Here is a 69,002-nt window from a genome sequence, read left to right on the forward strand (position 1 = left end):
GGATGTTGCCACGTGGATTGTGCTCTGACAATGGAAGCAGGGCTGATCATCAAGACAGTAACGGTTGATCAAATGGTGCTAACTGCTAAAGGAGATGAACTTAGTTTGGCCATTATTTCAATAGAAACTGGTGTACAAAATAAGCGTCCTGGAGAGTTGGTTATGATTATGGGGACAAATTAGTTAGTTCTGTTAGCCTTGGCGGGAAAGTTGGTTGAGAAGCAGTTATTGGGTGCTCTGTATACAGGCTAAAACATTGTATTGATTTCTCTCGATTCTATTCCTTTAAAATCCTCAAAACTCTCTCTGTTTTCGTTCTTGCATTTGCATTACACTTTCTGCAAACAATGAGCATGATTGATTGTTAAGTGTCCCTTTCGGTCAAAATTCCTTCTTTTTTTTTTAATTAATATATTTTTATGTTTTTATATTTATTTATGTGTTGATGTTAAAAATAAATTTAAAAAAATTAAAAAAATATATTATTTTGATATATTTTTAAACAAAAAATACTTTAAAACACAAGTACTAGCACACTTTCAAGCATAATCTTTATTTCGTTTATTTGATTTCTCTGATGGAAACTGGGAATCGTTCCCTAACAAAAAGACTAAAAATGACACGAAAACTCAAGTGTGTCCGGGAAAATATGAAGGTATTTAATGCATCGAACTATGTCCCAGATGTACATGTAAAATTGAATTATCTCTACAAAATTTCAAAGCGAAGTTTACATTCCATGGATTCTCTCGCGGGGTTAGATGAAACAGCAGATACACTACGTACAACCATCTCTTTTGAGAAAAAGACATTTCTCTTACCAAGGTTTCAGGTCCCCAGCTGGTCCTGCTGTCCAATTCAAAACCTTCTGACCAGGTTTCAAGAAGACAGTCCTGTCATGCGGCAACTTACGAGCCAACCCATTTAGTATTTGGTGGAAAGCATCACCAGGTTGTGCAGGTTGTGGGAATAACATTGCACGTTTCATGGAAGGGTTTGCAAGAAGCCTTTGTTTCCTTAAAATCACTTCTGGTGGTATAGATGTCAGGAATGTGTCCAGGTGAGGGACATCTTCCTCTGCTACAAACACTCCAATCTCCTCCCATGGGATAGCATCGGCAAATGGTAAAACAATATCATCTGCTATAATTACAGGAATGCATCCGAATACCACTGCTTCGACCAGTCTAGGACTCCATGGAGCCCAACCGAGTGGGCACAAGCAAAATATAGCTCGTTGCATGTCTTCATAATATGTTGTTGGATGATCAGTGGAGATGTCAAAGAGTGGATTGTTTTTGAAATTCTCCCAAACTGCAGCCCTTGCTCCTCTGTCAGTCAAACAAAAAGGTTAACTAACTAATACAAGCCCAGCAGCCTCACAGGAGCCATACAAGATGTCGTAGCCAGCAGATTCGCAACAAGATCATCCACAAATTCTTAGATACAGACTATAAAGTCTCAAAGCACATAATTATCAGAAGAAAGAGGTCTCTTGAATCTGAATTTCACCAAAAGTCTAAGCTCGCATGAGGATTTGAGGCAAAAATGGGATACTACTTGGGTCCTAGAGGGTTTCATGGCTGTTTAATAATCATAGTTCATAAAATCTGTACTTCATTACATAGAAGATCAGACTCTGTGTTATCTATTATTCCATGAGAGTATTGTTTCCCGGTCTTGACTATAAAACAAACTATATTAGGTTAGGCATATTGAAATTCATTCCTTTCGGAAGATGAGCACAAGCATACCTTGCATAATAACCACCTTCCGGATCATTATTTACATCATAAAACAATCCGCGGAAGTAAACAAAAATTGACCGCGGAGTGTCAAGGGGAATCTGGTGGGCCTGCATCTTTTGAGGAGGAGCATACGGAGGAATTGTAATTGACCCCTCATTCAAGCACACATGGTTTCGCTGCCCAAAAGTTTGAACTAAAGTAGCACGCCGGAGTAGTGGAAGAATGCCCCGCTCAATGGCTTTCTCTTCCTACAGTGTTTGAGCGAAAATAAACCATGATAAATTAGTCACAGCTGGTACAAATTGTTTGCTAGATTAATGCAAATTAGAGGATCAAAAAATTCATATCACTGAGGAGGTCTTGATTTTAAATGGTTCCAGCGGGGAATCAGATTAAGTTACTAAACCCATAATACCTTTTTGACATGTCTATGATGCATGGAAGCAGAAACGATTTAGATGAGTAATAAATCTTAATTCTGTTGGCATGTTCAGTTAAAACTGATAATGTCATCGAGCTTCATTTATCATAAGCATTACCAATCCCTCCTTAGGAGGATTGACAGCATTGGGTGGATTGGTGGCCAGCAGGAGAGAGTCGGGTTTTACCCACCCAAAAAAACAAAAGAAAAAAGGTTGTAGCAGCAAGGGCGTAGAAAAAACTGCAAGCTACAGCCCTATTTGAAACAACTGAGAGAAGCATGGGGGACTACCTGGAACAGTCACCCGGTATATGTAGAACATGAGTGTTTAACAGTTTTAAAGTTAAATCTTCTTTTTTTTCTTCTCCCCGTTTAGAGGTCTAATAATGAATTAAGAAATTTTAAAGGTGCACGTTCTTGAGTTTATATTAGCATTAGCCATGTTTTATCAGGGCCCTTCGAGCACAGACTCACTAGTCAAAATCTAATCACCATGAAACAAAAGCCACACTTATCAAAATCCCCATACCTAACTAGGCTACCAATGGCAACATCTCAATGAGACTACAGGATCAGTGCCTAAGGAAACTGGGAAGTCACACTAAAAAGGACAGAAGATGTTTAACTTAAGCATGTATAATGTAGCTCGATGACATCAAGATACTTTTGTTCTTCCAAAATGGGGCAAGATATGGTTACTAAGAAAGTGTGACCCAGCAGCATTTAACAGTCCTACCTGATAGTGGAAGCAGGCTCCAAAGTCATGGGGCACAACAAAGAAGTGATCAGCCCCTTCTGTACGATTCCAGTAAGGCCAATTGGAGGAGAGAAGCTGTATTGCACTTCTCATCATCCTTGGAGAATTGAAGGGCAACGGCAAGCCAGTAGGTGTGAGGTCACAAGTGGGGTATATAGGGGTATAAAACCAATCTGCTTCTTCTGGATTAAGGGTTCGGACTGGGCTGGATAAGAGAAATCTATGCATGAAAATTTCAGCAGCAAACATATGAGTGAGACATCTGGGGTCCTTCTGCAGTAATTTCTTGTTGTATTTACTAGGAAGCTCATAAACATAGACTTTCAATCTTCCCACTGGATCATCTTCCAACACATCCCCAGCACTTCCTGCATTATTGAAACCCAAAGTGCATTTTGTTAGTCATATCATACTTACGGCCAACATAGCCAACTGCTCAAGAGAAATCAGACTAATTGAACAATTCTGTAGGGCTCATTTTTGCAGAGAGATGAAAAAAATCATCCAAGGATAGATATCAACATCTTGTAAAAGGTTTCTTGAGCATTATCAGAAGCAAAGAAAATGCATTCACTGGCAGGCACTATGTTTATGATAGGGCCATTATGGTTCATAAAGCATGAAAATCCGGGAGAATTAGGTGAACGTGTCCTGTAACTCCAAATTAAAAGGGAAATAATCCATATTACCGTAGCACTGAACTAAGTATGAACAAATTCCCAGAAGCTCCAAGAATTAATTTGCACATAGCTAAAACCAAATGTGTTAGAACTTGTACTCTTTATGTCCATATCCATTCTGATTCTGTACTAGCATGAGCACAGAAGCCCCCATTCTCTATATTGCAATCTTGCAAAACTTCAAGTTGAAAGATCAAACTAAAACTAAAGCATCGTAAAAAAGCAACAGCAAACAATCAAACAAAACAAAATGAAGTCTAACAAAAACAAATAAAACCTAACCTACAAAAAATGAAAACAGCTTAAATTCCAATATAAAGTGAGACGTGAAGGAGATACCTGAAATCCTCTCTGTGCGTAGCCTTTGATCAGCATTTTTTCCATCACCAAAACCGAAAACAAGAACCACAACAAAAAACCACAAGCACACCCTCATTTTTCCAACCCCCGGCCCAAAATCTCGACTAAAAACCGAAATGGGTCTTCAGGGTGAGTCCAAAAAATAAGCAAAATGTAAAGTTTATGAAGAGTCTATGGTTGATAAGTCATATTGATGAGTAGTTGAGGAGTTTACTTAGAGTTTGGGTTATGGGACTGAATATGAAAAGAAAGGAGAAGAAGGGTCGTTTCTTCAGGTAAAGATTGAAAGGGAAAGAAGCAGAGAAGAATTTGCTTGAAGAAACAGAGAAAGACAGCATTTTTTTTATTATTTCTTTTGACATGTAAATGCAGCAGACAACAAATCTTACAGTATATTTGTGGGTTAAGTGAAAGCTTTGGTTGTTTTGCCGGTTTGATGACAGGTCTATCTCGTTGCCTTTGATTAACTAACAAAGACCTCTTACCTCTTTGGCTCCAATTTTTTAAACCTACGGTGGTTTCTTTTCTAATAGCCTATATGCGGCGCCGTTTTGAAATATATTTTTTTCAATTCTCTCAACAAAACTAAATTACAGTATAATTGTAATCAACCATTGTCTTTATGAAATTTCAATGGAAGATTTTCACTGTGATGCGGGTGGTTTTGACTAATTAGTTGATATGTTATAATTAGGTTACGTGAATAGTTTGATATGAATTCATATGAACCGATTGAGCAATGGTTAATTTCAAAAGGGAATTTAGGTTTCATGTAGTGATTGGCTTAGTAAAAAAGCTCCTTATCAAATCATGCTTAATTTTTGTCAAGAAGTTTCAAATGTTCAATTCTATAAAAGGTTGGTTGGCTGTAATGATCTCCAAATTAAATTTAAAAAATATTCTTTAAGCTAGTTTTGTTATTTTTTATTTTTATTTTTAGATTTTATAGTTTTTTAAAGATTTTTATTTTGTTTCCTTTTATTTTTATTTTTTTATAATTTATTTAGATCGAGTTGTGGGTTTTATAAAGAGGTTGTAAACCTTAAAAAGACAAGTTATTTAAAAAAATCAACAATAAAGATTTGAATTGAAATTTATATATAAAATTAAAAAAAATTGCTTCTACAAGTCAACCATGAAATATATATATATAAAGAGAATCAAAACAACATTGTTTTGAAACTTATCAGGTTAAAAGTGATTATAAATCTAATTGAGTCAACTCTTTAACTAGTTTAATTTTAAATCTAATTAAAATTGGATCTCAAGACACGTTCTATCTTCAACATTATTCAACATTGTTTGATATATATAAATTTTAAAGTTTGAATTTTTATTTAAATACATTCATTATAAAAGTCATAATTTCCGAATACACAACCTGTATATTTAAAAAATTAATAAATTGCATTTTTTTCAACAGTATAACTTATGAAAATATGTTATTTTCTCGATTATTTTTTGAGCTGTGCTGGTTTGCTAGGGTTTTTTTTATACATTGCTACTTTCAAAGAAAAACTACATTTATAGCATAGCTTATTTTTCTCTTGTAGCCTTTCCAGCTTCTCCTCGTCCATCACAAAGAGAAAAGAGAATAAATATCATTGATTCATAATTTTTTAATAATATTGTTCCCATGATTTGCATATAAAAAAATAAGAAATAAAACCTATTTAATTAATTATTTAATCACAAGACCGGCCCTTTAAAATTACAATATAATTTTTTTTTCAATGGATAAAAGCACGTGCGCAAACACATGGAGCTCATGGTCTCGCAGTATATTATTTTTCCTAATCAATGAGCGAGCACGTCTATTTCTGGTTGGAAATCTTCTATGTCCTATAATTTTATTTCTAGTTTTTTAAAAATTCCAATGTCGTCCTTGACCATAAAATAGCCAAACAAGAGCTGCATATAGGAAACTTTGTTCTAGGATTTTAGAATTTTGAGGGAAATTGTTGCTTTTATAAGGGTTTGGAAGCAAGAGGATAGAGGAAATAATCAGTGTTTAGTAGGCTAATTGCCGATCAAGAGCCTACTAATCAAAACTTTTCACAGATTACAGGTTTAATAGTAGAAAAGTTTTAAATCGAGGAATTTTATTTAAAGTGCAACTTTCGTCAATGTTAAAAAATAAAAAATAAAAAATAAATAAAAGAGCTAGTAATTTTTCGTGGATATAGACTTGTTACACTATGTGACTATCAGGTGTAATATAATATTTTTACAAGGTTTATTAGTTGTTATTAAATTAATTAGGAATATAATAATATTTTTTAATTTTCAACCTGCAGTAAAATGACTAAATGATTATTATTGATAACAGAATTTATTCAATCGGATTCTAAAGGCTTTTTGGAATTCTCATTTAGATTTTCTAGTTATAATTAAAATTTGATATTTTAAAATAAATAAAAAATCAAAACTAAGGAACTCGTGCTCCGCTGTTTTCAAACCACACATGCGGCGGATTGCGGTGGCCAAGGATGGCCTCCGTTGATGTTATTGATAGAGTTTTAGTGGACCCTCTCTTTCTAGATAGCACGAGCAGTTTATTGACCTTTGATTTGGCGACCATTTTTACATTCTTTTTTATCACTTTATTTACTGTAGTCAAATCAATAACTGGAATATTAAGTTTCTCTTATTTTATAAAAAATATTATCAGCGCCGAACACCAACAAAGTGTGCGGCAAAAATACTATCTTTTTCACGAATGCCTTTTCTTCTGCCTTCGGATATTAAATTTCTTATTGCGCCACCTTTCCTCCCTGAAAAATAAAGTAAGAACTCGTCAAATATTGGATTTAATATTCTTTTTACGGAGGAGGGGGGGTGTTCGCCCGCGGTTGAACCAGAATCTTGAAAAAAAATGTATTCTTGTTTTTTTTAATTATTTCTTTACATGTTTTTAAACTATTTTAATTTATTAATATCAAAATTGAATTTTTAAAAAATAAAAATAAAATATTATTTTAATGCATTTGTATATTTTTATATTTACAACTTGTCCAGCAAACCCGCAGTAGAAAAAGTTGTTGGATTCCCACGATTCATATTTCTATAAACAAAGCACAAAAAAGACATGGCAGAATCAACGAGGTGGTTGAGAAAGATAGGGTATTAGCTTTCAAGTTATTATTATTGCTTTTCATTTTCTTTCTAATCCCTTGGATGGTTGCGAGAGAACTAATCATTTTAGGAACACACAAATTCAAGCGCCTAACTGATTTGAAGTTTGAACAAGGAAGAACTCTCGGTATTTTCATTCCACTTTCCTCGATCATGCTATAGAAATTCCGTTCTTAAAAATGTCTGAAACATTGATGGATATCTTAATAACTCGTAGTCTAAGATCATAAATGTATCATAGATCTATCTGTCTTTTGTTTTTTTCCTCGTACAATGGATGTCCTTCTGTGCAGACCGACTGCATATTGAAGGGATCTACTATTGTTCTATACTGTGATGTAAACTTTCTTTTCAAGTAAAAATTATTATTTTAATATATTTTTAAATAAAAAATACTTTAAGTATTAAACACTTGCTTGATAAAAAAGAAACATTAAATTTTTATTTTTTTTCTGTGATGATTATGAAAAATATTTTAAAAATTACCTGTAGTACAATTTCAAACGCATACTAAAAATTACCTGTAGTACAATTTTATTATACTCTCTTTTCATCTCCTGGAATCGAAAGACAATTTTTGTGAGCAGAGAAGTCAATTGCTCTCATTTGTTGATGAGCAATTGAGTCTTAGAGAGTAGGCAGAATTTAGAAAATGGAATTCAGTAACATAGAGGAATCAAATGGGGTGATCACAGAAGAGAAAGAGAATGGAAATGAAATCAATGAGATTGAACAAAGCAAAGTGCGTCTCATGAGAGCCTTTGTTGAAAGAGAAGATCCCTCTGTCAAGGTTCTGTCTTTTTCCTCCTTCTCTTCTTTTGAAGCAATATGATTAATGGGTTTTTGTTCTCACGAGGATTAGTGAGAAATATGACAGCTGACTTGTACTTGATCATGTGTTCTTTTTGTATATATTTTTCTGAATTAGATTAGAGAAAATTACATGTTGCTTTAGATTTTCATGTTAGCGGAAGAACAGAGCAGAGTCAAAATGCAGTATTAGGCTTAGAGTTGCAGTATTACCAATTCTCACAAAAGAAAGTTCCAAGCTTTAGCCAAGTTGTAACTAGATTTTGTTCCGTAGTTTGATTCTCAACTTTCTTATCTTGATTGAAGTTGTGTTTGAGACCAGTTATCCACTTCATTTACATCGTGGGTTATGTGCGTTTATTTGATTTTTCAGGAAGTGGATGATTTTATGATCCGGAGATTTCTGCGTGCTCGAGAACTAGACATTGAGAAGGCATCGACCTTATTCCAAAAATACCTAAGCTGGAGGCGATCGTTTATCCCTAATGGCTTCATAGCTCCTTCAGAGATTCCAAATGAACTTGCCCAAAACAAGTTTTTTATGCAGGGTGCTGATAAGCAGAACCGTCCCGTGGTGGTGGTTTTCGGCGCCAGACATAAGCCTTACAAAGGAAGTTTCGAGGAGTTCAAGCGTATGTAGTAACCCTGGAAGCTGCATATTTTATTGTTGAATCCTGTGGTAACACAGATGAGAACTGGGTTTCAAAATTGCCTTGTTCTATATCATAGACCATAAGAGACAACAATTTTGTTTTTTTAATAGATCTGGCATGGCAAAGTAGACCTGTGCTCAACTAACTTGGAAAGTTTCTTATCCTTGCAGGTTTTGTTGTCTACACTCTCGAGAGAATATGTGCCATGTAATTCTATCAGTTACAATTATTCATCTCCAATGCTTTTTTTCTATCATGGAAAATTATATTTGCAGAAAAGGGCATGGTTATTCTATTTGAGTTACAATATCAGTATAGTATGATGCCAATATCCTATTAAGTCAATATCATTCCATGTGACTCTCCTACAACAAAACTAACCGTGTATTTTGAGCAAGATAGCTGGGTATATGTTCAAGCACTATACGTTTTGAAAAGGCAATTTCTAATAGAATCCAATCTAAGAATTCTCTTTCGAGCTCAAAAGTTTCAAAGAACAAGGTTGATTTTGTTATTCATTTTTGTTTTAAGCAAGCCAATCATGCTTGTGCAACATCTTGGTTTTTTTCAGAATGCCAGCTGGAGAGGAGAAGTTTGTGTCCATCGCAGATCTTAAAGGGTGGGGATACTCCAATAGTGATATCCGTGGGTATCTAGCAGCATTATCGATTTTGCAGGTTTGATGCCCCCCCATGCAATATTCCCATACAGCAATTTTCAATTTGTTGTGTTTGCGGACTAAAGAGTCATGCTGGTCATATCTCACTCGCTCTTATGCATCTTTAAAAAAAAAAGCATTTAGGTGAACATAAGATACACCAGCAGTGGTGAAGTTGTAGTAAATTGTTCCTTTGGCTGAGATGCTTATATCAGCAGCCTGAATGTGTTTTTTACAGGATTGCTACCCAGAGAGGTTAGGCAAATTGTTCATAGTTCATGTGCCTTACATTTTTATGACTGCATGGAAGGTTGTGTCCCCGTTTATTGACAGAAAAACCAAAAACAAGGTACCGAATCTCTTTCCTTGCTAAATACGCATTTTTCTATGTTTTGATTGGACCAGCAAACGGGTGGACTTTATGGAAACAGTTCCACTAGCTTTATATTTTCTTGAAACTTTCTACAAATCCAAAAATTAAAGAGTAAGAAGAGATCTGGATGGTGCCTGGAACTTTACTTCATGAAAATGTACCATGGGAAACCATCCAACTTTTTTATCTGAAACCATTTCAAAAAGACGGAGTCATTTTTTTTATTTTATTATCGTTATTTTGTGCTGTAGTGTGGTTTATAATTCAAGGAATACACAATCGATTCTGAGTGTTCAAAAATCAATGTTTGAGGGCTGTCTATCTCAAGTTTCAGCATTGCCAAAACCACAAAATGCCAGAAATTCCAGAATCTTTTGATGTTTGGTTATGATCTACAGAACTTTGGATTTACACTGCGAGCCATGTATGTAGGTTGGCAGTCTTTGTCTGTCTATTGTTTGCCTGAATCCATCTCTTTTCCTCTGAACCTTCTGCAGATAATCTTTGTTGAGAACAAAAAACTGAAATCCACTCTGCTTGAGGACATTGATGAGAGCCAGCTCCCAGATGTTTACGGAGGCAAACTATCTTTAGTTCCTATCCAAGACGACTAACTAGTTGATTTATTACTTGTATTACTCGCTTAGTTTCGGTTCTCAGCTCTACAACTTGTAGGCATTGAGGAGTAGACAAGATAACCTATTTCTTCTGTACATTTGAGATTTGGACACGGGAGCAATGTTTATCTGCGCTTTTATGTTATATAAACTCTTTTCCTTTTTTTCCCGGAATTGGATGATGCTATATGAACTCTTAAATGGCCTGCATAGCAGATTAAAATAAATAAATCCCCAACAATAACTGGAAATTCTGACGGATGATTTTTCAATCCATTTGCCGGTGAAACTTTAGAACGAACTGGCGGTATCGATCAGCCACTTGGTATGATAATGACAATATTTAATGCAATAGTAGCCACCAATTCAAATTTAGGTTATCAACCACACACATGGACTTGGGATGTTAGCTTTTAAAATATTAACTAAATCGGTGAATCCCAACAGACACTCATTATTATCGATGCGAGTTTCTTCTCCAAGCAGGACAGCACGAAGGTGATAAAATTTAAGTACCCATATAGAATCCATGTAGTTTTTGGCACCCAAATTCCTCCGTGTTTCCAGAACGGTGGTAAGCCCTGCACGTTTATTCCTCCAAGAGCATGATGTTTCAGGCATGTTCAGCAACCATAATTCAAAGGCAGATGGCATCTTTCTAACTGCAGCTAGCTTGAGAAGTGTCCCAACGTCATCTTATCACATTTTAAAATGTAACTGAAAGATGAACATGCATGCCCAAATCTTAACAGCTAATAGGACAGCAACAATCCCAAGTTCTGATTATTTGGTAGAATGAATTCCAAGTACAGCTACACTGAAAATTCCCCAACAAATATCCAGGTGTATTATTCAGAAAAACAATGCCCCGCCAATTGAATGCAGCAGATACACAATCCGAATTGATAGCATTAAATGAAAATGCTAACAGTAAAACAAAACAAATTTTCAAAAATGTCACAGCAATATCTATTATAAAAGAATTCCCGCCGAATTTCTCACCCAATGAGTAACTTTTCTCAACCAATTAGTAACTTGTTCTCCTCCAAGAAACTGTAAGTGGGGACCTCTAAATTAAAGGGCGCTGGACCCTTGCGAATCCTGCCAGAGATGTCATAGTGTGAGCCATGGCATGGGCAAAACCAGCCACCAAAGTCACCAGCATTGGGTAATGGAATGCACCCCAGGTGGGTGCAGACCCCTACCACCACAAGCCATTCTGGGTCCTTAACCCTGGCAGCATCCTCCTGTGGGTCGCGAAGGGATGCAACATCAACACTGTTAGCCAGCTTGATATCATCTTCAGTTCTTCTTCTGATAAAAACTGGCTTTCCACGCCACTTGACTGTAACAGTAGAGCCAGGCTCAATGCTAGAGAGATCAACCTCAAGGGAGGCCATGGCAAGGACATCTTTGCTAGCAGACATGCTCAGAACAAACTTGAGGACCAAAAGACGAATTAAGGAGGCATACACAAACCTGCCACCAGTTAAGACAAAATAGGCAAAGGCACGCTTGCTGGGGTCGCCCGGTGGATAACGCTCATGATTGTGCTCGTCATAGACAATTTTTGAGGTAGGGTTCTTCACAGCTGCTACAGTAGCCGGGAGATCTGAGATGATACCCATATCCTGTCCTGGAGTGAGGGCTCCAGAAGAAAAACCTGTAATAGTTATAAGCTATATTAGCAAATTCATTACAAACCGCCGAATTTTAGACAAACAACATCAAATAACAAGAAACAATGGGCATCAAGCTTGTAAAGACATTGCCATTGATGTAAGAAGGGTAAGATCTTTCCATTCAAAAAACTATCGGTTGAGAAGCAAAGGAAATATAGGGTAAAATAAAAGGCACTTATAGCTCATTAACCAAGTAAGAATCTGCTACCTGACATCCCCATCCCCTGTTTCTACTTCTCTAGATGAATTTTTTATTTTCTTATCTGTTATTAGTAGCAGTGAATGCTTACATACACAACACAGATATATGGATACCTAGCCTGCCATCCATTGGTGCCTTATTACACCAACAACACAGATCATAGACATAATAACTCCCAAAATATATTTATCAGAATGTACTTCATTAAAGCTACCAAAACAATGTCCCAGCAGTTATCAACTGCAGCTGCTCGATGCACCAATGATTATAAGAGCAAAAAATAGAAGAAGCAGCACAGGCCTTCCTCCAAATGAGTATTTACACTATTTGATTCAGGTTTTGAGCTTTGAGACTGAGCATCAATGAATATAACACTTAACGAATTCTTGATTTTTTCCACTAAGCTTTGTTATGCACGCCAATTACCAAAAGTGTGGCTCGCAACTACAAAAAACTAAATATTTGAACAGATATTCATTCTCAAAATTCTCAATAAATCCCGATAAAAAGTAAAAGAAAAATATAAAATTCCATGACACATTCATCAGAGATTTTCAATTCACTCCAAGTCATACCAAACACAAAACACTAAATTTGGCAATGGGACATCCAACAATCAAGGTATGCTCGCGTAGTAACACCAAAAAAAAAAAGAATTTTCACAGTTGCTTCCAGCAATTTTACATTTAATTGAAGACAACGAAATAATAAAGATATTTTATTCAAAAAATTAGGGTAAAAACCTGTATATTCATCTCTTTCAATTTAAAAATCTCCTCGGTTATCGAATAAACATGTTACAAATTAATAATAGAAACAAAACAGAATCAAGCGCGAGGAATCAAAAACAGGAAGAGGCGAGGTCTAAATCTGAGGAAAGAAAGAGGTGACCTCTGATTAGATCTGGAGTTAAGGATAAATGATAAGGGGAGAGGATGGATCTGGGAGAGACGGCAGAATCACGACCATCGCTGAGGAAAGGACTGTTTTGAGAGACGAAGGCGGAGGTCGTCTGCGAGCACCTCCATGGTAAAGATGAGAGCCTCCTCCCTGCTACTCTTAGCATCTTCTTCGTATTATTCTTCTCTTCCTTTTTGCTTTTAGCCTTGGGTTTATTTTCTCTGGAGTCTACAAATAGCGGGGGGCAGAGAAAGACAGGGAGGTTGGGAGAGAGGTTTATAGGTTGGATTTCTCTCTCTCTCTCTCTCTCTCTCTCTCTCTCTCTCTCTCTTTTTCCTTTTTTGACAAATGTTAATTCACAGCTACAGCGAGGAGTCGTTCATTGCCTGGTCATTTCGTTAAAACGACATCGTTGCTTTGGTTTCTTCTTTTTATTTCATTTTATTTGTGAATTATGACGCGTGCTTTTTTATTATTAAAATAGTCGTATTATTATAATTTTTAAAAATCTTATTATATCATTTTATAACATATTTATGATTTTTTATATAAGAAATTACTAACACAACTAACATAATTGGCGTGGACTGTTTATATAAATAGGGAAGTTGCTACCCCACTTTTTTTCCTTTTCATTTTTCATTTTTTTTTCAAAAAAATTCCTCTAACTATATTTATCTAATCTCACAAAATAAAATTTAAGATAATAGTATAAATACAAAATTAAAAGAAATGACCACAATGTAAAAAATGAAAAAATGAGTAGTTAATTTTAAAATTCTTAGAATTTTAATTTTGATTTAAAAATTATATTTACTTTTCAGACTCTAAATTTAAAAGATAATAAAGAATATTGTTGAAAATTGATAAAGAAAGAGAGAGTTTTCAATTAGTCACATTTCTATATACAAAATGAATAATATTTGTGTCAATAAGATTCCCTTCTAAAAAAGAGTACAATAAAAATGTTTTTTCATCCTGAATAAAGCGAGAAAAGTTGATCGGGTTTTTTTTTATTTTTTATTTGATTGATTTTTGTTTTTAATATGATTTTATGATGTTTTGAAGTTTTTAAGATTTTATATTGATTTGTAAATGTATTTTCAGGTATAAAAAAGTTAAAAACTAGATTTTGACGGTCCAAAAAATAAATCTTGACGCATCGTCCTCTCTTTGTAAAAAAAAAATACATGCATAATCTTAGGTTTTTTTATTAAAGTTAGGAGTATGGGTCTGGCCTATTAACACATGATATTTTTTAAAATTTTATTTTAAAATTTTTTATTAGTTGTTTTTATTTAAATATTGATTTATATCCTCTTTTATTTCGTAAACAAATTAAATTAGTTTTGTTTTTAAGATAATAATTAAAATTTTTGATACTTTGAAAATATTAGTTTGATTTCTATAGAATTTTTCTCCTTTTATTTTTATATGAATCAGCTTTATTTGCTTAAAGTTTTTATAAAAACATAAATCTTTGTTATTAACAACAATAGCCACTAAAATAAAATAAAATATTTAAAATAAAAGGATGGTCAATGTAACTATTTTTATGTGTATCTATCTTTTATTTCTACATTTTTCCACTTTAAAATTTAATTAGTATTAACAACTATTTTATAATTCATCAATTCATGCATATCTTATTTTATTTTACGAAGTATAAACAATTTCTTTTCGCTTCTCAATTAAATAAATTATAATACATGAAAACATAATTATTTTTTCACAAAAGAAATTGATTTGAAATTCTACCTGAAATATAAAAAACATATCTGTATTTTTCATTTTTTTAAAAAAATCATGAGATTTTAAAATGCATCCACGTCATTAATACATTATTTTATCATGTTTTGAAATTAACCTGGATTCTACTCGTAATGCAATGCAATGCAATGCTAGTGATAAGACTAGTTATAACTAATTTAATTACAACGCGTGTATTTTTTTCTTTCTTTCTTTCAAATTCCTCTCTTTTCCTTTTTCTTCTTTTTTTATTTTTTTCTCCTTCATCTCTTTAATACAAGGAGCAATCATACACAGATAATTGCAATTTTTAGCGTGATTCGGTCTCCAACTCAAATCATTTCGCCACACTTTGTAAACTCATGGGGTCGTTAATCTCTCTCTAAGAGGAGCCTCCTCGCAACAAGGGCAGGTCATAAACCTGGAACTAGAAGGATCATCGAAAGTTAACTGCAAAGATCAACAGACATAGGAACTTTATTTCATTTTAGATGCGTGCAAAAACGATTCAACTTTTTTCCTGTGGCATGCGGTTGCAGCGAGGATCGCTATAGCTTCATGCAAAGTTGCATGCATGCATGAGCACTTTCATTGGAGTCATTAAGAAAACTTGATGGACCTGCAAACAGGCCTTCACAATCAATGGTGAGTGTGGCACAATTCAGAGATGAAGACGAGTATTTATGAGTAATGGAAAATACCAAAAGTAACACCGTTTTTTTGTCTGGTCATCCAAAAGGCCTGGCAACAAGGAAGAAAAGGGCAAGCACCAGTAAATCTATTTGCACAAAGGAACTGTATCCAAACCAAGACGAATGGAAGAGGATTCATTAAAATCTCTCCCTGTTTATCCAATCATACCCTGTTTCCAAACATCAACAAGAAAATCCACCATTTCCTGCCATTTGAATCCAATAAGCAATGGAGAATAGTGAAGTAGATTTCCAAACGATAAAGCAGAAACCTGGGCAGGAAGAGACTTGAAAGGTGGAGGGGCAGGTCGAGCAAAACATGGAGTAAACACAACACGAGTTGACAAAAAGCCAAAGCCTGAACATCATTGCGGACAAGTGTTCTTATAACATTAAGATCACTACTATTACGAGGATTATCTGATTACCGTATTCCACAAGGTTGTTGTTGCAGTGGCTATTTACCTCATGTGGACACAATAGTAAACTGAAAAAATCAGTTCTCAGCTATAAGACGTGATTAACTGGGAACTCGAAAAGAAGATAAAAGGAAAGAGAAAGAAAAAGGAAAAACGGTGATTTGACAAAAAAGTTTTTAGAGCTTTAATAACCCAAACATATTGCAGAACATAACAAACCAAAAAAATCACAAGAATATAATGAACAAAATTGATATAATACAAGTATATTTTAGAGCTTTAACCCATCACATTATAACTAAACTCTTCTTGTTTAACTGTTCATCACCCGTATGTACCTTTAATTTTCTTCTCATCCCCCTACTCTACTAATCGGTGTTGCTAGTGGTTCTCTTCTTGTTTTAAATGGATGAGCACACAAGCGGACAAAAGGATATTCATCCGAAGCCCAATATGTCTATATGTATGTACCCAAAAAAATGAACCTACCAGGTTCAGCTCAGCTTATCATTCCTAAAAAACAAATTACACGATGATCAATGTCTATCATAGCTAAAGAAATTCAGTTCACAAATCACAAGTAGATTTTTCTGTAATTCATCGGTTTTGTGCAGAGAGAACTGTCAGATTTGTAGGGCAAGACTTTGCAGCATTGTGTCGTGTAAAAGACACGGGAGTGGTGAGGTAAATTAGCCAAAAATCCAATACATGGGCATCGTCGCATGCCTAACAGATTAGGGGATCACCCAGACTCTAATCCTCTACAGATCCAGAGGAGTGATGAGGGAAATTAGCCCACACATCAGCCCATGTCTTGTGTCCATCAGTTACCGACTTCACAACTGGTGCCGCTTCTTCCACATCAACACGGATTTGATCCTTGCTATCCCTCTCCCTGATTGTCACAGAGGATATTGAATCAACTGTTATCGCAAAGGGAACCCCCAGTTCATCTGTTCTTGCATATCGTTTACCAATTGAGGTACCTATGAACAGCATTCTTACAGTCAGTCAAGCAGAGCAAAATTGTGCAGTGCAGAAATTCAAGCGACATCATAATACAATTAAGAATGTATTGGTGCTCTATATTAGAATCCTTGCTACCAAAACAGAGAAAAATGTGTCCAAGAGCAACATGGCAGCAAGGTTCAAACACTTTAGACGGTAAGGTGGATCAAAATGCCTGGGAATGGTATAAGAAGATGCACATGCAAGCACCCAGCAATTTTAGTGTTATTGCATACCTTTTTTAGATTATCCTAATTACTGTGACCAGTGCCCTCCCTCCAAACACACCAGACAAAACCAAAAATAAATTCAAAGCCATGATTTGCAATTAAAAAAACACATAGGTTGTGGAGATATCATGCATTTCAGAAACATTGCCCTGAGGCTCCAAGTCTCACCTTGGCATGGAAATTTATCCAATCAAGCAATACATGCAACCCTTCATTTAATAATGTACTGTTTAGTTGTCACTCTTGGCAATGACAAAAAAAATCCCTTTTAAGAGCATCATAGATAAATAATGCTGCTCTTTTTCATTAAACTTTTCAATCTTTTTTCTTTTTTCTTTGTTTTTCAAACAGGCACACATCAGACCTTTGATTTTTGCAGATAAAATGCATGAACCGTAGCATACATGCATTCTTTCAACAAAACATCCCTAACCTGAATCATGTCAATAATTACAACCTAACATATTTCTTAGTAATCTCACAAAGATGCCTACAACTTAACAACAAGATGATTTATCTACACTCACCTGTAATATCAATCTTATGAGAGATTCCAGCAGCAGTCAATGACTTAGAAATGATTTTGGCAACATCCTCATACTGCTGATTCTGGACGAGTGGAAACACAGTGCACTTTATAGGTGCCACAAGAGGAGGAAAACGGAAAACATTCAGCTGCTCATCCCCAGCTTTACTGGGCCTCATGTAGAAAGAGTGCTCGTAGAGACAATAGATTATACGCCCAATGCCAAAAGATGGTTCGATTACTGATGGTGTGAAAGTTCTTTGGTGTTCCTTCTTCTTCTCCTTTGAAATTGATACCATGTTCTTCTTAATTGTTACATTTTCCCCAAGAGTGCAAACATAAAATTCTACCTCTCCTTTGGTTTCCAGAGAGGCCTTCATGTCCAAAGCTTCTTTTTCGTTCATTGCCTAACACAACGGGGGGGAATCACACATTGAACAACCACAAATAGTTTCATGATAGTTAGGTTCACTGATAAATTTCAGCTTTACCTCCAAAGCTTCAACCACCTTTTTTTGGTTACCCTTAAAAGCAAGCCCCAGCTCTTTCTTCACTGGTGCTATAACCAATTTCTGATATCCAACATTAAAGGTTATATTGCAAGGGTTTGCCATGAGCAGTTGAAATATAAGGAATTACAGAGTTTGGAGAAAATAGAAAAATAGATTGGCGACAGGGAGTGTGATTACCTCCACCTCCTTCGGTTCTGAAAATTTTTCGTGGGCTACAAGAGGAACTCCACTTTTTTCCTGACAAAGAAATAAAATGCTCATAAGTATTTACCATTTTTAGTTTTAAAAAATTAAAGCAGGTAAATAATTAGCACTTCCTTGCTGTACATGTTCTGTCTCTTGATAGCACAAGCAGATACAATTTCACATATGATGCATGCTGAGTTTAAGGTGACAATAGTTTATAAATAAGCAAATTTAGACATGTATGTATCAGAGAGATTCTCACCGAGTGAGCATGCAAGTCATATGCAGATCTATCTGCAATACCAACACACTCAATCCAACCATATGAAGACTCAATCTCAGCATCCCAACAGTCTGCGGCATAGTGGGCCATTTCATTTGCAAGATGCTGCCGGAATCGCAATCGGTCTTTGTCTATACCAAGACGAGTTAGGAAAAGATACACTCTCCCAATGAAATAGCCGAGAGTTTCATTGTTGACAATTCCCTAGATGAAACAGGTCATTGGCATCGTGACAAAGAGGTAGATGCAGAAGACAAAATGGTAACTGAAAGAAATTACCACCAGACTAACCTTAGAAACAGCTTCACCAAGCTGAATTTTCTTTGCAGACTGGGCAGAGATTTGTAGTTCTCTTGGGAACATCAGGAATTCAAGATCTGCAACTTCAGAGTATTTTGGGTGAGATTTGCACTCAGGATCAACAAAGTGCTCAATCTCTGCTAATGTGAATTCACGGACTCTTAAAAGGCCTTGGCGGGGAGAAATCTATACATGAGAGAAAGCATATAGTCAGATCTGTGAGGAAAAATCATCATAACAGCCAAGGAAATCAAGATCATCAAGACAACTTTCATCGTCATCATCAAAAGCAGTGAAACAAACAATTGCGACAAACACAAGGCTATATTATGAAATATTCTTGACTCAAAACAGCATTGCTATTGGCATTTGAAAACAAGTACTGCATAAAGAACTTGCGCATGCATTATATGACTAAGGAAAGAATTAAAACCTCATTTCTGAAAGCCTGACCAATTTGAGCAGCAGCAAAGGGGAGCTTGTTCCCATTGTAATAGTACAAATCCTTAAAATTAACAAATATGCCCTGAGCTGTTTCAGGGCGCATATACCTTTAACAGAAAAAGTGGGAGATGGTTTCAGTACCTAGTAACAAATTACCATGCCGCATATAAACTGAAATACCGCAAACTCAAAATGCAGATTCAGCACATCATCATTAAGGAAATTACATAAAAAGAATCAAATTTATGTAAAACACTCACCCAGGGCTCAAACCAGAAGGACCGATTGATGTTTGAAACATCAAGTTGAATGGATAAGGATCGGAAAGTGGATTCTTCGTGTCTGGTGCTGTAATACCATACTCCTTGATCTTCGCCCCCAGATCTTCAGCAGAGAGATCATCCAGGATAGCAAGTACATGTTTCAGTTCTGCAGCCTTCTCTGCACTTATGCTAAGATCTTTCTGAATCTTCTCATTACAAAAGTCCTTAAGCAAGTGATCCGCACGATAGCAAGTCCCAGTTTTTTCATCCTTGACCATAAGGTCCGTGAATTTATCCACGTGACCAGATGCTTTAAGGACAACCTCAGGCGTCACACATGGGCAATCAACCTCCAACATATTCTCCTCAAGAACAAAATGCTGGCAAACATCACCGAAATTCCTGTTAGGACTACGTAAATGCCAAATATTCTAATTCATTTAACCTTTTACTCCAATTGGGTCGTCAATAAAAAAAAATCAAATCAAAATTTAACCTTCTAGGCCTAATTGCATTGCAATTCTTTGCTGTAATCTAAAATCCAAAATTGATCGATTCAGTTTTCAACAATCAAAGCAAGACAGTGACAGAGCGATCAATCATCTTTACCTGGCGCCAAAAAGAAAGAACATTAGACTTGACGGCGCAACCAGGAGGCCCGTAATCATAAAGCCCAGCGACACCACGATAAATCTTAAAAGAAGGGATATAAAACAACCTCCGTTCAAGTGTATTTACCACAGCTTGACGGAATGCTTCCTTATTAACAGAACCATCAGGACCGTTACCGTTAACGGTAGCTTGAAGTTGTTTCTCCATCACGGACTTGTCTAGTTTCAACGCGTTCAATTTTTCAATTGCCTCGTCGACGGTAGCCTTTTCAGCATTAGAGGCTTTGAGTGCGCGGACAGTGTTGCCTTGAGATTCGATCGAGGATTGTTTCTCGGCGAGAGCGCGTCGAAGCGAGTCCTCGGAGGCGGCCATGGCTGGTGAAGGTTTGTGGTGGATTAGGGTTGAGAAAGGGGATATTTTGGTGTGTAGGCGGCGAGAGAAAGAGAGTAAATCGATTAGAGCTGACGAGGAAACCAGAGAAATGAGAATGCGCATGCGAGATTGGTGAGAGGGAGAGATTCTTGTGTTTTTTGTCACTAGGGTTTAAAGGGGGATTTTATTATTAGTTCAGTGGTTTTTAACCAGTGGTGTTTGTTATGCTGGTTAACGCAAAGCCTATTCTAGGTTTTGCTGTGGATTATCGAATAATTGCTATGTGGTTGGACTTTGGAGGTGGAGGTGTGTGTTTCTTTCAAGCCCAGTCCAACAATTAATATTTAAATGGTGGCCGACGGAAGCCGTTGCCTGTTAGTCAAGGGAGTTTGCTATGGAGGTTGTGTCTGTGTTTTAAATAAAAGATGCAACTTGTTTGGTAAAAAAAAAAATTATTGTTTATGAATTTTACAGTATTTTTATGTCCGGAATGTAGGAAAAAAAAGCAAGCAAATGTTTTTTTTAAAGAAAAAATGTTGATTAGGTAATGGAAACATGTTTTTTAAAAAATAAAAAAAACCATATACTTGGGTTGTTGTTTTGATTGCTTTTAGTAGATTAATTTTATTTTAATGAGATAACATTCATAATAATAGTAAAATGATAAAATTTAAAATAAAAAGACATCCATAATAACTTGAAGGTATGAAATTGAAAAAAAAATATTTGAAGGTATGAAATTAGATAGAAATTGGCAAAAACAATCAACTCAAGTCAATTTAAGTTAGCATGATAGATATGTAGCCTGAAAAATAAATAGCAAGCCAAACCCAGATTGACTTGCGAAACTCATAGCCCATACTATGACATCGAAGTGACCTAACATGAAAGAAATTGAAAAAAATCACAAAGTTATTTTTTAAAAAAAATAATAATAATAATTATGTTGAACAATGAGGATGAAAAATGAGATAAGTTAAAGAGAAGGATGTCGACCCGCGCTAACTTTTAAAACTTGTGCATGGGTCATTAGACTGGGAGCATTATACACAGAAAAATCATAAAATAAAATTCTTAATAAATCAAATATTGAAAGGTGATGATAAAACAAAAAATAAAAAATAAATTAAAGGGAACACAAAAAAAAATCAATTGAAGGGTGGGTCAAAAAGAAAAAAAAAACTTAACAAAATGACAAAAAAACCAAAAGATTAATGATCAAATTGAAAAAATACAGTGCACCATAAATTTGGATTGAGATATGAAATTGAAAACTAGTAAAAAATACACGATAGGGTAAAGTAAAAGAAATATCAAAAGAACAAGGACTAAAGTGAAAAAAAAACAACATACGACAAATTGAGATTAAATGATGAAATTGAAAAAAAAATTAAAACTTTACAAAATATCAATAACAAAAATTAGAAACCAAAAGAGTATGAACCAAATTCAAATGCAGCATAAATAGAGGGGTAACTTTGAAAATTTAAAAAGTTAAATACAAAAATAAAAAGGAAAAGAAAGAACAAAAAGGAAAAAGAGCTTGTAGCACCAGAACAGAGGTTTGCTCGGGGCAAGCACCATTCAGACACAAAGGAGCCATCAAAAGGATTCGGTCGTTGCCCCGAAAATTGTATTTTGGTCATTGGGCATTGACGTTAAAAAACCACGACAATCCTTCACGCACTAGTGCAGCGCATATGTCAACTTATTTTTAATATTTATTAAATGTCAAGGTGCAAATATGCTATCCATCCCACCTAGTAATAATAAAAAAAAAAGTAGAGTAAAAATAACAAATAACCCTTGACCAACGCTATTTTTTACCAAAAAGATATTCTAGTAATTTAATTATGTATTTAAAGTTGAAAAGACATGAATGCCCCCGCATGTAAGCCTACTCAAAGAATTATAAAAAGACTAAGTTATCATTGTCACCAAGGGTAAATTTTTATGCCATGTGAGATAAAATTATAATTTCATTGTCACATTACATAGCGAAAATTGAGTTTAAATATGTTGTAAAAAAACAATGTTTTAATCCCTTTTTAAAAAAATTATTTGTTATTTTTTGTTAAATCAAGTTGTAACTATTGAATAATATAAGATGATGTTAAAAAATAAAAAAGAAAGATGTGAAAGAATTAAAAAATAACAATTCTCAAGTAGATGAGAGAAGGAAGAATGATTCGTGTGTCTCTCATAAAAAACTCGAAGGAGATTTTGTCATTGTTTGTATATTTGTTTGCGAGGTCTGGCTGTATTTTTTATTATTTCTGTTTCGCTTTAAACTAATTTTTTATTTTATTATTTTAATATATTGATATTAATTTTTAAAAAAATATTACTATATTTTTAAATAAAATTTAATTTTTAATAAAATATTTATCTAATTCTTCAACGGTCTAGGTCTTAGCTATCTAGGTTTTAGTGTTCATACTTCGTAGCACTGGCTTAAGCTATGTTTAGCAATATAGTAATGGTTGTTTTTTAAATAATTTTTTGTGTCGAAATAAATGCCAATGATATTTTTTTTATTTTTAAAAAATTATTTTTGACACCAGCACATCAAAAAGATCCAAAACATATTAAATTTTAACAAAAAAAATAAATTTTTTAAAACACGGTTTGCACCGCGCTCTTAATCATTTTCTAAACATTGCGTCATTGCCAGATTTTTTTCCCAACAAGGCCACTTATTTAAAAATTATTATTAATATCACGTTATTTTGTATCGAAAATAAGAAACGAAGTTGATTTTTTGCCTAGTTTGAAACATTTATTTGAGACCTTCTAGAAAAACGCTGTTCAATAACAAATACTTAATTAATTTAAATATAAAAAAAAATCAAATTTTAAATTCCATAGTTGAGGTAAAATGTCAATAACCATGCTTTAAAACTCCTAGACGAACGAAAATTGAGCAGGCCATTTAATATAGACGGCAATGTAAATTTTTTGATAAATAATTGGCAAGTGCTTAATTAAAAACGATTGATTTGAAAACTCTAGATAATCTAAGTATCTTAATTGGTCATTTGTGTTTTGAGATTTTGTAATCTTGGCTAATTTCATAATCGACCAATGCATGCTTGCATAACCTTTAAACGTTTTTTTTTTTTTAAAAAAAAAGATTAGAATACATGTTATAAGTATGAGCTAGTTATATGTCCGTCCTCGGTGTGTGTTGAATATTTTCAATATGTTTTTGTAGTTTAGAAAATTTAAGGTCAAATAATTTTTTTTTATGAATACAGGTAATCAAATAAATCAAGAATCACACATGCTGATAAATAAATAAAAAATTATAAATGATACCTGGAAATATAAAATATAAAATCAAGAGATAAATACAGATTAAGATATTTAATCTCGAAAAATGAGGACATTTACCCGGTTATATTTGCTAAATTTATTTATTACAATAATTTTTTATTCAGGCAAATGATAATAGAAATATAGATACAAATTAAATTGATTGGATAAAATAAAAGGAAAAAAAACATCATGCAATGCTGAACATGTTAGAAATATTACATGAAAATATATATATATATTTTATTTTCATAACTAAAATTTGTCCGCACAAAGATAAAAAAATTACAGATAAATCATAAAAACTCTTTAAATTTAAATGCTTAACTAAAAAAATTATCGTCATTTAAAAAAGACTCTCTGAACTAAATGAAAGAAATGCGAGGTACTAATCTAAATATAAATTAATTTTTTTAAATAAAATACCATGAAAAATCATTAATTTAAACAAAACTAGAAAAAATTAATTAAGAAAAAAAAAGCGAAGGTTATGCGTTGTTAAGCTTGGCAAGTAGAGCTAGCCCGCCTAACCTATTTTATCAGGACTTGCGTATAAGCCCCTATTTTTTGTTGTAATTGAGATGGATGACATGTAGGCAACCTTTTTTTAAAAAAAAAGACAACATGACATTTGATTTGCTTGAATTTTAGTCACTGTAGTCACTGCAAAATCAGGATTTAAGTTTTTTAACAAAAAAACTAGTTTTTCAACCAAATTTTATCAAAAAAGACATTGGGAACCGTGATAAACTTATCAATAACTTCAAAAAAACATCCAAGAAACCAAAAATTAATTTCGGTTCATGTCCATTTTTCATAAACTTTAAAGATAAAAAAACATATAATATGAACTCCCCTCATCAAATGGAACCATTTGATACAAATATAATCCGTTTTTGTGGTCAAAATCGATGTCAACGTCATATTTTTTTTTTATTGTTGAAATCCGGCGACCTCTCTCAACTAGAAAATAAAAAATAATAAAAATCAACTTTTGTGCCAAAAAATCAATTTGAAAAATATTGAGATATCAAAATTATATAATTTGCGTTATTTTTAAAATTCGAGAGCCAAAATGTATTTTTTAAAAATCTGATGGCACATCATCCATGTTCGACATCTTTTTCAGTTCGATCTCTTTTTTTTCAGTCCCAACCTTTTATTGAAAATCAAAATCAATTGGTTTTCAATTAAAACTAAATTATCAAAAAAAGAAGAAGTATGATGAATAAATTAAAAAAAATTCCACTATCCAACCACGATAATGTGTGAAATAATAATCAATGCACGCCTACACATTAAAAAAACCCACATCTTTTATATTTATACTTAATATTTCAATTTTATTTACAGAAAAAACTACCCATTTGAAGTGAATTTTATGCAACCATATAAGACAACCTTTGATAAAAAGTCCCAAGTCCCAACCATCGTCAATGAAATTCTAAAATTCATATTCATTCTAACCGTCATTTTGAAAACTTTCTTGAACATGTTTTACCAGTTAATAACAGTATTTTAAAACTCTCAAACAAGCTAAAAACGAGCGAATCATTTAATCTAGACAATGATATATAGTTGTTTTGATAAACATGATATTTAATTAAACACAGTAAATTTTCTTATTAATTTTAAATTGTCAAATAATTTAGAATGTGTTTAAGAGTGTAGTAATAATTGTTTTTTAAAGTATTTTCACTCATAAATACATCAAAATAATATATATATATATATATATATTTCTGATATAGTACTTTAAAATAATTTAAAAATATAAAAACATTAATTACGAATAAAAATTAATTTTAAATTTTGTCCGACCCCTCCAAACGGGGGGCTTATACTTTCTACACCCGCTGTTTCACGGTGAAGTCACCTCTTTTGAAAATTTTCAATCCATAAATAATATAATTAAATTTATTTATTATATAAATTAAAGATATTTTGAAAAATCGAGACTTCTAACACATACTTTGCACATTTTAAGATTTACTAATTACAATCCAAACTAATTTTATATTCCACAAGTACATGCTCTGTATGACATTCAACTATAAAACACTGACCAGCAGGGATGGAGCTGGTAGCATTTGACAGGGAGACCAGACCAGACCAGACCAGATATATTATTTAAAAAGTTTATTTATTTAAAATAAAAATATTATATTATCTCGTATTTAAATAATAAGTTAAAAAATTAAAATGTTTTACAGGGCAACGCTCTTACTTGCCTCCTCCTGATTCCGCCCCTCCCACCAAGTTAACATGACACCTTCATTATAGATAAAAAAAACCTGATTTTTTAAGTTGAATTTTAGACAAAAATAAAAAAAATCCAAGAAAGGCAAGAAAATCTAAGATGTTTTAGAAATGGTGGTTGTAAATCTCGTTAAATTTGCATCATCATAACTTCCATACATAGGTACATATACATGCATCAGCTACAGAAGAACATACATGGAATGTGTAGCGAGGAGCGGGAAAAAAAAAAGCGAAGAGGGAAGGTACAAAATTCAAAACAAAATCCCAAAATTTGCAAATCCAAAATCCAAAACCGAGAGCTCCGTCCCTCTCCCCTGGACCCCACCTTTGGACCTTTTTATAAACACCCACCACCCACTCTCCTCCCTTCCTCTCAAACACCAACTCCCTATTAAAATCCAGGTCAAAAAAGAAACCGAAAACAAAAAAAATCAGTCAGGTACGCCGCCGTCGCTTTTAACAAAATGGAACTCCCGTGCGACGGAGCCGGCATTTGCATGGTCTGCAAAAACAAGCCACCAAGTGAAGAGACCCTCGCGTGCAAAACATGTGTCACCCCCTGGCACGCCACGTGTCTCGTCTCCCCCCCTCAGGCGCTATCTGATACGCTGCAATGGGAGTGCCCTGACTGCTCCATGATTCATCCATCGTCCACCTCCGCCTTCGCCTCTGGAAGATCGGAGGATTCCGGTGAACTCATCGCGTCGATTCGGAAGATCGAGGATGACAAATCGTTGACTGAACAGGAGAAGGCAAAGAAACGTCAGGAGCTGTTGAGTGGCGCCGCCGCTGGTCCGTCCTCATTGGACGGCGAGGAAAAGAAAGAGAAGAATGACGTGCTTGATATACTCGATAAGGAGTTGACTTGCTCTTTCTGCATGCAAATGCTTGATAGACCGGTTACAGTATGTGAAATCTGTTCACAAATTTAAAATCTTATAATTGCTCGCTTGATTTTTATTTTTATAGACATGTTTTTGTTTGTTTTTTTTTTGTTTTGGTATACCGGTTACTGTATGTGAAATCTGTTCACAAATTAAAAATCTTATAACTGCTCATTCGATTTTTATTTTCAGACATGTTCTTGATTTTACTTTCTTTTAAAAAATTTCCATCTGTATGTTTGTTTGCTTGTTTTAGCAAAGGTTTTGAGGGATTTTTGAAAAGAAGATGATGATGGTGTCCTTGGATGTTGCTGGTTGTGTTATTGAAATAAAGTTTTTACCTCTTTTGGATGTTAAAAAGGTGAAAACAGAGTCGTTTTCAACGGTGATCAAATAAAGAAAAAAGATTGCTATGAATATCTATAAAGTATCTGTCTCTAGCTTTAACTTTTTTTTGGCCTTTTGGATTAAGTTCAATTGCGGTGAATAGTCTCTAGATATTAACTAAGGAGTCTTATTTTTTTTGGATTTGAAGTGGCAGTCGACTAACTATGGAGCCTTAGTTGTTTTCATAGGAAAAAAAAACTTGGATTTTAAATATTGTTAGTATTAATTATCCAGGAGAAGCTGACGATTCAATTTAGATTGTTAGAAACCAGTAAGAAAAACCCAAAATGGGAAATTTTTTCTTGTGGGTTTTCAATACCATTTGCTTGAAGGCTGGTGCTTGATATATTTTTGGTTTAGTTGCTCTAGTCATTGCGCTTGGATTGGCAAATGTTCATGATTTCTTATATTTTTTTCCTCTTGTTTCAGACCCCATGCGGCCATAACTTTTGCTTGAAGTGCTTCCAGAGATGGATTGGACAAGGGAAACGTACATGTGCATATTGCCGTGTACAAATCCCACCCAAGATAGCAAGCCAGCCTCGTATCAATTCTACACTTGTTATTGCCATACGTATGGCAAGGATGTCAAGATCCAGCAATGCCGGGGGTGCTGCGAAGGTATATCATTTTGTCCACAACCAAAACAGGCCAGACAAAGCATACACAACAGAGCGGGCAAAGAAAGCTGGCAAGGCTAATGCTTGTAGTGGGAAGATCTTTGTCACAGTTGCTCCTGATCACTTTGGGCCAATCCCTGCAGAGAACGACCCAGAAAGAAATATGGGTGTTTTGGTGGGAGAGATATGGGAGGATAGGCTGGCATGCAGGCAATGGGGTGCCCATCTCCCCCATGTTGCAGGAATTGCTGGTCAGTCTACTTATGGCGCACAATCGGTGGCTCTTTCTGGAGGTTATATTGATGATGAGGACCATGGTGAATGGTTTCTTTACACTGGGAGGTATGCTGTCTGTGTCTCTGCATTAGTTCTCGTGTCCTTTTTTTTACTGAATTATTGGTTTGCTTTTCACTAGTCATGAGTTGTGGTTCATTCACTGTTAAAGTTGAATGGACTTGTTTTTGCTTAAAAAAATGTCAGACTGAATAAGTTTTTTAGTTTGGATTGATCTAACCTTAAATACTCAATGAATGTACTTCAAGTATGGCATGACGGAATGGACTGTGGTGGCTCTGTTATATTTGGCATGCTAAAGCACTGATATGGTTTGAAATTTATGAGCAATGTCAAATGTAGTTGTTGCTTGAATTTTAGATATTGCATTTGTTTTTTTCTTTTCCAAATTTGATGTTTAATTTTAATTTGTGGTTGACAGTGGAGGAAGGGACCTGAGCGGCAATAAACGCACAAACAAGGACCAGTCCTTTGATCAAAAGTTTGACAAGATGAACGAGGCACTACGATTAAGCTGCCTAAAGGGCTATCCTGTAAGAGTGGTTAGGTGAGTTGTGCTAAGAAATGATCTGATGACCCATTAGTGTGCATTGCATCTTGTTACCTTTCATGGGGCCTTATATTTTTTGTCACATTAATTGCTGAACTGATTAGTGACAGTGATGTGGAGTTGCAGATTTTGTAATTGGGAATGAAACATCCTACCACATGATATGAGAAACTCTTGTTCTGTTAAAATTTGTCATTGATAGTTCTGTCTAATGCTTAGAGATCTGTTAGCATTGTTTGCTTGGTTTCCATATGTAGCCCTCCCATCACTTCTGGAACATTTTTTATTAATTGGTCTTTGCTATTAGTGATGTCTTGCTGGATGCTTTGATAAATCTTCTTTTTTGTGTCATGAATTGTGTAGGTTATCTGAGGATGTTTTTTTTTCTTTTCCTATTTGAATGTCAATGTGAACCTTCTCTGTTTGGTAGCAGGTCCCACAAAGAGAAGCGATCATCATATGCTCCAGAAACAGGTGTGCGTTATGATGGGGTTTATAGAATTGAGAAGTGTTGGCGTAAGAATGGAATACAGGTAAATTTCCAGTGACAATCTTGCAATGCATCAAAGGGAAATCATGGACTGTATACTTGTTAAATGTGTTTGCTAACTACCACCTTTTTCATTGTAGGGCTTTAAAGTTTGCAGGTATCTCTTTGTCAGATGCGACAACGAGCCTGCTCCATGGACGAGGTATGTTCTGCTTCGTTCCCTCCTTCCTGTCTCCCTCCCTCCCTTTCTATGACTTGACTTGATGGAAATCAAATTGCAGTGATGTTCAAGGGGACCGTCCAAGGCCTCTGCCTGTCATTAAGGAATTAAAGAATGCAATTGATATAACTGAAAGGAAGGGGTCCCCTTCCTGGGACTATGAGGTGAGTTCAAACTCTTACACTTCAATGGTTCATTGTAGCAATGAGTCATTCATTTTAAAGTGTCCTAAGATGTTAACATTTGCTTCTCAGGATGAAAAAAGTTGCTGGATGTGGAAAAAGCCACCTCCAGCCAGTAAAAAAAGAGTTGCTGATAGTGTAGGTCCAGAAGATGGCAAAGTGATTAGGATAATCAAGCGACAAAAAGCAAATATATCTGTTAGAGAAAAACTTCTGAAAGGTATGGTATTTAATCAATTTCAACTTGAAGCCTTCGATGTCCACTCTTCTAAATATGCAGTTTCTATGGAATGCATTTTGACCATGGTCATGACTAATATCAATGGATTCATGGAAGTTTCTTTTGCTTCTGGTTGTTCATCAAGCAGAGTTTAGTTGTCAAATTTGCCGGAAGGTGATGGCCAATCCAATCACTACCCCATGTGCCCATAATTTCTGCAAAGCATGTCTTGAGGGGGCTTTTGCTGGCCAAAGTCTCACTAGACAAAGAGGTCAAGGAAGACGGACATTAAGAGCGCAAAAGAATGTTATGAAATGTCCATCCTGTACTATTGACATAGCTGACTTTCTTCAGAACCCACAGGTACCACGTGCGTCAATTACATGCATTTTGATGATATGGAACAGCATTCTTGTGGCAAAACTGCAGGGATTCTTTGTTTTGTTTCATTTTTCAATTTTGTTTTCTAAAAGATTTAGTGGGAGTCATGAAATCTCCTTTGAGAACATTGGAAGTTTTCTTGACAGGTGAATCGGGAGTTGATGGGTGTCATAGAATCACTACAACAACAAGCTGAGCAGGAAAAACTGGACAACAATTCAGAAGAGTGTAGTGCAGAGAGTGATGCCACTGAGCAACGAGATTTGGTTGCTGATGACCAAATTGCCGAAGAGCCAAAGGATGAATCCCAAAATGCACAGAAGCAGAAAAAAGAAACTGATGATGATGACATTATGGATCCATCATCAAATGTGCAGACAACGAGTCCAGGGAAGGAGCAAGAAGCCCCAACCACTACTGATAGAGCCAGTCAATAACGTATGCTGGAGCCTGGAACGCAGACCAGGAGCAAGGGAGCTGGGAGGAAAGCAGGTTTCTCTTTTTTGTTACAAAGCTTTTGGTTACACGGTGGTTAATGACAATGACCCTGAATTTATATTATTTAGTGAATTTCATCCTCATGTATGAGCGGAGTTATCCTTGTTAATTTATCCAAATTAATGGCATTTTTTAAGCCATTAGTTATTTTTTGGCAAAGGCGTTGCATATGCCTTTCATGCGTATGGAAATCAATGTCTTTCAAATGCATCTTTCAAATGCAAACCCAATGTAAAATGTTAATTTAAAACGTTATAGTTTTAATATATTTATGTTATAAAAAGGAACGCTTCTTAGCTGTAATTTTCAATATTTTTTTCTTCCAGTAATTGTTTCTTAAAGAAGAATTTTTTTAATGATATCGTGTCGCATAAATGAAGAAAAAACATTAGATTACTTCACATTCTCCTGACTACCATTTTGATGCTTGTGTTGCTGATATCATCCATCCATGATGGTAAATGGGACTGGCCTGCTGGTAGAACCGATGACAAACACCCCCGCGAATGTGCAAGGTATTGTTTATGGTGTCATTTATCGTTCTTGTGATGGCTCTGATGAAATCTCTTGGAGATTGTCTATGGATGACAAATTCTCTTCCAGAAATAGTATGGGAATGTTTGAGAAAGATGAATAACAAGACTGGTCGGTGTAGCTGATTTGCATCAATTGTATTATATGCAATATTACGGCTGAGTTTTCAAATATTAGGCAAACAATGTTTTGGCCGATAAACAAACCCGAAAATGCCTTGACAAGTAGAATTGTTCAAGTTTGATGCATATTTTGCAGAAGGCCGTTTTTAATTCTAATCCCATTCTGAATCATGTATGTAATAAGCGGGACTTTCGTTCGTTTTAGCATGTATTTGATAGTAATACCGCGGTTGATTTTTAAAGTGTTTTTTATTAGAAATATATATTAAAATTATATATTTTTTATTTTTAAAAAATTATTTTTAATATCAACACATCAAATTAATCTAAAAATATAAAAAAATTAAATTAAATTTTTTTAATTTTTTTTTTCATGTAACGTTGATTTGCATCCGGTTCCTAAACAAGATCTTAGTTTGTGAATTCACTTCAAAAACACAATAAAGCCATCTTGTGATTTTTTACAGTGATCTCAGGATTTCTCTTCAAACACCGGTTGTTCTCGGAGAGAGATGAAAGAAGAAAAGACGATGAATTTATAATGGTTCGATCATGCAATTTTTGGACTTGTTCGAATGGACTAAAGTGTTAAACACTTTAGTCTTAACGATTGGTGTGTTTGCCCATGCATTAAGAAGATTGCTTGCAAACTGTCAAGAGCTGGTATTGGACCAGCTCTTCGTTGTCCAGGGACTGGTTGACAATACCACTTGACCGGCCTTGCTATTGGGCCCGTATCGACCCTCTTGAACCATTTTTTTGGCCCTTATGTTATTCTTCTTTTCTTTCACACCAACAAATATATTTTGAACTGAAAAAACCTTAGATGTGCAGCTAGTCTTTAGCTGATTTCAAATCGAACTTTAATATACCTTAGAACATCATATGCATGATTCCATTATTTATACTTTTCTACCAGCCCAAGTCCAACGTTTATGTGTTTTCAATATAAATATAAAAGTATAAAATCAACCCGATGTGAATGATGAAATTAATTAAAAAAATTACATAAAAAAATGATCCGAGTCAACATAAGTTAACCCGTTAAACCAATGATCCGAGTTATAATATCATGATAACTCTAAAAAAATATAAAACAAATTACAAAACTTTATTCCTAGTAAATCTAATATAAAAAGAAACAAAGCACTGTTATAATGAATAATACTATGCAAAGAGGTGAGAATTGAATTTACCTCATTTTTTAGTTTTTTTCTTTTGTTAATACTCTCCGTTAAAATATCTCTACCCTTCTCGAGAACTTGGTTTAAAGCATGATTATGAAACTCGAATCGGGACAAGGTCTAGATAGCGAGTTAGGTGGGTTAACCTAACCTACCTTCAAATTTATTTTTAAGAGATTATAATGTCCTTTTAAAAATAGAAATAAAATTAAAAATAAAAGTCCATGGGTTCTTGATTGGGTCACGAGTTAACCCAGTTTTTTAACCGGGTCGCGCAAGGTTCGTTCCCTCCCTGATTTTTTTTGTAAAATTCAGCTTGGTTTAGGCTGGGCTTGGTTTAATAATAATGGTTTAGAGTGATGACTTGAGCACTCCCTTGTCACTATAGTTGTAAGATGCAACACGGGGTCAACTCAAGAAAAGACATGGGTCACGGATCGGAAAGTCAATTCGAGTTGATAATTTTTTTTAAAAAAAGAATGAAGACGACATCACTTTGACAGAGAATTTTTTTTTAAAAAAAATTATCAAGTTTTTGACTGGATTTTTTCACAAAACAATCGGGATTTATACCCTGAATCATCCGGGTCCTTGATCCACCTGTTGTGCTTGTACAGGTTTCACAACAATGCTTTCACCTTTCGTTTGAACTTTTAAGTTGGATCCCTGCTCAAGTTTGAAAAGCCGCAGAAGTTTCTAGGCCCAAAAAGGTAGTAGCAAAACAGGCTTCAACGGAAATACATCCAAACCTTCATTTCCTGATTCAAACGCGTAACGTCAGACATCCACCGCCCTATTAAGTAAAAATCTCTTCTTCCAAATCATAATAAATAGATAGATTAACCCCATAAAAAAAAATAGTTGTCTATATTCTCTAATCAAGTGTTTTTATTTTTTCTATTTTAATTTTGTAACTCTACTCTCTTTTTTTTTCAGTTAAGTGTCTCTATTAAAATATTTTTATCAGTGATGATGTGTTTGTTAATTAAATACTTGAAATTCTTAGTCAAAATTTGAAAATAAAACAAATAAAATAATAAAAATGTAAACTGTGTTTCAGAAGGGAATTTTTTTTGGATTATTTGAAATCCCAAAACATGGGGATAAAAAATAATAATAAAAAGGAGAATTCCCTCCCCTAAAATATTATAGTTACACTCTTTCTCTTTTTTATTGTTATTATTGGATTGTGGATTTTAGGTTTTCTTTAAGAAAAAAACACACCTTTAACATAACCAAATAATATTTTCTTATATTTTCAAATTTTATATTCATGTTTTTTTACTTTTCTTTTTATTTTTTTTACATATGTTAGGTCTTCTATCACCAACTATCAATTTTATGAACTCTTTAAAAAAGAATATTAACGTAAACGTGTGATTATTCACTGTTTAAACACTAAAAAAACCTCATTCATGAACATATTAAATTTCAGTACATCATCAATACTTTATCAACAATTTAAAATATTTTAAGGCATAAAATTAATGAAAAAAAGGTACATTAATTGAAATTAAAAAATAAAGACAGATACATATGATCCTGTTTGTTTTTGCGTTTGATCAAAAGCGTTTTTGAAAAAAATTAAAATTTTTTATTTTTTTTGTTTCAAATTAATATTTTTTTGGTGTTTTTCTCATTTTGATGCGTTGATGTCAAAAATAATTTTTAAAAAATAAAAAAATATTATTGATAAATTTCTGAATAAAAAACACTTTAAAAAACAATTCTAATTATATTCCCAACAACAAGTGGAAAAAAAAAATAAAGATACATACTCAAGTAAAAAAAATAAAAATAGAAACATCAAAGTAGAAAATATGTATAAGGTCAGATACATTGACAATGACTAGCAGGACAAAAAGGAGTGGCGGGGATCCTTTTCTTTTTCCTTTCTTTACTAAAAGAAGTTGCAAGATCACCGAACTCATCATCAAAGAATGAGCAAGCACTAGCTACTAGCTAGAAACTGATTCCAAGCATTATTAAAGCATCTTCATTCAGGAGCAAGAACAAGATTCGCCAGTACAGATGATAGGAACTTAACTTCTGTCCTTGTCGATCATAAATTCTACATACCAGTACTCGACCGCTCGAGCACTCCGTGACCAGCCTACAGAAATCTATATATCTCATTGACCAAAACTTCAAAAGATTCTCGTATACATGCTTTGATGAGGCAAAGTACGTAGCCAAAACAATTACAACACACATCTGATCACTCATGCTGTTTGACACAGGAAATCTCTTACTTGAACACGTATTATTCAAGCCTCAAAACCATGCAATAAGATGTGATCATCGCTTCAGGGTATTGCTAGCTATCTATCCCATTATTCATTCCAATATCTAGCCCGACGAAGTTCTTTTCTCGATGGATGAGCTCGGAGCTTTTATGCCATTCATAATTTATCGAGACCAGGATAAAGTACCTTCATATCATGGTGGTGATCGAGAGTATACTTTCCAAAACTCAAATTAAAAATACATGCTGTACGTGTGTCACACACACACACACCAAGAGTATTTGGAACAAACTAAATTAAAGATCACACCACTACCAAGATGGTCCCATCAGCTAGCTATGTAGGTAATATAGTCATAGCTAGTAAGAGCCCAATCAGGCTATCTCCTTAAATCATGTACGAACAAGGGTTAGAAAACGACTGAAAGAATCAAAAGAGATCACCTTGGCCAAACCTCCATGTGCAGATAAAATTACATTTCAGAGATGTTTGACAACGAACCACATATTTTTTTCAAGATGGACCATGATTGTACTTGAAGAGCCGCAGGAGTGGTCTTATGAGGCATGAAGCAGAGCCGCAAGATTTGACATGGAGAAACCGAAAGCATACACAAAACCTTGTCACCATCTAAGACCTGGTCCCCTACCATGCAATCCCAGAGCCCATATGTCATTGTCATTATGAACCCTAATTCATGCTTATACTTTGGGATTTGGGACCTTGCCCACGTCAGATCTCACGCGGCTTACGTGGGTGATTACACTAATAAATTAAAAAGAAAGAAAAAAAAAAGGGGAGGGAAAAGAAGTTTCCTCACCTTTTGTCGTTTCCGTTAACCATTGTCGTTTTGTGGCCATCTTTGTGATTGGAAATAGAAAAAGTAAAAAAATGACGCCACCATTTCTGGGCCTTGGATGATCTGAATCTGGCCCGCCGCTTTGCTTGGCAAGTGGGCACGGCCCGTGCATGCGTAACAGTTAAAGATCTTCTTTTTAATAAAGTAGCCGCTTCTAATCAGCATGCTATCTCAGGCTTTGCAAGCCAACATTTTGTAGCCGTTCAAGTTCTATCATTGGACGTGGAAAATAAAAAAACAAAGCCTATATATTAAAGAAAGAAAGGGGCAATGGAGATTGTTTGCTCACGGAGACAAAGGATATAAAGCTAATGAAAGTTCATGCATATAAGAAAGCAAGAGCTTAAGGTTACGTCAGTCCTGGTCGGTGGAGCCATGCTTAATTATAAGCACGTTTCAGTCTGATAATTCTCTTGTACATCATTAAATATTTTACTAAAACATTAGGTTTTGTCGCTTAAATGGTTCACTTTAACGTTTTGCGCTTCTAACGTGTCTAAAGTAGTTGTCTTGATAGATGACAAATGATGAGAAGCCATGATTTCCCTGCTAAAAAGTTGAGCGACCCTGTTCTCCATTAGCCCTTCACATAGTTCAGATGCTTGCCGATTGGAGGAAGTATATATGTATAATATTGTTAATTTAACTTGGCATCTCGATAAACTCAATTAATTCGTGTTACTGATCTCTTCAAAGTGGTTCCGATGTGCTTACATGCAATGTTGTTTTGTCTTTTCCTTTCATTATTGGGAGCGATCGATCGAAGGGTGTCACATTTTGAGATGTCGTTGTCCTTTCAGCCAAGATTCTTGAGCTTAATTTAATTGCCTAAAGTAGTCCTAATTCAAACTAATTGTAAATATCTTAATTAGAAATTGTGTGTGATCAGAACAAGTAACTTGATTTTAGAATGTGGGATACCAACTGTGTAGTCACTAGCTAACACTTAAAATAATTAAGAGAGATTATGATTATTTATTCTTTTTCGACACCATGAGAGTATAAAGCCAGCCAAGAGTATGAACATTTTATATATAAAAGGTAAGTTATAAAAATAGTCATAAGATAGTTCTATTCTTTTTAAATACTAAGGAGGTTTCTATCAGATTTTCAAAACTTTGGATTGTTAATCCATGTATTTCAAAAGAATATGTGAAAAATCTTACGGTGTTCAAGCTATAATTATACTTCAAAGAAAAAAACATAGAAAAAAAATAAAATTCAGGGCTCATTAGAGGTAATAAGAATATCTCTATTTAAAATTTTTCTTTTTTATTTATATATTTATTTTTGAAGTGAATTTTTAATAAAATATTATTGGCTACAACTTGAACACCATAAAATTTTTTAATTTTTATAAATGAATATATAGTCGTGACTAACCCTACACGCAAAACATCTAGCAAGTAAATTACAAACAATTTAAAATTTCGTTGGGAAGATTATCCAAAGATTGTCCAGCGCCACCCTAACTTTAAATGGCATCTCTTTTGGTTTGAGTACAATTTACGAAAAATCCCTATATTATCAATAGAAAAATCATTTCGAGCTTTACAGCATGATAAAGCTAGCTGGGAGAAGCCATCTTCAAGCTTAAATTTCACACCATTGATTTTTTTATATATATAGATTCCGCGAGACTTTTATTTTGATAACTTGCTCTCAAATTATATTAGATTTTTTTTAATGTTATGTATTGACTATAGATCATATACAGGTAATTAATAGAGCACTTTATGTAATTAATAAAAACAAGATTTAGTCTCTTTAATTTCCCCTATATTTATAAACCTCATTATCCTTTTTTTTTCCCCCCGCTTCACAACCCACAGGTTTAAAACATAAAAATGATCTATTTTATTGTATCTTGTTAATTACTTGGAATTGAAGTATCTACGACAATTTCTTACACCATGTTGTAGAAAATTTATTCTTTTAGATGGTCTCCACTCTGTAGTTTAAGGTTTTCACTATATTGTATTCTAGAATATTAAGGGAGTATTATTTTGGTGGTATTTGAGCTCTTTTATCTAATTTTTTTTTATAATAGTCGATTATATTATAATCCGTTACCGAGAAGTTTGAGCTTTTTTATTCGATTAAATGTTATTTAGGTAATTATATATATATATGTGTGTGTGAATAATGATTGTTTTAACTTGTATATCTCAGTATTAAAAGACTATAAAACTAATAGTCAAAGTAAAATACAAGGATATCATTAAAAAAAATAGGCTTAGAAAAAAATCACTAATCTAATATAATAAAAAAATTAAAAAATTTAATTTTTTTTATTACATCATAATTTCATGTAAATAAAAACCAAGTTTGTATATCTCAAACTTTGTTTTTATTTGACACCAAATGAAGACAATGTTAGCGATCAATCGATCAGAGCAAATGCCAAATTACTTGTCTGCGATTAGATATGTTGGCGAATCAAATAATATTCTATCCTTATCCTTAATCAATGAAGTGATGGTACTTTTGAAGTGTTTGATTCGAATATTAATCAAAGGGCAACTTGGTGCATCAATATCAGCATTAACTATTGAAGAAATATATGAACCGACGTCTACTTTGGACTTTATTTATTAGTTCAATTATCCATACGATCAACCAAATTTGAAATATGGAATTCAACGAGATCATAACTCAACAGAAAACGATTATTATATTTTCAAGGTCTGGATGAGCACTATAGGCCTTCGGGAAGATCTCCACCATCTTTAGCTCAGAAGTTTGGCGAGCAATGAGTGGCCTGTGACAAATTTTTAAAGTTTTCCACAAAGTTAGCTTCGTAGGCTTGAAAATGAAGGCATAAAAAATGCCCTCACATTGAATAAATGGCAAGATATATATGGGATGAACAGGTTTTGAACGATGGGATGTAGATGAATAGATAGGTACTGTGCATGCGTGCGTTCAAGTCTTTCCAATAAATAACAAACCCCACATCGTTCAACTTTGCCATGAGATGACCACATCCATCATCATTGTACAAGTACAAAATCAAAAGCGATTAAGACTTTGATAAAGACCTCATGCAAATACTTGAAAAAATTAAAGAAAATGATACATTACCCAAAATTTCTCATATATATATATATAGTTATCTCTCAAAGATTACAGACCATGCATGCAAATTGCCAACTGATAGGTGATTCTTGGGGTGACTAATATATATTAGGGTGTCTACCCCATGCATTGAAACGAAAAAGGAATTGAAAGAGGAGCTTCCAAAACACAACAAAAATACTTGGAAGGTCTTGATCAATTATGAACTTCTCGACATCTAATGGCATTACTGCTTCAAAGGAATGATGCTAATTAACCCATACTTTATATTCCCTTAACTAAGGATTCCAAGTTGCCCTCTTGGTGCGGAAAATCTAACATTTCACTCGCTAGGATTACTGGAGTCCTTCCCATGTTCCTGTTGATCAGAGCTAGAGGAGCTATCGAACCTTGGCGAGAATCTCATTAGATCTTGTTGTTGTTGTTGTGATAAAAAGCTTGATGAAAAATGGGGAGCAAAAGGTTGCTGATTAAAGAGGTTTGAAGTGTAGTACGGGAAATTGGCATCATTGCTAGAAAGGATTTGTGCATATTGAAGCAAGTCTGGGTAAGTATCTGGTGCAAATGATGAAGGGGGAGGGGGAGGGGGAGGAGGAGCAACTGGCCTAGGACTTTGTTCAGTCAAGACATTGGTTGAAGTCCCAGAACCCATGTAGTAGCCGAACTCGGTTCTACCTTGAACTCTTTCGGGAAAATTAAGCTTAGCCTTGGTGCCTTTGAACTTAAGTGCTGCTTTGTCATATGCAACGGCTGCATCCTCAGCAGTGTCAAAGGTACCAAGCCAGACTCGGGCTGCCTTTTTAGGATCACGTATCTCGGCTGCCCATTTACCCCAAGGTCTTTGCCTCACCCCCCTATAATGCCTTCTCCTTGTATTTTCTGCACAAACAAATTAAATCGTTTGAGCGATTAATTACAAGGAACTGAATTTTAACAGCCACTCATTATGGATACAAATATGTCAAAAAAGTATAAAAAAGAATTCTCGAAATAGATGAATACTGTAACTCAGGTATATAGATTAGACTACAATTGGATAGTTTTAAGATTATGCATGAGATAGTGTTCCAAGTGATGTAAGGACGTGCGTTCAACCCCTCTCTTCTGTAATATGCTAATATTATCAGGTACATGGTAAGGTCATGTTCACTAATAATTCTCCACTTTTCAATAGGGAAAGTTATAGATAAACTTCTATATTTTTATTATGACAATATCATACAAAGATTTATTAAATTAATTTGAACAATCTCACTATTATATTTTATTGAGCTTAATTTGTAAATAAATGTAAATTATTAAGGTTTTAATTCACATTGACTATAAGCTAAGCTAAGACATCTTGTCATGGCAAAGAACCATTGAACTCAAATAATTGAAATACTAGATGAAATTAAGTTTTATTAATTTTTTTCCTATTGAAAAGAGATTGTATGCTTTAGTCATGTCAAAATAAAGTGGGGTTTTATTTTAGAGATTAATATCTAGCCCCCCCCCCCCCCCCCCCATATATAAGATGATGTCCTCAAATTAGTTTTAAACTCTAAGATTAGATTCATAATCCTATCCTATCAAAGATATAGATTGTCCACAATAAAGATTTTAATAAACATATCCATATGGAATTAATATAAGAACACAAATATATAAAATAAAAAATAAGTTGAAATCTTGGATTCTAAATCACTTGACAACACTAAAAAATGAGCTGAAAAAAGAAATACTGTTAGCTAATATATCCCACTTGAAATAAATATAATAATGTAAAGTAAGCACATAAAATTCTGCAAAATTTACACACATATTGTACACTCATATTGAGTAGATACAGCCCAATTCAAAACTTCTACCCCCCTAGATATAGCTTGGAAATCATTAATTGGATCAATGAAAGTAAGTCTCGAAGTAAATTAGTTATTATATGTTTTTATTTTTTGATGAAAAATATAGAGCCCCCACCCCCCCTCTCTTTCTGTGTATATATAAAAAAGAAGTGCAATTTTCAATAGGAGGTTTCTTGGACAGGTAAAGTAAAATGCAGCACTACAAAGCCACGCAAACGGAACGTGGGTTGGATAAAAGGTCAGAGATTTATATATTTTTTTAAGAGTTTCTTATGATTTCATCCGAATAATTATAATTTGATGCGAGCAAAGTCGTTAAAGGTATTTAAAACTGAAAAGCAAACAAATTAACTCGGAATTCAATTCCTGTAAAAGAAACTTCAACACACAATTAATAGATTGTTTGGTTTTCATCAAAGACAAATACTTTGGTCTCACACGCCAACAAACGATGCTGTCCCTTTCAAGATTAGGCAAGGTGAAGCAACGAGAAGAACAATTAGAAATTATCAAAGGATAAGGCTCGAGGTCAATGTCCCAACAAAAAGGAATGCTAGTGATTCACGGAATTAAGTGACCATCTCCCTCTCTTTTCCCTTCTAATACGAGGAATGTCATGAATCATGATAGGTTCGCACCAATGAAGCTAGCTTTAGCCAATGCTTATCTCTATAGGGAAAAATTGTCAGAATCAACTAGCTAGAGTACATGAAAAATGATAGGTCACCACCTTGACATCACTAACATGTATTTTCTTGGTGAGATTTTGGTAAAGCAAGAAAGAGCGTCTTTGAGCAAGTAAGGTACACCTCATCTACTTTATGTGTGTCTGTGTGAGAGAGAGAGAGAAAGAGAGAGAGAGTTTCTTTACGGAAAGTAAGATACAATGAACTTGGCGAGAAACCCTAAAATCGCCATATTAATTTCACATGTGCATCTCCGCAGAATAAAACAAATTGAAGGGGTTAGGCAGGCCCTCTCTCTTTTTTTTTTCCTTTTTTTCTTATGGCTTTTAATCAAGAAAAATAAAGAGAACGACATGGTTAGATAGGTGGATAGAGTGTGACAACTTTGACAAGATAATATATATCTATAGAAACAAAAATGTAAAGGCACCAAAATCACAAACTTTTTGACGATTTAAATACAAACAGACGATTAACCTTGCCCAGCTAACTTGCTACTCTAGATTGTTTTTCTTTTTGTTTTTTTCTTCATTTGCAACCCTCTTCAAATTTTTGGTGCCAATCATATTTCATCGATCTTTTGGATCATTTGGAATAATAATGCCAAAAAACTTTATCAGTACTAGCTGGTTAAGGCATAAATAAAAGTTTTTGAAAAGAGAGACTCAAATTAATATAGGGAGGACATATAAAAGTGCAAAAATCACCAAGACACAGCACATATGTATGCATCCATTACCTTGATCTTGCACTGGTTGAGACTGGTCAGGTTCGTCTTTGACGACGGATTGCTCCAGAGCATATGGGGTGGATTGCACCGAAGTTGGGTTATTGTCGGTAGTACCCATGACTTGAGTGAGAGCAGAAACCATAGCAGACATGTCTGTCTCTGACCAAGTAGAGGCATAAGAAGGGAAGTCATCATGTTCTTTTTCTTTCTCCTCTGATGCTTCCAGTGGAAGTGGCCTCTTTCCATGCCTTCGATCCACCTTTAAAAAATAGTTTATATACACTAAATTCTTCGGTTTTGGTATGATGATTCTAGGGCATGAAATGAATGTTGCTTCGCTAGATTTGTAGCTTCCGATCAAGACCTGAACATCAAGAATCAGATCGAAGGGCTGGTGCTGGGTTTTGTTGTACAAGGAGTGACAAGAGAGAGGGAAAGAGCTAGCCAGAGGAAGAAATAAGGGTTTGACAGGTAGTATTTATTGGTCAGTGTCTATCTTCTTGTATCTCTAGCACTAGCACAATATAAAAAAGTTTTTTTTTTTAGTAACAATTAAACCGGTGGTATTTCCGTATTTCTCAAAGAAAAAAAAAAGTGACAGGTGGTATTTCGGCGGAAATTAATTAATATGGAAATTATTTTAACGCCCCCCTGAGTATCCTAAAATAGAGATATTGCTCCTCTACTCTGAAAATTTGCGCAAATGCCCCAAAAACGAGTTTTGAAAGTAATATACGCTATAAATTGGTCTATTTCTCGACTAACAGGAACTAAAAGAAGAGACGAATTCACTGTTATCTTTTCTTATTTTTCAGGTTATTTTTTAATTTTATACTTATTTATTGGAGATGAAACTTTATAGTATCTTTCGTTTTATTTTTATTCAAGTTATTTTAATTTTATGATATGTGATGAGAGTTTGATATGTTAATACGAGTTAACTTGATTTTTTTAAAATTTTTTTTAATTAAATTATTTTTTAATTTTATTATTTAACATTGAATTGATTGATAGTTAAACTTCATAATTTATTTTGGTTTATTTTCTATAAAATTATCCCAATCTCATAACTTAGATAACAAATTTAGTTAGTTAACCCATATCAACTTTGGTTATTTTTTGTGTTGTTTTTTATTGTTTTTTTTCATGTCATCCTTCAATATTGGATTGATGGAGAATTAAACTTTATTTTTGTTTCGATTTTTTTTACAGGGTTATCCTAGTCTCGTCATATAGATTACGGGTTTGACAAGTTGACTCGAGTAAATTTTATGTCCTTTTTTAATTAAGTTTTTTTTTTAATTTCATTCATTAATATTGGATTGATAAAAAATTATGTTTTATAATTTATTTTGATTTTCTTTACATGAAGATATTATGATCTCATGAACCTTATCATAGATTTATTAGGTTGACTTGAGACAATCCAACATGTTGTCTCACTATTTTAAAAAATAAAATATCATCTTGAATTGTTTTTAATCAAATTATATTTTTACTAGTCGTTTAGATTATTTTAATATTTGTCGAGTCAATTAAATTGTATCACATCATTCAACTCACCATTTAATTTTTTTTTAACTATAGAACGTGTTAATAATATCTCAATATATTTTTATATTAATTTTTTAATCCAGTCCACGACAAATCTTAAGCAAATCATGTAGTTCTTACTGTAACATGGGAATCACCTTGTTTGTTTAGTTAATAGAGCTATTTTACGTACGTGGTACTAATTAACCACTAAATAGTTTATGTCCTTTGTTTGTTTTTTTTAATCAAAACCTCCAGAATTATTGTTTACTGTAATCCTTGAATTATAGATAATTTTTTAATTTAAGCCTTTTTTGTTACATTTTATCCATTTTATTTAGACGTTATGTATAAATACATAAGAACTATTGTTTTTTCTTAAGAATCAGAAAGAATGACTTAAAAATCATAAGAAATTAGGGGTTGATTTCTTGGTTATATTTTATGATACTGTAAATGATGTTCTTTACATTGAAATTACTGGGACGATCGAGTTTTTAACGATCTAATGATTTTAATCTCATGTATTTTTTATATTTTATAATGCAATCTGCGCAACTGATGTGTTATTTAACAGGAAATTAGATAGATTGTTAAATAAAGGATATATATTTTCAATTAAATTAGTTGTATTTTAATCAATTGGGCTGAGATGTACAGAAATTTAAATTATTCCTCATAACTTTTCACCTCAAACAAGTCCCTTTTGTTTGACACAAGAATTCCGAGAGGAGGAATCAAGAACGGATGGTAGCGGGTTGAAAGCATACTTTTAAAATCCGGCTTTACGGGTCAATTCGGTGCTGAAACCAGGCTGGGTTAAAGAAAACACAGGAGAAAAAAAATCCGGTGTGACTCGGCGGGTTGACCCGGCAAGACCCGGTTGCAACCCGCTGACTTTTAATTTTTTTTTATTAAAATAACATTGTTTTGATTTAAAAAATCAACCCGGACAACCCGATAAAAATTCAGAACCCGAATCTTGAATTAGACCAAATTTAAAAACTATAGTTGAAAGGCTATCCTCCTGAAAAGTGATGGGTTCTGTCCCACTATCATTTTACAAATATTTATCCCATCATTTTTTTCTAGTCAAATTTTTAATCTTCAACCCATTTATTTTTAAATTTTTGCTCTATTAACTTATATCTTTGAGATTAATTTATATCCTTTCATTATACTCTACCAAGTGAAAATATCTTTTAATAGTTTTTTTTAATAAATTAATCATGTTTTTAGATCACGTCTTATCATATTAAAAAATAAAATTTATATCTCTTCATATTTTTATATTCTTTTATAACAATCATATTCGATCGGTATATCAAATTAGTATATCAAGAAGTAATAATGTAGTTCCTGTTATTTTTATAAATTTTAAATATTATAACGTTACACTTTCGATAATATTTATTGTTGTGATTTTTCATTGCATATTAGTAGGATATTGCATCTTTTACTCACATTTTTTTAAATTAACTTGTTTTTTTTATGAACCATAGCAAATCAAACTAAAAATTATGATTTTTCAAACCAATCCAAACATTATGACTACCATAAACACTATTTTTAATGTGTTATTTAAATAGAGAAAAATCGATAGTACTTACATAACATCTCATTTTACACACACACACACACCATGCCCGAATGCTCTAAATACTGGGGATATCCATATCCTTGCTATTAAATGTGAAGCAAGTGTGGTCGAATGCAACCAAAATCTCGTTAGAGGATATGACTACGAGGTAGATCGATTGCCTACAACTTTGCATGGCAGCAGCACTTGTTTTGGACGATGCCAGAGTTGAAAAATACATTTTTGAACGTGTGCTGTTTCGAGGCTCCGGAATATATAGGATTTGGCGTCCAAAGAGTTCAAAAATAATTGAAGTTGTTGCATTTGCATAAACATGAGTTATATATATGAGCTTATATCCCACTAGTTCGTATGAAATTGTTTTCTTGAAGTACCTGAATCAATGCATTTAAATGAATCTTACTGATAATTAAAGTAATACAGTGATCCATGTCTGCCTCCACTCAGTCAAATTAATGAGTTCAGGTTTCAAACATATTTTTTAAAAATTAATTTTTTAATTATTTAAAATTAGTTTTTTTATATTTTTATATTATGTTATTTTGATGTATTAATATAAAAAATAAAAAATATTTAAAAAAAACACCTTAACACCGTCCCAAATGTGCATTATATACCTGATTGGATTTCAAGTCTTGCATCATTTTGTTTGCCGTCCATTTACTCGAAGAACATTTATATACAATGGTAAGCAAGCCTGGGAGCTTGAATTAGAAAATGCAAAGGATTTGGGTGAGGACTAACTGCATACGACGAGAGCCTGTAGCCTGTCAGAAAAGCTAACAAATTTGTAGAGTAATTATTTTACAAGCCCTCGTGGTGCCATTTCAGTGCCTAGCTACTCCCTAACTGTACCTACAATGTGAGGCTCTGCTTTCTTTATGTAGGACTTGTACAGCCAACAATTTTCTTTCCTGAATTAGTTTGGATGCTGAGATCAAGCTGCAAGGACAGAAACATGCAGGCACATTCATCTTAACAGAACACACAAATAAAATTTCATCAAGATCCACCCTCCGAACTTTCCAGTCTCGAGATGCAGTTGATGACCTCTCAACTTTCATTCTGTGTGTGCCTGAGGTTTAAGAGTGATTTTTGATTAAGAATACCTTGAAATAATAGACAAATATTCAAAAATATTAATTTAATGTTTTTGTCAAATAAAAAACAATTTAGAAAACAGATCCAGCAACAAGAACAATCACTTCAGTTTTTATCAAAAGGGAAAATGGAAAGTCATCGACAGACTTTCTTGAGTATTTGCTGACACACATATATACTACTGGCCTCTCTCTGTTACGTGCATGTGCCATTGCTCAACACATGCGAGATATGTCAGATGTGCACTCCTGTGTTGTGTTGTGTGTATATATATATATATATATGAAAAATGGACTCATTATTTGTCTCAACTTTCACGTGATCTTGCGAGGGTGTTTCCTCTAAAGACAAGGGACTCATGTAAGCACATGCCTCCTTCGGTCTTTCAAACTGTGTGCTAAGGAATCAATAATATTTGACTCCTCAATGCTATATATATTTATATATATCCTTAATTATATTCACAAATAAAACCAATCATTCAAAATTATCTTTGAGAAACTAATCAACGATAAATAAAGAACACGTTGCTTTTGAACATTTCTAGTTCAAATCTTATGACCTCAAATCTATTATGGGTTTGCAGTTCAGTCCACTGATAAAATTAAGAGGGGTTTGACGTGTAAGCTTAGGCTAGATGGCATGGATCTTGTCCCGTCAGGTCGGGAAAATCACGCCACACTATCTTGATTTTTTGCATCAATCAGGTATAAATAATGGAATTCAATGCACTAATTAATTAGAATTGTTTCGATTCGACAGACCAGTTTCATGAGATTTTTTTCTTCTCGAGGAAATAAATAAAAAAAGGTTTTGGACCCGAACTTAGTCTGGTTAGATTGGAAAATTGATATTCTTTGTGATGATGGTTTAAAACCCATATGATCAGAAATAAATTTTGTTAATGTTTGGATGATTGTTAATCATATTTTCACTTTAATATTCCATTTTCTAGAGCTAAGGAGATTGATAATTTATGTTCGAAGACTTAGCACTTACAAAACAATTTTTTTTTTATGGGATTTAAAGACATTGAAATTATAAAATTGGTAATTTTTAAGAGAGATTGCAATAAATGAAATACTAAACTTTAAATTTTAAAAACATGGGTGTTTCTATTTATTTTAATATGATAAATACTCTAAGATTTAAAGTTATTAATGTGAGAATATAGATTGCAATAAATAACTCTCATCTTCCCTAAAAAAATTACTTCTCTCAACTACTCTATAACCTTGGTTTTGATTTTCCAACCTTTCATTCAAGGATCCTAAACTTCTTACCGCCCCAGCATGTAGAGACACAATGCCTAGAGTTTCATCTAACAATAGCCACTCCTTTTAGAGTGGGGAATTTCAAGACTAAATATCAGATGCAAATGGCTGCAATTGTTCTTATGCAAGAGAGGAATTTCTATTATAGCGTAGGAGGTCAGAACCATATCTATATGTTCCCATGAAAGTTTGTTGCATGCATATTAAGTGTTTATTGTCACTAGAATCGCCAGGCACCCTTCATTGATACTTTTACTGTCATTATCTACTTTTTTTTCTCTCTATCACCGTCAATATAACCACTTTTATTATTTTTATTATCAATAAAATTATTTTTAATTATTATTTTTATTATTTTAAAAACAAGACAACAAAAATTTTAAACATCATTATAAATTTTAACTATTGTTTCAAACTTAGTATTGGATGGAGTTAAAACATCATTCTAATTTCTTAACTCTTTTAGTTGTTGACATATTCAATTTGTATTTGATATTGTGGTGCATCATACTTTTCAAAAGTATTTTTTACTTGAAATTATATTAAAATAATTTTTTTATTTTTAATATGAGGAGATTAAAATTATTAAAAATATTGAAATTTATTTTTCAAGATAACAAATATATCTTTTAAAAAAATCTAAAAAACATTTAATGGAATCCCGAAAACCTTTTTATTGTTGTATGCATTGCACCGAGTATTGATCGAGTTTAGAGACAAGATGCATCTTCTTCTAGACGAGGTTCGGTGGATTGACACGGACTGCTATTTGCATGTTTTCTTTTCGCAAAACACTAGAATGACCGAATGCTGGCTTTCTGTCATAATCTTGAAGAAGGACAATAATTTGGAAGCTGATTAAGATGACTAATTGGTACATTAATTAATTTCCATTATTGGAGAGATATTCTCGCGATGACTTAAGAAAACTCCATTGCAGTGACTTTTGTTGCGGGAATTCCATGTGTCACCTCTAACTATGTCTGCATCGTGCAAGCCTCACTTGGTTTTTTTTTTTTTAAGAAAAAGAAGGGAGTGTTTGAAAGTCTTTATTTTTATTTTTTTGCTTTTTTGAGTGTTTTTTTCTAAATTAAAAAAATATTAAATTGTTATTTTTAATGTTTTTTAATAGTTTTAATGAGATGATATCAAAATTATTAAATATAAAAAAATTTATTTTAATATATTTTTAAATAAAAATTTATTTTAGAAAACATAGTATACCACAATTTCAAATATACACATGAAGTCCAGCTGAAAAAAAAAATCAACAACTTTTTGATCCCACAAGTCACATCAATTAACCAACAATGATTTATCCATACACAACCTTTCTTTTTGAATTTTTTTTAAATTAACACAATAAATTTAAAGTTTCGTTAAAATAATATATTTTAAAAAGAATTCAATGAAATAACATATTTTTACTTGTTATATTTTTATAACGATATTTATTAAATGTTGCTATTTCTAAGTGTTATAATTGCCAAACACCATTTAAATATACATGAATTATGACATGGAAATCACACCCAAAACATTTTAGTATCAATACTATGCATACATCAAATGTAATTTATTTTCAAGTGAGACGATCGAGTTCGACTGAAGGGCTAGAATTCGAATCGCCACCATGCTATTCTGTCAAACAACCATGAAGATAGGTTTTACGCAGGGAGTCTGACCTTCATCCAGCCAAGCTTGGGGTGGTCGCTGACTGACGCAACCATATTCCCATTTGACTAAGACCAGCGATTACATACTGGATGACTCAAGCCCAATGCGACCTTCCAGACGGTCCATGTCATTTTCAGAGGTTATAACCTATATGGATTTAGCAAAATGGGGCCTATAAGCTCATAGCTACCTTTACTTTTGTAGTTTTCTTGATGCAGTCCCAATCAATTGATGATTTTTTTTTAATATGACCCTCCTATTTATCCCATATTATTCAAACAAGTTTTTCCGTTTCAAATGTTGAATTAGTCTCACGACTGGGATGCATTTCATAGTTTTTCTCTCTTTTAACCTAACATTGAGTTGTCTATCCCTATTTTAATAAAATTATATTAATTGATTATCAAAACTATAACATTCTTTTTTGTGATTGAACCATGACGTGGATATAGCTCAAGCTAAATTAAACATGGAATAGAGGAGAGAAAATGAGTACTGATGGATCCTGATTGTCAAGCTAACTCGACATTTAATGTTTTAATTTATACAAAAAGACTAATTTAAATAAGGTATTTAGAGAGCCGCATCAAGAAAATTAGAAAGAGGGATGTTTGAGCTTAATAATCCATCAAAATGGTTAAGACCTTCTACTGAACAGCAAGATGGTTTACGGCCCAAGGCAAACAGTGCTTAAACTAGAGCACGCTGAATTTGATGCAGGAGAAACGCGGTCCAAGCTTAGGCCCTTCCAGGTAATCAGAACGAAGCAAGTTACAAGCCTACACCGTGTAGATATTTGGTGGAGGAGATGGAATTGAAGAAGAGAGGACGAATTTTACAGAAAGAAATGATTTTTTTTGCTGCGGTGATGGGTTTATGAGGATAGCAAACGGGAAGAAGAGTTTGGAACTGATAGCCTTCGATAGTGAAGTTGATCAAGCTTGCAAATCTTGAAGGTGCTCAAAAGAAACAAGCACAAACCAAGTTTTTGTAAGCCTGGACTTGTCATGGCAGCAAACCAGATAATTACCAGCAATAATCCAAATTGAGTTTGTCAATTCAATAGCACTGTGGCAGCAACATCAGAGCGTTGGCAACCATAAGTTTAGCAGACCCTCTGCAGAACAGAAGCAGTGATGACAGCAGAATTCGCTTTCCGTAATTAAAAATCATGCTTAACTGCAGATCATTCAGCAGCAATATCAAAGGACAAATACTGTGAAGAGTAAATTATCACTCGGGGAGCCCTGTAGCTCAGCAAAAACAATTAATTAATTCTTGTGTTTTCAAAGACTATTATTTAATTTCTATATTTTTATATTCAATTTATGTTGCTCAGAATTGGATACAAAAATTCGATATGGGTACGGATTCAAGTATTAAGTTTTTCAAATTTAAAATCTTTGGATACATAACGTGGGTTAAAAGTCGAATAATGTTATAATATATACGAGAACTGGGAGAATGAACCGAAGCCATGAGAAGGTAATGGCAACCCAAGCTGAGAGCCCCAAACCCAAACCATATTGCAGCAAAGACCAAACCACCCTAGAGCCTCAAAGATGAACATGTGCGAAGTCAAATCGAGCACGTCCACAGTCCAGAGAGCCTGGGTCCATAGTGCCAAAACAGTTCTTGGCAACCAGAGCCACGAGGCCCAAACCCAAACCATATTGCAGTAAAGACCAAACCACTCCTGAGTCTCATAGACGAACATGCGCGAAGTCAAATCGAGCACGTCCACAGTCCAGAGAGCCTGGGTCCATAGTGCCAAAACAGTTCCTTTTTCACACGGTTTAAATTATCAGTCATATCTTTTCAGAATATATTTTTTTCAATTAAGGGTCATTTTTGGTAAGAATGATGAAGAGATTGTAACATATTTTAGCAGAAACTATATACCATAAAGAATGAGTAGGTAGAAGGGGAAGTTTGACTAGAAAACAAAGCATTTTTTGAAACAAAATACTATTAAATTAAACATAGTGGACAATAATGAAAAGAATATTTAATTATTTTTAATATTACAATAATTAATTACTTAATTCTGATAAACTAAAGGATTAGATTATAATTTATAGTTAATTCTAAGGTAAATTAGCCTATCCAAATAAGAGAAGTAACAGAATGGTTGGAACTTGGATTCGATTTAAAATTTAAACAGCATAACTTGAAATTTGAACTCTGCATGTCTAGTGCACTGGCAGTCACAAATGTGGCTCGTTCATTTATGTAAACTAGCAGCAAAGGAGATGAAAGCTTCTCCGAGAAGAGAGGATTTTCAAGAAAGAACTATGGAGTTAAATACCATGACATAAGAACATAAAATCCCATAAATTTAAGCATAACAGGTTTTTATTTGGACTTTGACGATCTAAATTACTCCATAAATTCTTCTGCTAGTTATCCTACTCACTAAGCATGGAAAAAACAAAAACATCATAAAGAAGCAGCTCATAGAAGCATCAATTTCCACTATTAGCATCACACTGAAGAGATTTTTGCTTGTCTTCTGGCGGAAGCAATGAAAATCTTGACGCTTACTCAGAGTCTTCATAAATTCTGGTTAGTCAAGTGATTTAATGTCCATCTGATAGCGAAGGATCCCTCCAAAGCCACCAAATCCTCTACAAAAATGATATCTTCCTCTGAATTATCTGTGGCAGTCTCAAGTGAGCAACCGAATGGCTTGTACTCATCCGCAAACCGTTCCAGAAGAAACTTTTCGTCTTGTACCTCGAAGTCGATGAAGTGATTGAATCCTGGAAGTTGCTCTGATCGGCCTCTTGCTCCCTGTTCAAATGCTTTATGATAATCTCATCCATCTTGGTGTTTTTCAGCACATACCGATTTATATCCAATTAAATCTTCCCAGATAATCATCCCCAGACCCTTCATGGTACCCTCCAAGCCATACACAAACTTTCCACTATCCTGACTGATTTCTTCCAAGACTTCCCAATCAAGCGCGTCTCCTGTACGAACTTCACATTGGATAGAATCTCCAAGGACAAGTCAATGGCTTGATCGAAACCCTTTTCTCCACCACATGAAACATTTTCAACTTTTAATACTTCAGCCTGCAGGCGAAGATCAAACAAGTCAGGTCGGCTCAGCTCTGTCTTAAACTCTGCAGAACCAGCAAGTATTAATCCAGCAACTTGCTCATGCAATGCTTCTGCATGAAACTTCTTGTCACAGAGAAAGAGAGACTGACGGATAGGCTTAAAAGGTGCAAAGGAAAGAGTAAACTGCTTATCTTTTCCATCATCATACAGCCGATCCAGAGTCAAGTACCAGTCCATTGGTGGGAACCTCGGTGTAAAGTTTTAGCTTCTGTAGGCATAAGTAATTGCATCCTGTACAAACTTGCTGCTCATCCTACTCTTGATGTTGGCCGCGATTCACAATTCCTTGCTAAGCATTTTTGTAACTTTACAGATCTGATCCCATGGACGGACGAGAAGTGAAATCATCTCGTTCTTTTACCAGTCTTTTCCTTTTCCACATCTCAATGCTCGCGTTAGCTTCTCGAATATCTTTCCATTTAGAGTGTGATTCTAAACTGCAGAAAAATAAGTAAGCTATGAGCCAACCTGATAAGAGAGAAGTGTAAAGCTTCGTGACGAGGCTGGAAAAAATCTTGGAGAGAAAGAATGGAGGTGTTTTTCATTGACAGATAAAAGTGTACTCGGAGAACTTGGTCGGGGCGATGACTTGTAAGAAAAAACACTTTGAATTTTTAAGTCAGTATAATATATGTATAGATGACGGAGAAAGAGTTGTATTTGTATCCAGAGAGAGAATAAGTGGTATTCTCTTGGACTCAATTTTTTAAAGTTTTGTATTAAAGTTGTCTTGAGTTCTGTGTTGTCCAAAGATATAGAATTTAAACAGATAAAGCTCAATTTATATAGATTTTTTGAAAGTAATATTTAAGATATTTAATTTAAATATCTATGTTATTTATGGAGATATGTATATTGTATAAAGTACTTGTGTAGTTTTTTCATGTATCATCAGATCCCTCATATTTTATAAACAAATATGTTTGGAATACTTGATTTAGCAAGAATAGAGAAAAAAATATTTATAATGAATAATGTTATATTTTATGTATCATCATAGCCTTTAAATTCCGATGACATTTTTTATGTGTACAAGCTTCAATAATAGTAGTTTGTAGGCATAGCCTTGACACATGGCCTTGGAGCGTAGCCGTGGACTTGGATGTTGTTGTGGGTGTTATTGTTTATAGTCAATGCCATAGCTATATAGGTGTAGTCGTGGGCGTAACTGCCGGCAAGCATAGCCACATGGGACATAGTTATTGACAAGTTGTTGGTGTAACCAAAGACATAGTTACTTGCATAGCTATCAATGCGTTGAGGTTTCGTAAATCATAAAAAAAGTTTTTAAGAAATAGAAATAAATTGACTTTTCGTTTGGTTTCCACAAACAGCTCCAATAATAAGGCTAGAAAATCCTTAGGAGAAAGATTAAAGACGTTTTTTATGGGCTAATAAAACTGGATTTAAAGGATTTAGTGAGTCCGATAACACCTATAAGAAAAACAATATGATACTTCTGTCAATATAATGTTTGTATAGATAATAAGGAAAGTGAGATGCATCTATATATATAGAGAGAATAAAAGAGATTTTCTAAACTTAACCTTGTTTAAGTCTTTTGTTGTGTTACAATTGTGTTGTGTTAAATTTGTGTTGAGTTTTATATTGTCTAGACATATAATTTAAAAAGATGAGCTATGATATATTTGAAGTCTAGAAAAATAAAGTTATTTTTATATAGATTTTTTAAAGATAAATAACTTAATAAATATCTTAAGTAGTTTTTATATATATATATATATATATTCACTTTCAGGCATCAAAATATTTTCAATCTCAAACTTTTACTGTATCACTTGGTAAATTTCTCTGTCACCTATTTCTTACAGGTATATCATGACTCTCCTGTCAGAGGAACAAAGGCCTTTTCAATGAGCAAGGAAGCGTCGGTTCAATATCGGTAACAATGAACTGCAGTGGATTTTTATTTTTCTTTATTATTGTTTTGTTTTGTTTTATTCACAGGATAATTTGGAGGGGGGCAGGGGGAAGCAGCCCCACCCACGTAAAAACGCCATCCATGCCTAAGTTAATCGCCTGTTCCCTGCTGCTAACAAATAAAATAAAAATAAAAAAGCGAATTTGCCTCTTAATATAAAATCTAAGTAGAGAGCGATAATAAAATAAAAATCAGGTACTGATATCGAGAGAGAGAGAAATCGGTTTCTTGCTTTCAAAGCAGATCACCGAAGCAAAATAAAATCCAATTTTTAGGAGAAAGAATTAATTATAGTTAGGGTTTCAAGTTCTTCCCTTCTATTGACCAGAATCTTGATTTTCAGGTATATATGTGTGTTTGTGTGTTTTTATCGTCAACATTGCTATCTGCACTTTCATCTTTTGCCAAATCAACTTGCGTTGTTTTGTTTTTGTTATAAAGAAAGAAAGAAGAAGATGCAGAATCAGGAAGGACAGTTAGCAGCAGATGGACAAACAGAAGTGACTTGTGAAATCGAAGATTGGGCAAATTTTGGAGGAGGAGATGATGATATTATGCAGCAGCAGCAATCCAGTGTTCCATTTGTTGGCGACAAGGCAATTCTTCTTCTTCTTTTTTGTTTTTTGTTTTCAATTCCTGTATTATTAGTTCAGCTTGTTTGTTTTTCAATTGAAGGATATTTTGGGTGATTGAATTTTACTCTACTACAGGAGCCCTTGTCTGCATTGGCTGCTGAATATCAATCAGGCAGTCCTATTTTACTTCAGAAAATAAAGGTGGTTTTCTTGTTATCATCATCATTGCGTTTTCTTGTTTGTTCTTTATGGTTTTCTTGAATTTAATGATTGATTGATTGCTGCTGCTTGTGTAGGTGCTTGGTGACAAGTATGTTGCAATTAGGCGAACACGTGGAGATGGGAATTGCTTCTTTCGCAGCTTCATGTTTTCATACCTAGTATGTCATTGTATTTTTTGGTTTCTATCCTTGTGCTTTTTGTTGGAGGGAGCACCATATTTGTAATTTACCCTCTTAAATGAGCCGTGGTTTTCTTGAGATAGGAGCATATTTTGGAGAAACAAGACAGTGCGGAAGTTGATCGTATCAAAGCAAATGTTGAAGAATGTAGGAAAACACTGCAGAGTTTGGGTTATGTGGACTTCACGTTCGAGGATTTTTTTGCGGTAAATTTATCATTTGCACTCTGTTACTCTATTCAAGATGTATGCATTATCCTTTTTTGAGCATTTTTTGACATCTTAAAATGTTTCACTGTGTGCCAGTTATGCAACAAAGACATTGTTTACAAATTAGTTCCTAAGAGTGAACCAAAGTCAATATTAATGCAAATGTACAAACAAATTTGTAGAAAACTGAGTTTTAGAATATGACGTGGACATTTGAACTCCATTCTTGAAAGTTCAATTGATTTGATGACTTGGAGTAATATTTTCAGTGTTGACCACCTTGAGATATGATGGAGCTGTGTTCTGTGCATTTTACTTGAATATGCTCGCTTGAATTCTTATTTCTACCTCATATGAGGTGGATTATTAGGAAATGTGGACGTCGATGTTAAGAACTGCTTGAATAGCTTGGTCACATAAACATTATGGAAAACAAAGAATGACCGGTATAATATTTATTCTATGTGTGAGACACAGATGAATTCAGTTGAGTTAATGCAAGTTTTAATGTTTCATTGAAAAGCTGATGCCTCTAAAAGTTCACTATCTTGTTTCATGTCTTGCTTTAATCTCGATGTGAGAAGATTAATTTTTTTTTTAATTTTCAAGCAAAAGTATTTTAAGTTGTATCAAGCTTTCTTCATAAAAGCTTCCTACAAAATCATACCTTCCTTCAAGGCTTTTATGCAAATGATCTGCAACTCTGGTTTCTTTGTGAAAAAATTGCAGTTATTTCTTGAGCAGCTGGATGATGTCCTTCAAGGAAATGAAACTTCAATAAGGTGCCCCTTTTCCCTGCTATACTATGCGCGTTAGCAGCTTAGGAAATACAACTTACTTTGGGATTTTAACCTCTCTTAATTACTCCCCAGATCCTGCATTTTTATTTACAAACATGAGCTGATGTAGTGCTACTTGAGGCCAAAATATTAGGTTCTGTTTATTAATGCTAGTCAATTGACCTTTTGAGTTTCTAAATATTAATTCTGTTTTCTCTTGCAGTCATGAAGAGCTTCTAAATAGGAGTCGTGATCAGTCCGTATCAGACTATGGTGAGTTACTTGATAAAGTGATGGTACGGATTGATGTTTTGGCTCCCTCTCCTAACAAATTCGGTTGGTTAGTTGTCATGTTTTTCAGATTTGTGACCTCTGGAGAAATAAGACGACGCTCAGAGTTTTTTGAACCCTTTGTATTTGGATTGACAAACACTACAGTTGAGCAGGTCTGTTCAATGCACTATAGTTTCTGGTATTACTTTCAAACATTTTCCATGCTTTGTTAGTTTTGTACATTTTCTAAAAAACAAGGATGAATTGTTAGCTTTCACTAGCATAGCTTAAACCAATGTCCTTTACATCTAGTCCACATCTCTCCTTACTTGGCCCTTTGTGTTAACTTTTTCAAAGTTTTACATTTCAAACCATAATTTTTTTTAATTACTATTTTGATGGCTTTTCTTGGTGACAAGTTTATTATGATAAGAAATTCAGTATCATATATTTCAGAAATCTGATAATGAATGCATAAAATATTGGAGTTCCCAATTGATTTATCTGTTTTGCCTTAGTTTTGCAAGTCATCAGTGGAACCTATGGGTGAAGAAAGTGACCATGTGCACATTACTGCACTATCTGATGCATTGGGTGTACCAATTCGTGTTGTATATCTCGACCGCAGCTCTTGTGATGCAGCTGGTGTCAGTGTAAATCATCATGATTTCATTCCTGCACCTCGTAATCTCCCAAGTGCTACTGGTGCTGGTTCTGAGAGCATCAATCCCTTCATTACCTTGCTTTATCGTCCAGGTCACTATGACATTCTCTACCCAAAGTGATACCTTTTGCCATTATGGTAAGCTGCTCTCATCCTTTTGGTCGTCATGGTGCCTGGGTATGGGTGGGCGGGTGGACATATTTTTATGTTATTGAGTCTAGCTTGTGTATATTGCAGGCCATTAATGATGTCCAGGTGATGGATGCTGACAAGGTAAATTTGAATGGTGACAAGAAACACAAGGTTGCAAGGCAAAGTACTTATCCTCATCTGTATTTGTGCTGTACCTTGTGATAAATGTTCAAATGCTTCTGAATTCTCTGAGTGGAGACCTAAATGCAAGGCTGCCTGAAAGTTGCAGGCAGTCATCTGTTACAATTCAGGATTGAGCGTGTCCTCACCTGTGTTTAATCATCGTTGTGAAATTTTATTTGCTTAGAAAGGAAAAGAAACACTGTTGATTCTGGAAAATCTTTTCATTCTGTTCGATGCATGCTATCGCTATTTTCCTGCTCCACTTTTTCAAAGGCATCAAACATGGGCAAATCTGAGTTGCCATAATGGAGGCTCAAGTACATGCATAGAGGTAGGAATGGTCTTTCGCCTCTTTGGTCCATTTTGGAGCTTGTCATATATGTGTAAAGTGCTCGCTTTTTGGTTCTGTGAAATTTGAGGCTTTACCGAGGGTTATAATCTATCAGTCTTTAATAATTCAGCTAAATCTGAAGCTAATTGCAGCCTACTAAAACCGCCCTATGGTGGATGGCTGCAAATGACCAGACTCCCTCTTGAGTCGCTCAAAGCTCCGCTTGTCAAGGACTTGGTTTGAACTCGAATCCAAGCACAACAAATTTTAAACCATGCGAGTTTTATGCTTTCAACTCGTTATGAATATGAGAACACATCAAAGATAAAAACTGATTTGGTTAATTTGCAATCGTGCTCTGGTGGATGAAGGTCGGAGTTTGAACATGCTCCGTCCTCCATTTGAGCCAACAATAATCTAACAAAACACTCCAAGCCGCCAAATTACTTTATTTTTAAGGATCTATTTCTACATTTCAAGGTCTTTTAATTTAATTTTGAACAAGTAAATTATCGACATCCTTTTCTACTGTTATACTATTTTTATTTCTTGTAATGATTTGCTATTATCTTCTTCTCTTTTTTGTTACGCCTTCAATCACAGTGGTAAATCAATTGTCGAAAATATTTTATTCTGCCATATTCTCAGTGTTTGGGATGATACCTATCCCTTCATGTTTTTCAGTGCTCGTTTAAAAAGATAACAGACAAAGGGAAAGGGAAAGGTATTTTTGAGTAAAGGTTTCTCAACGCGGTCAACCTGTAATGGTGAAACAGAATGGGGCATGGCATTTCACAACATGTTGGAGGTGAAGATAACTCAACCAGCCAATAAGGACTCCAAGCAAACAGCACAAGAAATTTACACACCTTATCCCGAGAACGGTAGCCCCCAAAGAAGGCGGCGGTGCAAGCATAGGCCGGTCAACCTACCACCTAGTCTATCCCTCTATGTGCTTGCTGAACAGAAAGAATTCCTTCACTGAATCAATCATAGACATAAACTAGGATGCAACATCGCGTTCCAATAAACAGCCCATAAACTTGCGTGGTTCCAGAAAAGGAACAGACATAAAAAGCTATGGGCACTATCAAGAATGGCACACACGGGTTCACCGCTTCAAAAATTTTAAAAACAAAAGTCCCTGACTTCGGTATATTTCAGCGAGAAATTACAAATGGGATACAAACCCAACATTCAAAAGCAAACAAAACCCCGGGAAATACAGAAGCCTCCGGAACCTCGGCAAAAAGATCCCTTATTTTCTCAGAAACTCCTATACATACTATGTTGTGTGTGTGTGTGTAGATTACTCTCAACAACATCCAAAATTTCGAAGCCCCACCTGATGCTTCTTTGTCTAACCATTTCAGAATTCTATGAAAATCTGAATAAAATTGGAAATTCACTTTAGGTCTGGCTAAGTCCTCTATAATTTTCAAGAAGCTTCTCAAAAGATGAAAAAAGTCTCTTTTTAATCAGCCACCACAACGCCGTAAAGACTTGGGGTGGCACCGATCTTAAATTACTCAGTCCTACGAGGTTAGAGCCCACAAAAACAAGTGGCTTGCTTAATCAGACTCCTTTCCAGAACCTGAGGAAGCGTCCCCATTTGAAGAATCCTCCCCACCTGCCAGATTTGATGGGCTTCCTTGCTGGTTCTCCTCATGGGTGATGGTTCGGGGTTTCCCAGGTCTAGTTCTTGCATTAACCCCCATTGGAAAGGGCACCTGCCAATAAAGACAGGGTCAGCATGAAATTACTTTCATTCTTTTCTCTACGACTCTACCATAGTACCATTAAATAAGGGGGATTTGGTTGCTCTACAAGACTGAGGCCCATTTTCTGGGCATCACAATAAATGAAAATTTTTCAGAAGCACAAAATTCCAACCACATTTAGCAGGATTTCTACATTCTGTTTTATGTTCGAGTCAACAATGAAACACAACTAAATCCAAATTGCCTGACTTGCTGTGATGTGCGTACCTGGTCACCTGCATTGGGTCCGTCGGTATTGAAGAGAATGGGTCTGCATCGCTTATCCTCGTTCATCAAGCTTGAATTCTGGAAATGTGCAATGAGAGCTGCTTTTCCTTGTATGCGGGCATATGCAAGCGATGCTACTTTTTCACTGTTAAATTTCTCCCATTTCTTTCCATTAAATGCCTGCCATAATTTTAATTTCCTTTTAGCTTTAGTCTTTGCATGTAAACTTTAGGGATAAATTTGCCATTGGCCACCCCTTCTTATTTCTATAACTACACTACCCACCCCTACTTCATGATCATGTTGCAAGACGACCACCTCACCGTAACATTTAGGGTAATTGGAGTGGTCAGAATAACAAGGGTGTTCAAAGTAATTTATCCAATCTGTTACAACATTACAGCTTACACATCACAAACCTGATAGAATGGAATTATTTGTCTGGGATCAATCATGTTGATAAACGCATACCCAACATTGCATTTGTTCTGCAAGAGTTGTTAATGTCAGGCATTGCATGTTGAATGAAAGTTTATTAGAATACTATGGTTTTCCCACAATTCATCTTTAACCTTGAAATTAAAGGGCAACCTCTCTAAGATAAAAATGCACTTGCCTTAAAATCAATTGGTAGGTAAACAAAATTGTAAGTTCCTTTATGGCGTTCATCGATTGCAGCCAGAAGCATTTTTGAAGTATACCTGCCACCAACACCACATTGTCAGTGTTAAAAAAATAACATAGACAAAAAAGAATTATTGGCAACATTTTAATTGAAATGTAGTAATAGTGCAAGTCTTTCTTGTTTTTTGAAGTTCGTTCTAAGTAGAAATCATTGAGCATGCCTGGACCTCACACTTTCATGGAATACAAGTTACTGTTCCAAAAAAAATTTCCAGCAATAAATAAATAGTACCCGACAAGCAGAATATAATCACGTATTGAAGTTAGGTACCACATACTTGTTAGGAATATTCTTTATCATAAGTGTTGTTCGGTTGTCTTCCCCTTGCAATATGCAATCAATGTCAAGCTCGTATTGTTTCTTGTCTGCCTGACTAGTGCTGCCTTCATTTCTACGGCTTCTAGCACGTTCACCAGGAGCATCAAATGTATTAATCATGGGAATCATTTGGCCTCTGCCAGGAAACACCATGGACCTCTGCTGTTGTGATTGGAACCCAACATTTTGAGGGGGCATTGGAAGTTCCAGGCAGTTTCCCCCCACATGAGGAAACATCTTAGGGGAGAGAAATTCCATGGAGTGCAATGAATTATTGGAAATCCTCATGCTCCCAAGAGAACAGGGATGGAAACCAGAAGCATCAGGAGATTCCCCTGCATATGCGTGTTGTCTATCCCAGAGAGAAGGATTGACAGCTGGCACAGATCCCACATGTTGGTTATTGATGGATAAAACAGGATTCAGCATAGGAGGTGGTGCTCTAGGCGGTCCATGCAGCCGTGGTCCAGGATGAGCTACAGAAATTCCATTGACAAATGATGGGGAGTTTGGCCAAATCATGCCTGGGGGCTGGTGATGATAGGAGTTACCCCATGTATAGTGATGTCCAGGTCGAGAGCAGCTTCCATTTCGGGCAGATCCAAAAACTGATAAAATGGAGCAAAGGCCAGACAAATGAATCTTTGTGAGAATTCAAAATTGCAACAAATAATCACCAGTATTCTTCTGGGCCAGAAACTCAATCGTTTAACATGTATATCTTTCTAACATCTCAATTTTAATCATCTGCATTTGAAACTAGCAAGTGAATCAAATGGACGCAACGAAACCTATAAACCTTGATCTAGAAATTCCTGGAGTTCCATGGACAAGATAGGGAAGTTTGAAATTTTAGTTTTTGTGACCAACTGAAAACTTTCAGTATTGTTAGTAGCACCACTGGGCTTTGCCAGCTATATGAGTCAGAAAACTGATAAGAACAAATGAAAAGACAACTTCAGCAAGGTATCCTTTGCAATTACCTCCTTCACTGAATTCAATTGGGTTTCCATTTGGGCTAATTCTGGCTAAATGCCGGGTATCAATTCTTTCAAGTGGCCTTGGATTGATGTTTGCAGCCATTGCTCCAGGAGAGTTGCAGTGAACACCACTATTTAGACCATCATACTTGGGAAGTGAATGAGGATGAAAATTTAAAGTGCTCTGGATATCAAATTTCAAATGACCTGGTGAGTGACTGAGCTCAGCAAAGCCAGTTTGATTGCCAGCTGATTCAACTCTTGAAAGTGAGGACATGCTGTTAGGAACGCTAGAAGAGATTCCATGATGCAATGCAGATTCCAAAAACGAGGCTTGTGTTGCAGAGGGTGCTCCCAAAATAGGCCCATTATCCATGCCAGTGGATATAATTGTTCCTGTTAACAATGCTTCATAAGAGACATGAATATTTATTTAGTGAGTAGGATATCTCATTTCCAACAATCTTACCAGAGAATCCAGTAGTTGAGTTATTGGGAGGGCTGTTCTGCTGCACGAAAGGCCCAAATTCATCTTGTTCCAACTCAGGAGGAATCTGGTGCAATAAACTGCAGCCAAAAACCAAAATAAACCTAGACTTTAGCAACAGATCCTAAGAAAAGTCTAGGTCCATTCAGCAGAAATGATGAACCAGCTATTAGTTGAATATTGGCAACAAAAAGTAATAAACGGTGAGGATGGAGTGGGTCTTGCATTTCAATCTTGCCAAGCAAGTATAGATATTAAAATGTAAATGCGAACTGGGAAACCCATTGGTTCTGTCTGCTTAAAACTAATGTTTTTGGCCTATTTTATCCCACCCAAACATGGAAAGAGAGGAAATATTTCTGCTACTCGCCCACTTATATTGGATAGGTAATCAAAATAAACAAAAGCAAAAGTAGAAAGAAAGTATGTGGGGAAAAATAAATGGAGAGTTAGTATGGTTGGACAATACGCACCGTCTCAAACCCCCTGGACAGCTTGCTTCAAGCTTAATCCGCTTCCCAGCAATATCACTCTTGTTCAATGCATGAAGAGCAGCCTCTGCAGCTCTCACATCATAAAATTCAACAAATTTGTGATGATTTCTGTTTGGGGTTTCACGAATCTGCAATGCAAGAGCAATGCGGGTTCATGCCTTGGTTGTACAGTTTCTCAACAACAATATATGAAAATCAGCAACCAAGCTCACCTCCTTGATCTCTCCATAGACGCCAAATATCTGACAAAGATCATCGTTTGAAACAGAAGAATCGAGGTTGAACACAGCAAGAGTGCCCTGGTTAAAATCTTTCTCTGAAGGGTTGTCCTGACAAAAGTAATTAGAAAGGAAACAGGTCATGTAACAAGATTCATGCATGTAAATAAATGTCAAAAGTATGCAAGAGATTACAAATCCTAACAAAGGGACTGCCATTCTGATAAAGTAAAGTGATGATGGACTATGCACAACAATACAACCAGGAAAGGCAGCAAAATCCACCTTTGGAATTGAGTAATGAATGTCAAGTTTCCTACGTCTCAAAGGCCTATTCTGTAGTGCTTTCATCGCGTTTTTGGCTGCTCTAATATCGTAATAGGATATCATAACAAAACCTCGATGCTTGCAAGACGTATAAAGTGTACGAATATCACCATATTGCTGCTCATTCAATATAAAAATAATAAAAATCAGTGAAACATTCTTTGAAGACAAATAGCTCAAGTTAATAACATGGGTGGAGGACAACTTAAAACACCATGTCAAACACATACCTCAAATACAGCCCTTAACTCAGACTCTTCAACATTGCTATTTATATTTCTCACAAAGAGCGTTCTAGAAGGGTGTTCACCATAAGGGTGTTCTCCTGCCATTGAAAGATTGCATGCCCCCAGCTGACCATTAGAAGCTCCTCCATGAAATTCAGAGTCAATCTGGGCCACAGAACCATCATCCCCCAAATCCATCCCTCCAACACTGCTGAAAAAGTCCAAATCCTCCATATCATCTCCACCACTGGGATGGTTGATATTTTCTACTCTATCAGTCACCCCACTAAACAAGTCATCGTCATTGGGAAGAAGGTTTCCAATGGTTTGGGCCTCAATTTCTTCAAGAGACTGAAAAGGTTCCTCTTCCTCAAAGTGAGAGGCAATGGTATCAACAGAATGGCCATATAGAGAATTGGTTGAAGATAATCTCACTGCATCAAGAGCATGAAACTGTAGATCAGAATGCGGTATCCCAAAAGGAGACTACATCCTAGAAACCAAATCTGGATATGGGAAAGGCTGGCATGTGGCACACAATTTAAATTTACATGGAAGTTTGCAGACAAGGTGTGCAAAAACAAGCCAACTGAGAAAAAAAAACTTACACTTCCTACTAAATAATTCTGATAACGAGCTTGAGAAGAGACTATTCTCGTGCTGAGTTGCCATCGCATTCACTTTGCCAACTTCTGCAAAATAAGATGTTGGCTGTACATTCAAACTGGTCCCTGTACCAGTATTGTTGTCCACGGGTCTCAACAAAGTGAGGGACCGACTTAATGCTCTCTCTGCTCCCACTGCATGCTTATCTAAGCTATGATTCATTTTCTGGTCATGCATTAGGGAAGGCTGAGGATGTTCAAGCGATTTAACTGACTCCACAGCTACAAGTTTCTCACTGGGTGATAAGACATATGATTTCCCAACTGCTCTTCAACAAATAATATCAGTTTCTATTCCATAAGAAAACTCGCTTACCATAATAGAAGAGCTATGCTCACCTAGCAATCACATAATTTCACAAACTGATCATGCACTAAAAAGACTAGTTTGCTACAGAATTTAGAGACAACAATAATTAATTCCATGGTAGAGTACATTCTAAAATTCTGATTAAATTTCAATATGGAACCAGCCCCACCTATACCAATCGAAACTGAGCACACAGACTACATTGTGCTTCTATTTTAACCCTTTCGAGGACAGCAGAAAATCCAAGTGAAAGGAGCCGTATAAGTATCCGATTTATGTTTCCTTCTGGTTCCTTCTTTCTACAAGATTATTAGAGGCACATGATTGATTGACGGATCAGATTAGATATTCATTAACTAATAATATCTTTAACATGGTAGAAACTATGGCAGGTCAATAAACCATATTCACAAAATTAAACCATTATATTCTCAATAACAACAGAATACGTCATCCTATAGATGTCATCAATAGCAGTTTATGTCACCCTATATACGTCATCAATAGCAGCTTACATCATCCCATGGAGCTAATTCTTCATTTGCCAATTCAAGATACTTCATAAATTATTTAATGTGCAAGTGGCTTATTAGGGATCCGGGATACAGAATTGAAAGATATATCCAACCTTCTAAACCACACAACGAAATCATGAATCAACAAAAAGGTGAGAATCTAGAAACGATCAGATCCCAGTTTGGGAAGAAAGATAAAGAGTTATAAAGTGGCTGACTATAAGAAAACACTTGTGTTATGTCCGAGGAATTCACCAACATACTGCTTAGCTGCCATGCAAACAATTGCAAGTTCTCAATCAAAAAGATCTAAAGGTAACAAAAAAAAAAAAGATCCATGTAATGGCAGTCTATCTGATGAATCAAAACCGTAACACCTACGCGTATCTCGAATATACTGACCGCGTTGATCAGGCATTGTGTCTGACTTCCAAAACCCCACCTGCCTCTGCCACACATAGAAAACAAAATCAATCAATAACAATTCATACAAAAACCACATTAAAAAAAATTAATTAAGCACTACAATCTACACCAATAAATAAACTCTTATAAACATGCAATCTAACCATCAAACAAAATCGGAAATGATTAAACTAAAGGATGAAACACAAAAATGCACCACCAGTTGTACCTCACTGGGAAAGGAAGCATCTTCAGAGAAAAATGATGATGAGGACAAACCCTGTAAGTCCATTATTTCAGATGGCATTATGATTTGATGCCTAAAACAAGACTATGTAAAACCCCCCCACCCAAAGAAAAAACTCGATCTCCGCTGTTGCATTAACACTTGTGTAAAAAATATCTCAGATGCTTCTACGGAAACTCTGCAAGGCAAAAATTTGGACAGTTATGGATAGCAAAGTAAGGCAAAACTAGGCAACTTGATAAAAGCACAGTATAGATGATAGGATTACAAATAATTAAATTTCATTTATACCAAAATCTGCAAGTTGTTTCAGCTTAAGCTCTTAATTGGAAAGTAAGCAATTATAGCAAGTCAAAACAACAAAAACAAAATTAATTATTCCTTCATTTGATGATGATAATAACAACAACAACAACAACAACAACAACAACCTCTCATGATTCACACCAACCAAACATAGAAAAATAAATTAACTAAGTTAAAACATTAATAGAAATTAAACACGGAATTGTTAATTCAATGGAAATTTTGCAGGTGCAATTTTCAAAAAGATCCAAAACAGCTTAAATTTAACAAAATCCAGTTAAGTAAAACATTTTTGGACTCCAGAAAAATAACCGATCAGATAATCAAAATTACCAAAGCACACCTTGGAGCGAAACAAATGTAACCAGCAAACGGACCTCAATTATTAAAGAACAGAAACAGACTCCAATTCACGGGGAGAGAGAGAGGGAGGGAGGGAGGAGGAGGAGGGAAAAAATACATAGCGGAGAAATGAAGAAAAGAGAAGAATTTAAACAGAGAGAATTCAAACGAGAGAGATCGAATAAATTACGGCAAAAGGAAAGGGAAATTGAAGGAAGAAGGTATCAACTTATTAGTAGCATAGCATCTTTGCCGTGTAAGATCCTCCCACCAAACACTGCCTTCCTTCCTTGATTCTCTTTTAATTTCCCTGCATTGCACGTTAACCTCCCCTATATTTTATTTCTTCAATTTTTTTAATTACAAAGTTCCTCTCTCTTCAGCTAAGAATCAGATTCTCCGGCGGTGAGAAACAGAATTTCCGGCGAGATTGAGACCTCTCGCCAGAAAGAGAGAGAATGGGCGTGGTTGTTTTTTCCTTAACGGAGAAAAAATGAGATAAAAATGAAAAAAAAAAAAAAGGCGGTGGTTGCAAAAACGAGACCAGTTTCCTACAAACACGAGACCATGAGACTATGAGAGAGAGATGAGGCTGGGAGACCGTTAAGACTTGATTCTAACGCCGTTAAGCATGAAAGTCCACTAATCCGTTGTTAGTAAAAGAAAGAGAGAGGTCTTCTTTCTGTCTTTGCTATGCATAGAATTAGATTGAATAGATTATTACTAAATAGACTTGAAATGCCCCGCTGGCATTTTCTCTAAAGCCGGTTAATTTTAAATTTGAATTATGAAATGACGAGAATGGACATGGTCTGCTGTGATTGAGCCTTCGAAACGGTTATCACTTTAAATTGCGTTTCTTTAGTTTTTGGACAACATATACAAATATAAAAAAATTAAATATATGTTTAATTAGTCAAAGAAAATGTGACAAAATAAATTTTATATTATAAAAATTTTAGAATAATTTTCTGTATTTTTAAAATAAAAATGATAAAAATATATATATTTTTCCACTAGTTTTTTTTTTCAAAACATAAATAAAAAATAACTCTTTTACCTATATTTCGTTTGAAGATACATGACAAGGACAAAATATTGCGGTAAAAAAACTTTACCAGGGTAGGGGTAAAATATTGGTGGTGGTGTGATGGTTGAGGTCACAGGATCGGTACAGTTTTGGAAACTCCTCCTTAATTTAGTGGGCCTTGAGATTCGTGAGGTGTTTAAATTCTTAGATAAATGGAGAATACTTAAATATTTTTATTATTGAGAAATTATCCTGTGAAGCAGTGATGATTAGCGTGGGAAATTTGTGGCGAAGAAAGAAGAGTTTCAAGATTTTATTTGCCACGCGTAGACTGGTGAGTGGATGGGAATGTGATGGTACAGTAAGAGTGGAGGGACTTCACTTCCCCTGAATTTTTTGAATAATCATGGTTGATGTAACGTGGCTGGATAAACGGAGAGCGTGTCCTTAAGAAATGATCGTGAGTGTTTTTCTTGCCGTAGAAGTACTTTTTAAAAATGATTTTTATTTAAAAAATATTAAATTAATATTTATTATTTTAATATAATTTTAAATTAAAAAAAATCTGTATTACAGTACAGAACATTCGCAGAGTTAAATGTTAAAAAAAAAGATTTATGAAAATTAGTTGGCACGTGTGCAAAATCAATTTATTTTTTTAGAATATCTTCTCTCTTTTTGGGTAACGAATATTAGACAAAATCGATTGGCTGGCCTGAGTTCGGATCGTCGAATATTGGGTGGATGCTAAAACTTTGTCCTACTTTTTTTCTTCTTTATTTTGACAAAGGACACCGATTCCAGTTATCTCTGCTTTTTTTTTTCTTAAATGTTTTTTATTACATTAGTTGAATTTTATTACAGATCAATATATTTATATCTATCGTCGTAAAACTTAAAGACCAACCGAACCTTTTGAGTTTAGCTAGATTTTTACTCATTAATACTTGTTTTAGCTTAATTATTAATTAATTAATTAGCGGAGCAGACTAAATTTGATCGAGTCCTTAAGATTCAATGGCTTTAAGATAGAATCTAGACCAATTTAACACGCGATTTGAAGTTCAAATAATCAACGAAACAAACTAGTATGATCGCGTCCTTGAGATTCAATGGCTTCAAGATAGAATTTAGAACAATTTAATACTCAATTTAAAGCGTTGTGAGCGCTGAGTGTATCTTTTGCTGATTATTTTTAATAAATAACAAATATGCCATTTATTTCTTCATATATAATAATTGCAGACATGCGTGCACGGATAAAGTTCAGGAAAAAAATGCATGGCCGGATGGGATAACAAAAAAAAAATTGACTTCTAGCATACATATGTATCAAAGTAAAATATAAAATATTCAAATTGCAAGCATTTATCAAATCTCATGCGTCTTTGAACTAGTTCTAATCTTCTATATATACTCGTGGACAAATTAATTTAAACTCGTGCGAAGAGTGAGCACTGAGCTTGCGTAAACATTTT

The 69,002-nt window shown here is 34.5% G+C and overlaps 8 protein-coding genes and 1 pseudogene across 16 annotated transcripts; 3 read left to right on the plus strand and 6 right to left on the minus strand.

Moving 5' to 3' along the window:
• Positions 1-537: 537 nt before the first annotated feature.
• LOC133701057 (probable beta-1,4-xylosyltransferase IRX10) lies at positions 538-4,268 on the minus strand. Its single transcript, XM_062124835.1, has 4 exons — positions 3,946-4,268; positions 2,906-3,294; positions 1,755-1,996; positions 538-1,331 (listed from the first exon to the last, which is right to left on the minus strand). The coding sequence occupies exons 1-4, from the start codon at positions 4,040-4,042 to the stop codon at positions 818-820; spliced, it is 1,242 nt and encodes a 413-aa protein (XP_061980819.1). The 5' UTR covers positions 4,043-4,268; the 3' UTR covers positions 538-817.
• Positions 4,269-7,613: 3,345 nt separating this feature from the next.
• On the plus strand, positions 7,614-10,386 carry LOC133701665 (uncharacterized). The gene is made up of 6 exons (XM_062125676.1): positions 7,614-7,891; positions 8,285-8,543; positions 8,735-8,771; positions 9,136-9,241; positions 9,461-9,571; positions 10,093-10,386. Exons 1-6 carry the CDS (start codon positions 7,754-7,756, stop codon positions 10,207-10,209), a joined length of 768 nt encoding a protein of 255 aa, XP_061981660.1. The 5' UTR covers positions 7,614-7,753; the 3' UTR covers positions 10,210-10,386.
• Positions 10,387-10,970: 584 nt separating this feature from the next.
• On the minus strand, positions 10,971-13,341 carry LOC133701664 (cytochrome b-c1 complex subunit Rieske-4, mitochondrial-like). The gene is made up of 2 exons (XM_062125675.1): positions 12,988-13,341; positions 10,971-11,875 (listed from the first exon to the last, which is right to left on the minus strand). Exons 1-2 carry the CDS (start codon positions 13,160-13,162, stop codon positions 11,232-11,234), a joined length of 819 nt encoding a protein of 272 aa, XP_061981659.1. The 5' UTR covers positions 13,163-13,341; the 3' UTR covers positions 10,971-11,231.
• Positions 13,342-16,324: 2,983 nt separating this feature from the next.
• Positions 16,325-20,831, minus strand: LOC133701828 (glycine--tRNA ligase, mitochondrial 1-like). The gene is made up of 9 exons (XM_062125942.1): positions 20,218-20,831; positions 19,606-19,988; positions 19,335-19,452; positions 18,893-19,087; positions 18,581-18,805; positions 18,310-18,369; positions 18,112-18,192; positions 17,622-18,027; positions 16,325-16,842 (listed from the first exon to the last, which is right to left on the minus strand). Exons 1-9 carry the CDS (start codon positions 20,713-20,715, stop codon positions 16,610-16,612), a joined length of 2,199 nt encoding a protein of 732 aa, XP_061981926.1. The 5' UTR covers positions 20,716-20,831; the 3' UTR covers positions 16,325-16,609.
• Positions 20,832-26,524: 5,693 nt separating this feature from the next.
• On the plus strand, positions 26,525-31,178 carry LOC133700738 (E3 ubiquitin-protein ligase ORTHRUS 2-like). Its single transcript, XM_062124381.1, has 9 exons — positions 26,525-27,074; positions 27,870-28,402; positions 28,776-28,901; positions 29,338-29,437; positions 29,535-29,596; positions 29,676-29,778; positions 29,869-30,016; positions 30,165-30,379; positions 30,544-31,178. The coding sequence occupies exons 1-9, from the start codon at positions 26,634-26,636 to the stop codon at positions 30,832-30,834; spliced, it is 2,019 nt and encodes a 672-aa protein (XP_061980365.1). The 5' UTR covers positions 26,525-26,633; the 3' UTR covers positions 30,835-31,178.
• A 7,742-nt stretch (positions 31,179-38,920) lies between these two features.
• LOC133700969 (ethylene-responsive transcription factor ERF113-like) lies at positions 38,921-42,673 on the minus strand. The gene is made up of 2 exons (XM_062124713.1): positions 42,188-42,673; positions 38,921-39,797 (listed from the first exon to the last, which is right to left on the minus strand). Exons 1-2 carry the CDS (start codon positions 42,327-42,329, stop codon positions 39,241-39,243), a joined length of 699 nt encoding a protein of 232 aa, XP_061980697.1. The 5' UTR covers positions 42,330-42,673; the 3' UTR covers positions 38,921-39,240.
• Positions 42,674-51,903: 9,230 nt separating this feature from the next.
• Positions 51,904-52,668, minus strand: LOC133701984 (eukaryotic peptide chain release factor subunit 1-1-like; annotated as a pseudogene).
• A 1,805-nt stretch (positions 52,669-54,473) lies between these two features.
• Positions 54,474-57,865, plus strand: LOC133700618 (OVARIAN TUMOR DOMAIN-containing deubiquitinating enzyme 1-like). 2 transcript variants are annotated; one of them, XM_062124196.1, is made up of 10 exons: positions 54,474-54,776; positions 54,875-55,029; positions 55,144-55,209; positions 55,305-55,388; positions 55,493-55,615; positions 56,348-56,400; positions 56,621-56,670; positions 56,743-56,843; positions 57,189-57,472; positions 57,556-57,865. In XM_062124196.1, exons 2-9 carry the CDS (start codon positions 54,889-54,891, stop codon positions 57,453-57,455), a joined length of 885 nt encoding a protein of 294 aa, XP_061980180.1. In that variant the 5' UTR covers positions 54,474-54,776; positions 54,875-54,888; the 3' UTR covers positions 57,456-57,472; positions 57,556-57,865. The 2 variants fall into 2 exon arrangements, with proteins under 2 accessions (XP_061980180.1, XP_061980179.1); XM_062124195.1 differs by having other exon boundaries at positions 54,478-54,776; positions 57,572-57,865.
• A 1,241-nt stretch (positions 57,866-59,106) lies between these two features.
• LOC133700709 (protein MEI2-like 4) lies at positions 59,107-67,184 on the minus strand. Of its 8 annotated transcripts, none has more exons than XM_062124341.1 (15): positions 66,724-67,184; positions 65,829-66,024; positions 65,597-65,642; positions 64,313-64,633; positions 63,708-64,138; positions 63,436-63,594; positions 63,145-63,261; positions 62,912-63,060; positions 62,421-62,518; positions 61,955-62,347; positions 60,931-61,579; positions 60,585-60,669; positions 60,388-60,456; positions 59,969-60,148; positions 59,107-59,710 (listed from the first exon to the last, which is right to left on the minus strand). In XM_062124341.1, the coding sequence occupies exons 2-15, from the start codon at positions 65,904-65,906 to the stop codon at positions 59,552-59,554; spliced, it is 2,934 nt and encodes a 977-aa protein (XP_061980325.1). In that variant the 5' UTR covers positions 65,907-66,024; positions 66,724-67,184; the 3' UTR covers positions 59,107-59,551. The 8 variants fall into 8 exon arrangements, with proteins under 8 accessions (XP_061980325.1, XP_061980320.1, XP_061980322.1 ...); XM_062124336.1 differs by having other exon boundaries at positions 65,576-65,642; XM_062124338.1 differs by having other exon boundaries at positions 65,576-65,642; positions 66,685-67,184.
• Between the last annotated feature and the right edge of the window lie 1,818 nt (positions 67,185-69,002).

The sequence above is a fragment of the Populus nigra genome, chromosome 8 (assembly GCF_951802175.1).
Source record: "Populus nigra chromosome 8, ddPopNigr1.1, whole genome shotgun sequence".
Classification (NCBI taxonomy): domain Eukaryota; kingdom Viridiplantae; phylum Streptophyta; class Magnoliopsida; order Malpighiales; family Salicaceae; genus Populus; species Populus nigra.

What these genes read in the sequence shown, in the direction of transcription:
- LOC133701057 (XM_062124835.1), bottom strand. Translation starts at nt 4,042, where the DNA reads ATGAGGGTGTGCTTGTGGTTTTTTGTTGTGGTTCTTGTTTTCGGTTTT. An exon ending in GAGCCTGCTTCCACTATCAG is followed by an intron (nt 1,997 to 2,905) that starts GTAGGACTGTTA and finishes CAAACACTGTAG; the next exon opens with GAAGAGAAAGCCATTGAGCG. An exon ending in GAAGGTGGTTATTATGCAAG is followed by an intron (nt 1,332 to 1,754) that starts GTATGCTTGTGC and finishes TTTGACTGACAG; the next exon opens with AGGAGCAAGGGCTGCAGTTT.
- LOC133701665 (XM_062125676.1), top strand. Translation starts at nt 7,754, where the DNA reads ATGGAATTCAGTAACATAGAGGAATCAAATGGGGTGATCACAGAAGAG. An exon ending in GAGAAGATCCCTCTGTCAAG is followed by an intron (nt 7,892 to 8,284) that starts GTTCTGTCTTTT and finishes TTGATTTTTCAG; the next exon opens with GAAGTGGATGATTTTATGAT. An exon ending in CAGCATTATCGATTTTGCAG is followed by an intron (nt 9,242 to 9,460) that starts GTTTGATGCCCC and finishes TGTTTTTTACAG; the next exon opens with GATTGCTACCCAGAGAGGTT.
- LOC133701664 (XM_062125675.1), bottom strand. Translation starts at nt 13,162, where the DNA reads ATGCTAAGAGTAGCAGGGAGGAGGCTCTCATCTTTACCATGGAGGTGC. An exon ending in AACTCCAGATCTAATCAGAG is followed by an intron (nt 11,876 to 12,987) that starts GTCACCTCTTTC and finishes TAACTATTACAG; the next exon opens with GTTTTTCTTCTGGAGCCCTC.
- LOC133701828 (XM_062125942.1), bottom strand. Translation starts at nt 20,715, where the DNA reads ATGCGCATTCTCATTTCTCTGGTTTCCTCGTCAGCTCTAATCGATTTA. An exon ending in AGGTGGTTGAAGCTTTGGAG is followed by an intron (nt 18,028 to 18,111) that starts GTAAAGCTGAAA and finishes CCGTTGTGTTAG; the next exon opens with GCAATGAACGAAAAAGAAGC. An exon ending in TCATAAGATTGATATTACAG is followed by an intron (nt 16,843 to 17,621) that starts GTGAGTGTAGAT and finishes TGCTGTTCATAG; the next exon opens with GTACCTCAATTGGTAAACGA.
- LOC133700738 (XM_062124381.1), top strand. Translation starts at nt 26,634, where the DNA reads ATGGAACTCCCGTGCGACGGAGCCGGCATTTGCATGGTCTGCAAAAAC. An exon ending in TGCTTGATAGACCGGTTACA is followed by an intron (nt 27,075 to 27,869) that starts GTATGTGAAATC and finishes CTCTTGTTTCAG; the next exon opens with ACCCCATGCGGCCATAACTT. An exon ending in ACTTTCTTCAGAACCCACAG is followed by an intron (nt 30,380 to 30,543) that starts GTACCACGTGCG and finishes TTTTCTTGACAG; the next exon opens with GTGAATCGGGAGTTGATGGG.
- LOC133700969 (XM_062124713.1), bottom strand. Translation starts at nt 42,329, where the DNA reads ATGTCTGCTATGGTTTCTGCTCTCACTCAAGTCATGGGTACTACCGAC. An exon ending in TCAACCAGTGCAAGATCAAG is followed by an intron (nt 39,798 to 42,187) that starts GTAATGGATGCA and finishes TTGTTTGTGCAG; the next exon opens with AAAATACAAGGAGAAGGCAT.
- LOC133700618 (XM_062124196.1), top strand. Translation starts at nt 54,889, where the DNA reads ATGCAGAATCAGGAAGGACAGTTAGCAGCAGATGGACAAACAGAAGTG. An exon ending in TTCCATTTGTTGGCGACAAG is followed by an intron (nt 55,030 to 55,143) that starts GCAATTCTTCTT and finishes ACTCTACTACAG; the next exon opens with GAGCCCTTGTCTGCATTGGC. An exon ending in CGTTCGAGGATTTTTTTGCG is followed by an intron (nt 55,616 to 56,347) that starts GTAAATTTATCA and finishes AAAAAATTGCAG; the next exon opens with TTATTTCTTGAGCAGCTGGA.
- LOC133700709 (XM_062124336.1), bottom strand. Translation starts at nt 65,906, where the DNA reads ATGCCATCTGAAATAATGGACTTACAGGGTTTGTCCTCATCATCATTT. An exon ending in AGTTAAGGGCTGTATTTGAG is followed by an intron (nt 63,595 to 63,707) that starts GTATGTGTTTGA and finishes TTGAATGAGCAG; the next exon opens with CAATATGGTGATATTCGTAC. An exon ending in GACCCAATGCAGGTGACCAG is followed by an intron (nt 59,711 to 59,968) that starts GTACGCACATCA and finishes CTTTATTGGCAG; the next exon opens with GTGCCCTTTCCAATGGGGGT.